General features: G+C 37.8%; 1 long non-coding RNA gene and 2 other non-coding genes across 3 annotated transcripts; 1 reads left to right on the forward strand and 2 right to left on the reverse strand.

The window, feature by feature from the left end:
• The first annotated feature begins 19147 nt into the window (after nt 1–19147).
• On the forward strand, nt 19148–19254 carry LOC128287375 (small nucleolar RNA R71). The gene has a single exon (XR_008278075.1). It is a non-coding gene; the product is annotated as a small nucleolar RNA R71 (small nucleolar RNA).
• A 9542-nt stretch (nt 19255–28796) lies between these two features.
• LOC128286524 (uncharacterized) lies at nt 28797–29980 on the reverse strand. Its single transcript, XR_008277108.1, has 2 exons — nt 29939–29980; nt 28797–29015 (listed from the first exon to the last, which is right to left on the reverse strand). It is a non-coding gene; the product is annotated as an uncharacterized LOC128286524 (long non-coding RNA).
• A 9756-nt stretch (nt 29981–39736) lies between these two features.
• LOC128287437 (small nucleolar RNA R71) lies at nt 39737–39843 on the reverse strand. The gene has a single exon (XR_008278137.1). It is a non-coding gene; the product is annotated as a small nucleolar RNA R71 (small nucleolar RNA).
• Between the last annotated feature and the right edge of the window lie 32246 nt (nt 39844–72089).

Below are 72089 nucleotides of genomic sequence, written 5' to 3' on the forward strand. Positions count from 1 at the left end.
ACTCCGGAAAGAAAGATGCCATCTGGGTAATAGTTGATGATTAACTAAGTCACTCATTTTATCCCGATGCGTCGGATTATTCTCTTAACAAGTTGGTGAACTATATATTAGAGAAATTGTTAGATTACGGAATACCATTGTCGATTATTTCAGATAGAGATCCAAGGTTTACTTGGGCTTTGGCAAAAGTTGCAAGACGCATTAGGTACAAAGTTAAATTTCAGTACTGCTTTTCATCCACAAACTGATGGACAATCAGAGAGAGTAATTCAGATTCTTGAAGACATGCTCAGATGTTGTGTATTGGAATTTCAAGGAAGTTGGGAAAGATATTTGCCGTTGGTAGAATTTTCTTACAACAATAGTTATCAGACGAGCTTGAAAATGGCACCTTATGAAGCATTGTATGGTCGCAAGTGTCGAACACCTTTGTATTGGACTGAACTCAAGGAAAATCAGATTTATGGAGTTGATCTAATAAAAGAAACTGAAGAAAAAGTGAAGGTAATTCGAGACTGTTTGAAAGCTGCTTCAGATAGACAGAAATCTTATGCAGATTTAAAACGAAAGGACATTGAATTTCAAGTTGGTGATAAAGTATTTTTAAAGGTGTCTCCGTGGAAGAAAGTTCTTAGATTTGGACGGAAGGGAAAATTAAGTCCGCGTTATATTGGGCCGTATGAAGTAATTGAAAAAGTTGGACCGGTAGCATATCGGCTAGCATTACCACCTGAATTAGAGAAGATTCATGATGTGTTCCACGTATCTATATTACGTCAGTATCGTTCGGATCCTTCACATGTAGTTTCACCGACAGAAATTGAACTACAATCAGATATGACCTACGAAGAAGAACCGATTAAGATTTTAGCTTGAGAGGTCAAACAACTAAGGAATAAAAATGTTGCACTTGTGAAGGTGTTGTGGCAAAGGCATGGAGTAGAAGAAGCTACATGGGAATTTGAAGAAACTATGAGAAATCAATACCCACATCTATTTACAGGTAAGATTTTCGAGGAAGAAAATCCTTAAAGGGGGGAGAGTTGTAATATCCCGAATCAGGGCCTAATCAGAATAGTGGTTTCGTAACCACAAATCCGAGATAGAAATAATTATTTTATAATTATTTTGATGATTATGTTAGGATTGCATGATTGTGTGAAAATTTCGTGATGAAATTCTATGCCTAAAGTGCTTAAATTGAAAGTAGGGACTAAATCGAATAAGTTGCAAAATTTGCATTCTAGAAATTTTTAGTATGAAATTGCTTTGAAATATTTATTAGGAGGTCTTAAATAGAAATTTTACCAATTTTAAGTTCAAGGACAAAATTAGGACATGGAAGGAATTTTTGGAAAGTTTAGTAGTAAGGGTATTTTGGTCATTTAGTTATTAAAATGAATTAAAAACAAAATTAAAAGCCAATTTTTGTCCATCTTCTTCATTAGGCCGAAATTTCAAGGGTTCTCCATAGCTAGGGTTTGTTTCAAGCTTCCAAGCTCCATAGTAAGTGATTCCAAGCCCGCTTTTAATGTTCTTTACGTTTTAGAATCCGTAGCTCGATTAAGCTTATGTTAGCAATAATTCAACCTAGGGTTTATATTTGGAAAAATACCCATAGGTGAAATTTGTGTATTTTGATGTTTTATGATAGAATATGAGGTTTTAAATTATGTTAGACAACTTGTGCTACTCGGTTTTGAGCGAAAACGAGTAAAAGGGGCTTAATCGGTAAAAATACCTAATAGTCATAAGTACATGTTAGAGTGAGAATTTGATGTTTCCATAGAAGAGAAAAGTGATCAGCATGTTGTAAAACATAAGAATAAGGAATAAAGATTAATCCCGAGCTTAGGGGCAAAAATGTAAATATGCAAAAGTTTAGGGGCAAAATTGTAATTTTTCCAAAATTTGAGTTAAGGATTAATTTGATAATGTGAGTATTAAATGAGCTAAATGTGTTATTTTAGATCAAGAAAGACGTGGAATCGACCTCAATCGAGGAAAAGAAAAGATTGTGGACTAAATTGCAAAATCCTTGTATTTTGGTACCAAGGTAAGTTCATGTGTAAATAATGTAGCATAATTGTTATTTTTAAGTTATTGATATTAATTATGTGTTATGCTGAATTTCATTATGAAATGTATGCTTTGTGGTTAATTTCAAATAATATGTAAATTATGTGAGCTACTTGTTAAATATAATAGTTACTGAGTATTAATTTGGCATTCTACGGAAGACAAGAAGGATAAGTGTTCGAGAAAAATCCGTTTGAACCTTAAGAATAGATCAGGATACAAGTGACATGTCACTAGGATGGTTGAGCATCCGAACTCGTTGAGTTGAGTCCGAGTTCGTGAAATGTAACTAGGCATCCGAGCTCGTTGAGTTGAGTCCGAGTTCACTTATGGATGCGAACGCCCGAGCTCATTGAGTTGAGTCCGAGTTCGCTTATGGGCGGGTTACATGATTGCTTGATTGTATATATGGCACTTATGTGCAAGTTATCCATGTATCCGAATTATATTCCGATGTGTTCAACGGGTAAAGTTCTACTCAAATGGAGGAATATTCGAGATGTAAAGAGACGTATTGGTAAGTGATATGAAATGGATATTTTGGATAGGTATGTATTGAACCCTCGGGTTGAGTATTGATACAACCACGATAAGGTAATAAGATGATGAAGAATGATTAAAAATGTGATATGTGTTTTAGTGATGTATGCTAATGTTGATTGGTATAACTGTTTGTTATGTTACTTATTATTTGCATATGAACTTACTAAGCATTTATGCTTACTCCCTCCTTCTTACTCATTGTAGTTTTGGACAAGCCAGCTCAGGAGTCGGGATAGGTCGAAGGCTCAGTCACACTATCCAGAAGACTTTTGGTAAATGGCTTGTAAATTTAAGTATGGCATGTATAGCAATATACCTAATTTGTGTAAATGATCTTATGGTATGGTTGTGAAATGGTTGAGGAAATGCTTGATCATGATAAATTATGAAAATGGTTAGTTTAGATTATGTTTGATGTTAAGGAAAACTATTAAGATACTTAGTGCATAAAACTCATAAAAGGATGAAATTTACCATAAGCGTAATACTGCAGAAACACTAACGCGAGTTTTAAAATTTACTAAAATCATAGAAATTGAATTTGGTGATGAACTACATATAAAATTGAAGCTTATTATGTCTAGTTTCACATGAAACAAATGGAACAAGTAAAGGAATTATATGTTAGAAGATACTTGAATTTTAGTGAAACAGAGTCATAGCAGTTTCTGAATCCCCTGTTCCTAATTTAGAAATTCACCATAAATTGTAAAGATATAATTAGGTGGTTTATTTTATATCCTCAGAATCCTTATTGAGTCTAGTTTTAGTAGAACAAATCTCATAGTCATATGAATTTTTTATAGAGATAAATGTGGTTCGTAGTAAACAGAGGTCAGACCAGTCGAGTCCTGAAACAGGGGTAAATTTAACTAATAAACTGTTCTAATTGGCCCAACCAAAAATTCTAGAAATAAATTAGTAGATAGGTATGTGAGTCTAGATTCAGGGAAAATTTACGGATCTTAATTTCGAGTTCCTTAACTCGAGATATGATTTTTCTTGTGACTGTGACGCAAGTAGCTTAAAAGCTGTGAATGTAGAAACAAATAATCCAAAGTTCTAAAAATGTTAAACTAAGCTTAGTAACACCTCATACTCGACTCCGGCGACGGCCTCGGGCGTGGAGACGTTACAACAACTCTACCCCCTAAAAGAAATTTCATCCTCGAAATTCCCAACTATGAGTACAGCTGCATAGCATAGACTTCCACACCACGCTCCCGCTGTGCACTCTAATTCCAAACTAAATAAATAGCATATTATGGTTAACGTACATACCAATATTCACCTCTGGAGCGTCTCTGTCCTCTCGACGATGTGCTGCATAGACCAATGCTGGCTATCTCGCCTCAGCATTGCCAGCACCTCTGCCCTGTGCTCCACGGCCTAAACCGTTTCCACCCCTGGCCTGACCATGGCCTCTGGGCGGCTGCTGACCACCCCTTGGTGGCTGGGCACCACCTTGGCCCGCAACTGGCACTTGAGCTGGCATCCTAGGGCAAAATCTGATTGTATGCTCCGTAGATCCACAAGCTAGACAAGCTCCCGTCCTCTTCCAACACTCGCCTACATGACATTTCCTACAATCAGCACAAGGTGGCACCCCTAGCTTCATAGCAGGGGGCCCTGTTCTGACTGGCCCATTATCTCTGTCCCAAACCCTAGGCCTCTGTCCAACACTAGAAGTCTCAGCCTCCCTCTTATTCTTACCCCTTTCCTTATCTCGATTCAGCCGCTCTGTGCCCTTCACCTCCTCTGCTATCTTTGCTTTCTCCACCAACTCCGAGAAAACTCACTCCTTTTGTAGGGCTATCAATACCCTGAGACTATCTCTTAGTCCATCCTCAAACCTAATGCAACGGTCATAGTCCGTTGCCACCATAACTCTTGCATACCTACTAAGGCGCAAAAATTCCACCTCATCCTCCTCCATCGATTTGTTTCCCTGGGTCAAGTTCAGGAACTCTTTCCTTCTAGCATCCACATAACTCACTCCTACATACTTCCCTTGAAATGTAGCTTTGAAGAACTTCCAAGTGACCTGCTCGGGTTGAGTGCCCTCTTTCACTGTCAGCCACCGCTGATAAGCTTCTTCCCTAAGTAGTGAGACTGCCCCTTTCGGCTTTTGTTTCGGTGAACAGTCCAACTCCTCCATTATCCTTTCAGTGGCCTCCAACTACTATTCCGCCACGTTAGGAGCCACACCAGCCACGCCCTTAAAGATCTTAGCTCCATTTGATTGAAGTCGCTCTGGAATGGACCCCCAATTTCCCTTGCCATTATTGGGCCCAGCGACCCTCTCCAAAATCCTTAGCATTTCCTGCGCCAATACATCTTCTCTCGTGGCCCAATCATACGGCCCAGTCCCAGCTACGGGTGAAGCCAGAGCCTCTTCTACTCCAACATCGGGCATATGGCCTGATGCTGACGACTCAGCCATAACACTTCTGCGACCTCAGCCACGACCTCTCGTACCTCTTCTAGCACTCATCTTTGATTCACATATTTTCTGGATTAAAAATTTTATGAAGTTTTAGTTAGCTTCAATAATTAACCCGATGTTTTATGAAAGTATTTAAAGAGAATATTGTTTTCGAAAATCCTTTACAGTTTCAGAATCCTACGAGCTTCAGTTCGATTCTAACATAACCGTCTAAAGTAGCCCTCTAACTATCTACTGTCTAACAATTAAACAAGTTTAAGAATAAAAGAACTTACTTGGTTGGATGTCAGAGACTCGGTGTGCCACTCAGCAAGACTTCCCCTTTTCCAAAAATATTGTGATTCAATCAAATTTATTTTTAAAACAGAAAAAGAAATAAAGTAATAAGGCCCACTTCACAGCTCGAGTTTTGCAACCTAAGCTCTGATACCACTAAATGTAACACTCCAAACTCGACCCAGACGTTATGGCCAAATCTGGCGTGTCACATTGAGGTGTTTTAGCGAAAACCTTGTTTTCATTGAAAACCCTTCATTAAAAAGTTACATCTCAATTACTTAGTAAAATCACTTTTCTGTTGCGAAGCTTTGCTTAAAACATTTGACTTAAGAAAACTTATCTTTTAAAACTTTAGTTGCGGAAACGTAGTATTAAAAGAAAACTATAGCTTAGAAAAAAAATTCATGTTCCACTTCTTATAATTACAACGTACGAATTTAATAATCCAAACAATAATAAAAAGGGGAGGCCTTATTACAATCCATACTAAATGAAAATTACTTAATTAAACGAGTAACTTATATACTTTTAAAATGAATCCAAATTGTCTTGCTAGCTGGCCACCCAGAGTCCCTCCAGACATCGAACCTACTACTGAGCATCACTTGAGAAAAATAAAAGAGGGGGCGAGTTTGCGCAAACTCAGTGTGTACAACCCTCGACAAGTAACAAGGAAACATCATTCACCATACAATAGACATGCAATGCAATACAGTGCAACCCACCCCAATAATCCATCCACTATACACCAACTCTGTCCCCCGGTACACACCATGTGGGGATATAAATATCGACCCACCCATTCGATACACTCTAATGGTAGCCCAGTTGCGGAACTACCTTCAATGCAGTAAGCTGCCAATCACATGTTGGGCTTTAAAAGTCGTCGGTGGATCCACAGTTGTGAAGCAACCATGCGACCCTCATATACTTCCTCCGTTTCATAATTCCCAACCCATATGCATCCTAAATAGAATATCATATGAATGCAATAGATATACATATAGCAATCATAAATCTTACACTCATCGCATAGGGGTATTTTAGTCATTTTTGCCTTTAGGGGTATTTTAGTAATTTTTTTATTACAAGTTTTTACTTACCTTGGCCCGTTAACAAATCCCGTGAGCTAAGATGAACGAATACTATGCACCAGGTAGGATTCCAGAGAAGAGGAGGTGGGTCATTAAGACCGCTTAAGTACCAAGCTCTCCCTAGATCCAATCCGAGACATGCATATACCCGTTGCCACACTTTAACCCTATGACTTGTCCACGGTCTTTAATAAATTAATTAAGTTTTATGCAGTCATCATGTACTAGGCCTACAACCTCTTACAAAGCCTAGAAAAATCCCCATACCTATATATATATATGGCCCATTAGGCCCAATCTCTTTCATATGGCCCATTAGGTCCTTTCACATTTATGTGGCCATTAGGCCTTAATCAAATTCATATGGCCATTAGGCCCAATCACATTTACAGTCATGCTCACATAAAAGTTTTCATCACATAACATCAATTATCAATTTTTGCCTATTATGGGCCCACAGCCCATCGGGCCCATTTAGCCCATTCTGGCCTCTGGACCTCAGGCAACCTATCAGTTTCCCTCTTACAAGTGTTCGCACACTCGCAAGTCTACCGTAGCCAAACTTTTGGCTTTTCGACATTTCGGCTTTTGCCAATCTACTGTGTGTGTGCAGTGTATGTACACACCTTCGGCTTTATATCAAGCTATCATAGGGTAGAAGTACACACCTGGTAATAAAACGTGCTGTGATTTCTTTAGCCCCGAACCTACAATCGACATTATCCTTTAGTTAATCGCATGCTTAAAATATATCTCTACCAAAACTGAAATCTCACCTTTCACCTTACCTTGCGCGACAAGTTATAACAGTCCCTTCTTTAATCACTAACCATGCTCAACCCCTAGATCTGCACCAATCTTAATTATTAAAACCAAAATAATGGGTGACTTGTATCCAACACAAGTCCCCCTTACCTTAACTATGACCATTCGACCAACTAATATCAAGAACACTTACCAAGGTTTCTCTCCTGAGGAGAAGTGAGGGACAATAACTGATCTTAGCAAAACAAACCGATTAGAAGAGCGAATACTTACACTAGAATCGACTGAGTGGAAAGGGTAGTGGAGGCACCAAGGGTATTCGACCAAAGAGGTGTTCGGCCCCTTGGGATTTGTATGGCAACAAAAGACTATTCGGTACCAAGGGAAGAAGAAAGAAGAAGTCGGCTAACCCACAAGTGAAACAAAGAAAATTGTGTAGAGGAAGGATAGAAATCGGCACAAAGAAAACAAAGTAAAGCAAAGGGTTTTCTGCTTTTAGGGAAAAGGGTTTCTGGCAATAAGGTGAAGGGAATTCGACATTAGCCTGGCCACCTCCTATTCGGCACCTATTTATAGCCCCTATAGTCAAATTTCTCAAGCCAAAGTTCCCAATTCGGCTTTACCTCATCCTTACTCATCATCTCCTCGTTTTTCTCTCTGATAACCCCTTGACCTTTCCTTGAATTTCTTCTCTTATCACTCCCTACAAAGTTCACTCCAACGCCACCTCTGTCCACCCTTTAAGCAAAAATAAATCCCTTATTTGAGCAAAGTTGGATTCGAACCCCAGACCTCTGACACTAGCCACACGCCACTTATCCCATTGGCCAGCAGGCTCTTTTCTATCCAATTTTCCCTTCACTTATTCAAAAGCCCACCTATATGCCATCAGGGTTCTCTTAATAATTTTTAATACTTAAACTATAATTTCCTTTACCCCTAGGTTCAAACTCAAACCTTGACCAAGACCTACTATCACATAATTAACACTTAACTGAAATTGCTAAGCACAAAAAGAAAAATTCAAGATTTCGGGGTTTTTGGGTTTCAGGATTTTTGGGGTGTTACAACCTTGATGGTCGTGAAACTAACTAAAAATTTAACTTAAGGCAAGTGCACCTATCGAATAGTAGTATAGTTATGGTGAGACCAAAAATATTGTATCCACGAGGACTAAAAGTACTAGTAATTACTATCTTTTTATTATCTAGCCTAACAATTAAGAAAGTGTTTTATCTAAGACTAATTATATAATTAACTAAGATTATGACAGAGATTAAAGTTGGAAAATACTTTTGGAAAACCGATGGAGGAGATAATACCCAGGGAAGAATCCACCTAGACTTCACTTATTACTTCTGAATTATACGATTTATTCACTTGGCTTAATCCGTAGAAATCCCCGATTTATGTTAATATCTCTCTCGAGACTAAAAACAACTGACTCTAGGTTGATTAATCAAAATTTCTTTCTAATTAAAACCCCTATTGTTGCATTAACTCTATCTATGGATTCTCTTATCAGATTTGACTCTAATCCGACAGATTTATGTCGTCTTATCTTTAGGATTATATGCAACTTCGCTTAATTATGAATGATCTACTCTTAAACAGGGACTTTTACTCCACTGAATAAGCACATCAAAAACCTGAATTAATATCCTGGAATATTAAAGCAAGGGTTAAAACTCACAATTAAGAATAAGAACAAGTATCTATCATATAATTCAAATAGCAATAAGATTCATCTTAGGTTTCATCTCCTTTAGGTATTTAGAGAGTTTAGTTCATAATAATGGAAAACATCTTAAAATTGGAAAAACAACAAAACATAAAGAAACCTAAAGAACTTCTAAAGAAATTCTAAAGAAATTGAGTGGAGATCTTCAATCTTAAAGTAGATCCTGCTTCCGAGCTGATTCCGGTGGCTGTCCTTGAGTATTTCTCGCCTTCTACTCTGCGTCCCCCCTTTGATCCTCTTCGAGGGTGTTTATATAGACTTTGGAATGCCTAAAATAGCCCAAAATTAGCTTTTTCCGAATAGAATTTGACTTTGGCTCGATAGGGACACGATCGTGTGCCACGCCTATGTGAAGGTGCTCAGGCCATGTGCAATTCTGACTTGGTTTAATGTCGACACGACCATGACACAAGAGCGTGTGGCCTGCTCGTGTGTCACACACGAGCGTGTGGATTACCCGTGTGGTAGTGCCTAGGCCTTGTGGAATACTGAGATAAGCCCATTTTGTCTGTTTTTGGCCCATTTCTTGCTCTTTTCACCTTCTTATGCTTACCTAAGTATAAAACAAGAATTTAAAGGATTAGGAGTATCAAGTTCTCTAAAAATTATGATAAATCATCTAAAAATATGCCAAGCATAGGATAAAAATATGTATATATTATGGTTTATCAAATATCCCCACACTTAAGCATTTGCTTGTCCTCAAGCAAAATCCTCAACTCTTAATTAAAATAAATTATTCTCAACTTATAATTCTCATAAATATTGTATCGAAGTAAACTACAAGTAATCATATATTGAGAATTCAACTAAAAGAACATCAAAGTTTCAAACAATCGAAGTTGAGCATTTTAATCATAAAATCATAGGTATTTGCCTTTATCTAAGTAATAACCTTTAATTCCAAATTGAAAAGGGTTGACATCCTCACTAAAGATTCACTCAAATCACTCAAAGTGTTTAAGGTTTAATAATTAAGCGCTCAATAGTCAAACATGAAAAGTTATTACCATAGGCTTGCATGAAAATCAAATCTCCACCACTATGAATGAGATGATACACAAATCAAAAGGTCTTTAATAGGGTTATAATGGGGATTGGGTTAAAGGTGTGGATAAACACTGAAAAAGAGGGCTAGAATCGAGATTAATTTAATAAATTACAAAACTTAGAAAAATAAAGCTAATTACTGAATTACAAACAGGTGCCAGAATTAACACTATCCAAAATTAATGAAGTGAGATTTTCTCTCAATTTAATGACTTTAACTTATCCAAGCTCTTTAGAACAATATGCAATTGAATGAATATAAATATACCTTTTTTTTTAAGAATAAGAACAAGTACAATAATGGTTAGTACATAATAAGAAATAATTCAAAAACTGGAATCAACGAACATAGTTAGGTAACTAATCAAATTAAATCTCGATAAAAAGAGTTAATGAAAAGGGAGAAATTCTTAACGAATCAAAAAGGGTTAAGTTGTGGGTTGATATTAAGGGGAAAATCAAGAAACAATAGTTAAGGCTTAAAGGGGTTCACTGGGGGTCAATTATGTGGGTAGGCTTTTTATGGGGTAAATGGGTTAACACCTAAGTGCCTTTATCATTTTAGTATATCAAATCAAAGGTGTGGTCTCGACATGTATAATCGATGCAAGTTTTAGAATAGCAAATTAATGCTGACACACTCATAACTAATAAAATAAGTGAGCAAGAAAGATATATGCTAAAAAAGGCTCAAAATCTCGCGAAAGTTATAGGTATTTGACGTTACTTTTGTAAATTAAAAACTTCAAGATAATACCTCAATTCAGGGAAACAACCTAGCAATTTTAATTCTCAAAAGTCAATTTATCATGCTTGATTCTCTAATGCCTTTAAAGTTTAAACAATCAATGCACAATTCCTTACGATTAAATTCAAAACATATTAATAAAAATTATAAATCAATCAGAGTTCACTCCAATAATAGAATGAGGAAATTATTTGAGAATGAGATAAAAATTCAAAGGTTTTCTAATAATGATATGGCTAACCTCCCCACACTTAAGATGTACATTTCCCTCAATGTACAAAGATAAATAATGACAACATAAGCATAATATCATAGAAGAGGGGAAAGTGAAACTACACTGAATTTGGATGTAGTCCTTGAAAGAGTAGAAGCGGGTTTAGAGACATTGGGAGTGATGTGTATGTGGCCTGGAGACATAGGTGAAGGTGGTGGTAGAGGTTGGGTTCCACAATCACAGCGCCCAGCGAAGAGGTTATCATGGTGGTCGGTGTCATGGTGGCTATGGTCGTGGTCAAGTAGGACATGACAGTCATGGATTCTGTTTTCCTATGGGTCTATTTGTATATTTCTGAGTAGCACCAATCGACTGAGCCTTTTGCAACTGTGATATCACCAGTGATGTTATAGAGTGTTATATTAATGGGGTTGTTAGGGTTACTCATAAAGGAACAACTATAGAATTCAAGGATTTAAAATATACCAATCAAAGTCTTTTTAGAACATAAAAAAATGGAAATAGAAATAAAAATAAAAGGAAAAATAAAAACAAAAAGAGAAACAACTAAAGTGAAAATAAATGGACTCAAATGTCCTCATCAGTAGCTGGATCGTCCAATGGTGGTGCTGAAGGCGAAATATGAAAATGCTGGCAAATCTATTGCAGAGTCGCCTCTATGTTGTCAAATCACCGAGTGCAATATTGCTCAAATCGATCTAGGTGGTAAAAAATTTCTGTTAATGAAGCAGCCGCATGAACTGGTCGGTGTCTTGGTGGTGGCGAAGACGGTGGGTCTTCATGAAATGAAGGGATATCGTCAGGAATATCCTCGAGGTCATCCTTATCGGTGGCTCGTGTTAGTCGGTATTGAGGAGGATTGAACCCGCAACGACGCTTTATCATTCTCATGTGGAGCATACTCGAGATGCCCCGTATGGACATCTGGCCCATGAGTGTGAACGATGAGGACTGTGCTGATGTGTGTAGGAGCCCAAAGTGTCAAGCTAGTCGAGTTATATAAGGGCCGATGTTGATGACTCCCTTTCGGTGCCGTTCGGTCTGATGGCGAAAGGCAAGGGCGATGAAGTATGCGAGATCAAAAATATGCCCTTTCTTCATACTCCACAAGAAGTATGCATTGTGAGTGTTAATGACGCTAGTGCTTTCTCGTCTCCCTATAAGTGTGTGTAACAAAAGGGTGTGAAGATATCACAGAGCTGGAGCTAGAGCCGATGCCTTTGAGCAGCTGGGGTCATAGATGCTTGTAGCAGGCATGAGGGCTACCCAACACGATGATGGTGCATAATGGATGTGGCGGTGGAGGTGGGGAAAATTGTCGGCCTCTATAAAATTGTATGTATAGAGTCCCACGGTAGCTCCAAATTTTGGGACACTCAACTGCCGTACTAGATCGCCTAGGCGGAATTGGACTGTTCCTGGGTTGTCGTACTCCGCCATAACTGTTTGCAACTGAAACGTCGAGCATAGTTCCAAAGTGAACTCTAAATACATCGGCTCAATGATATCAAAGAAGCAGTCCCATGGAGCGGTGGCGAGGAGGGCTCAAACCGAATCAGTTAGGTGGACTTGCTCTAATGCGGCCCAATCGATGCAACAGCCTACACCAAGGTGTCAGGCACGTAGAATCTGAAATAATTCTTCCTGGGGCCCTAGTGGAAATTGATGGAATGGATGGCGGATCTCAGCGGTGGCACTTGAGGAGGTTAGACCTGATCCCTTTCGCTTTTTAGATGTGGGTAGGGAAGTTTTCTTTCCTTGAGTGTTTGTCATGATGTACCTGAAAGAGAAAACTTTTCAATATGAATAGAATCGGTACTTAATCAAAGACGTCGAAAAGTTTAGGAGGAGCTAAGACAAAAATGTGACTTAAAAGACTCTATTGTGATAACAAGATGGAAATTTAGTCTTATATGCACCATTACCCTAGCATGCAAAAATTAACAGAATGTGAAACTAACTAATAGTATACTAAACTAATTAGCAATAACAATAGTAAAAAGGAAAAGACACTGCAACGAATAATGAAAACAAATAAGAACTAAAAACAAACCGAACATCATTAACGACTAACTAAATCCACAAATATATCAAAAGATCCTATGATTAAAATAACGAGCAAGGCAAATGAACAAGAATCAAGAGAGGTAAATCCCAAATCTATTGTTAATAAGGGGTAACAAAGTACCAAATGAATATCAAATGTATAAGTGAATCAATGAGATAAACTAAAATAAAATGAAAGAAAACATGATGAAGATCAAGAATATGAAAAACCAACTATTATGGTTGAGTGGACAGCGGCTAGGTGGTTGACGGTGGTGCGCGAAATGGGGCAGGGGGTTGCGATTTGTGTGAGGAAAGAAGGAAAATAGGGGGTATGGGGTTGAATAAGGATAGAGAAAGGGAGATGAATAGGAAGAAATAAAGGAAAAGAGAGTGGGGTGTTGGTTGCCGGAGGTTCGTCAGAGAATGATGACCGGAGTAGAGAAGGTGAATAGTGGAAAGGTTGATGAATAGTGATAGTGGGGTTTTAAATAGGAAAAGGTGAAAAATTAGGGTTAGGGGAGGGGAATAGATAAGGGCCACAGTTGTGTAAGCCCCATTTTGGACCACACAGCCGTGGCCCACGCCCGTGTGGTGTGTTCCTAGACCGTGTTTTTTGTGAAATCTTAGTCAGTGTCGCACACGGTCCCTTCGACACACCTGTGTTTATAGGCCGTGTTACCCACACGGCCGCGTCACACGGCCGTGTGCACGTGCATTCATTTCTCCCACGCCCGTGGTAGGTCCAGTACGCCCGTGTTCATGGTCTGATGATTTAAGTCAGTATTGCACACGGCCTGTGGACACGCCACACGGTCGCATCGTATGGCCATGTGGTGCTTCAATCACTTCTCCCATGCCCATGGTAGGTCCAACACGCCCATGTCTAGTAATCAGGATTGCGCACGACTTTTGGGCACGGTCGTGGCTTAAGCCCGTGTTGTATTCTGACTTGTTGAAAGTTTCATTTGTTTGTGCAATTTCCCACACGGCCTCAAGCACGCCCGTGTTCATGACCGTGTAACTTCCATGACCACCTCGCACGGCCATGGTGATTTAACGCATGCCGTGCCACTATTGATTTTTTTGGGGGAATTAAAGTGTAGTTTCACCACGTTCTAGGGTATGCCCGTGTCCCGTAGCCGTGTGATACACACGGCCGTATCGCACGGCTGTGGCTATTTATCGTAGCCCGTATGTCATCCTGTCTTGGGGAAAATGTTTGTCCTGTTTTAGCACGGCCATGGCCACGCCCGTGTCTCTTACCTGTGGTGAGCACACGACCTAAGGCTCGCCCATGTTCTAGGCCATGTGTGCCAAAAATACCTACAGTTAATTTATATGAAAAAAATGAAAAAAAAACTAAAGTTATTTAGTGGGGTTAGTGCTCGAGTTGCCTTCCGAAGAGCGCTTATTTAGAGTTTAAGCTTGACTTTACCTTGTAGGTATGTTTAGGCAGGTTCGCAGATCTGTAGCTCCTCTCCATTGTCTTTAAAATCCTCACCGTTATAAAGTTTAAGACGATGTCCATTTACCTTGAAAATGCCTTGGGTAGGGTGACTTACCTTTACTGTGCCATATGGAAAGACGGTTTGGACTACGAAAGGATCTGACCATCGTGATTTAAGCTTTCCAGGAAACAATTTGAGCCTTGAGTTATATAGCAGGACAAGGTCTCCAACTTCAAATTGCTTGTGTTGCTTTAAATGATCATCATGGCGGCGCTTCGTTGCTTCCTTGGATAATCGTGAGCTCTCATATGCATTAGCTCGCCATTCATCTAACTCGTTTAGCTGTATAAATCTCTTTTCACCTGCGAGTTTGGGATCAAAGTTCAGAAATTTTATAGCCCAGAATGCTTTATGTTCTAGTTCAAATGGTAAATGACAACTCTTCCCATAAACAAGTCTGTAAGGAGTTGTTCCTATAGGGGTCTTAAAAGTAGTTCTATAGGCCCATAAACCATCATCTATTTTATTTGCCCAATCCTTCCTATTTGACTCTACAGTCTTTTCTAGAATACGTTTAAGCTCTCGATTTGTGACTTCGACTTGTCCACTAGTTTTAGGATGGTAAGGGGTAGCTGTTCTATGGTAAACTCCATATTTCTTAAGGGTTTTTATCAAATTGAGCATTGCAAAAATGAGTACCCCTATCACTGATAATTGTTCTAGGTGTTCCAAACCGAGAGAAGAGTTTCTTAAGGAACCTTAGCACCACTCTAGCATCATTAGTATGTAAGGCTTGGGCTTCCACCCATTTAGACTTATAATCAACGACTACTAAGATATATTTATTCCCAAATGAGCTAGGGAATGGACCCATGAAGTCAATACCCCATACATTAAATATTTTACATGAAAGCATGTACGTTTGAGGTATTTCGTCACGTTTAGAGATATTACCTGTTCGTTGGTATTTATCACAAGAAGTAACATACCTGTTGGCGTCTTTGAATAGTGTGGACCAATAAAAATCTGATTCGAGTGTTTTATGTGCGGTCCTAGTCCCACTATAATGCCCTCCAGTCGGTCTTGAGTGGCAATGTTCTAAGATTCTAATTGCTTTTGACTTTGTAACGCATCTTCTAATGACTTGATCTGCACATATACAAAAAAGAAAAGGATCTTCCTAAAAGTAGTTTTTGACCTCAGTAAAGAAGCATTTCTTTTACTGATGTGTCAACCCTTTTGGTGCAACATTAGTAGCTAAATAATTTGCAATGTCTACGAACCAAGGTTCCTCGGAGTCAGATATATCAAAGAGTTGTTCTTTAGGGAATGAGTCGTTTATCTCATGTTCATCAAGCTCTTTGAAAAATGGGTTTTCTAATCTAGATAGATGGTCTGCTGCAAGATTTCCGCTCTCTTCTTATCTTGAATTTCTAAATCAAATTTCTGCAACAATAAAATCCATCTTATTAGTCAAGGTTTTCCATCTATTTCAGTAATGAGGTATCGAAGAGCAGAATGGTCAGCGTAGACAACAACTTTAGATAATATTAAATATGGTCTAAATTTATCGAATGCAAAAACCACAGCGAACAAGTCTTTCTCAGTTGTCGTATAATTTCTTGTGCGGCTGTCAATGTTTTGCTAGCATAATAGATTGGTTGAAAATGCTTGTCTTTCCGCTGTCCAAGAACCGCACCCACTGCAAAATCACTCGCATCACACATTAGTTCAAAGGGTAAATTCCAATCAGGTGCAACTACAATTGGAGCATTAATTAATTTATCTTTAAGAGTATTAAATGCTTCTAAACATTCCTGACTGAAACTGAAAGGCACATATTTTTCTAGTAAATTCGTTAAAGGCCTAGCTATTTTAGAAAAATCTTTAATAAACCTTCTATAAAACCCAGCATGACCTGAAAAGCTTCGAATAGCCTTAACTGAACTAGGGGGAGGTAATTTCTTAATAGTTTCAACTTTCGCTTTGTCAACCTCGATTCCTTTGCTAGAAATTTTGTGGCCTAACACAATCCCTTCATGAACCATGAAGTGACATTTTCCCAATTCAGTACTAGGTTCATTTCCTCGCATATCATTAGAACTCGTTTTAAATTTTTAAGGAAAAGATGGAAAGAGTTACCGAATATGGAGAAGTCATCCATGAATACTTCCATAATGTCTTCCACGAGTTCATAAAAAACGGCCAACATGCATTGCTGAAAAGTAGCAGGAGTATTACATAATCCAAAAGGCATTTATGAATAAGCAAACGTACCATATGGACATGTAAATGTCGTTTTATCTTGGTCCTCAAGAGCTATTGGGATTTGGAAATAACCAGAGAGTCCATCTAGGAAACAATAATACATATGCCTAGATAATCTTTTCAACATTTGATCAATGAATGGTAAGGAAAAGTGATCTTTTCGTGTATCATCTTTCAATTTCCTATAGTCAATGCAAACTCTCCATCTCGTGACTGTTCGCATTGGGATTAGTTCATTCTTCTCATTAGCCACAACAGTCATGCCTCATTTCTTAGGAACAACCTGCACAGGGCTCACCCAAGAACTGTCAGAAATAGGATAAATAATTCCAGCATCTAGAAGTTTAATTACCTCAGCTTTTACAACTTCTTTCATGTTAGGATTCAGTCGTCTTTGAGCTTGCACACAAGGTTTATATTCATCTTCCATTAAAATTTTATGTTTGCAAAAAGAAGGACTGATCCCTCTTATGTCAGAAATCTTTCAAGCTATGGCTCTTTTGTGCTTCTTTAATACTTGGAGTAACTCGTCTTTTTCGGTTGGCTATAAATATGAAGTAATAATCACTGGTAATATGGAATTATTTCCAAGAAACGCATATTCTAAGTGATCTGGTAGTTGCTTTAATTCCAATTTAGGAGGTTCTTCAACAGAGGGCTTTAATTTTAATTCATTGTTTACCTCAATGCCGTTATAGCTCTTCTGTCTCAGTGAAGGCTCATTGGAATTTAGTTCAGCTTTTATCTTACCTATCGCAGAATCATTGTCATTTACCTCCTCCTTGGTCAAAACACAGTTCTAACGTGTCCTTATGTACGATTTCCTATAAAGAATCTTAAATAGAATGATCAATAGAGTCAATAAAATAACATGAGTCATCTTGTTCCCTTGAAAATCTCATGGCATCATAAATTTTAAAAATAATTTCTTCGTCACCTACCCTAAGCACAAGTTTACCGTCACCCATATCAATAACAGCCCTAGCAGTGGCTAAAAATGGGCGACCTAAAATTAAAGGCACCTCAACATCCTCATCCATGTCAAGCACAACAAAATCGACAGGGAATATGAATTTTTCTACTTTTACAAGTACATCTTCGATAATACCCTTAGGATATTTAACAAATCTGTCAGCTAGTTGAATACTCATCCTAGTAGGTTTTGGTTCCCTGAGGCCAAGTTGCTTGAACATTTTGTAGGGCATCAGATTAATGGTAGCTCCTAAATTAGCTAGTGCCTTCTCAACATTTAAACTACCAATTAAGTAGGGAATAGTAAAACTTCCTGGATCTTTCAGTTTGGTTGGCGGTTTATTTAGGAGTATGGCTGAGCACACCTCGTTGAGTTCCACTATAGATAATTCTTCAAACTTCCTTTTATTTTTTAGAAGCTTATTAAAAAATTTTGCATATGTAGACATCTGCGAGATAACTTCAACAAAAGGTAAGTTAATATGTAATTGTTTAAATAGTTCAAGAAATTTACCGAATTGTATATCCATGCGATCTTTCTTCAACTTTGTAGGGTACGGGATTGGTGGTTTATATTCCCTCAACTCTGGTTTTTCATTATTTTTGGGTTTTACCTCATTGTCTTCTTTTCTGTCAGCTTCTGGTGGCAGCTTCTGTTCAGATTCAACTAGCACTTTCCCACTCCTTAATGTAACTACTTTCACATGCTCTTTTGGATTGGGTTCGGTGTTACTAGGTAGATTCCCTGGTGATCTCTCTGAAATCATCTTAGCCAGTTGTCCTATTTGATTCTCGAGCTCTTGAATTGATGCTTGCTGATTTTTAAGTGCAGTTTCAGTGTTCTGAAAATGAGTCTCCACTACTGAAATAAACATTGTCATCATTTCCCCAAGGTTCAGCTTTTTCTCTTGCAGGTAAGGTTGTTGTTGGAAGCCTGGATGGGGTGGTGGTCTTGGATTGCCTTGCCCTCTCCACGAGAAATTTGGGTGGTTCTCCAACCTGTATTGTAAGTGTTTCTATAAGAATTATTTTAAGGTTGAGGATTATTACCCATATAATTCATTTGCTCGTTCTCCATGTTAAGGCCGTAGGATGGATATTCTAAATTACTCGTTCCATTTCCACTTGCATCACACTGCATTACTGGATGAACCTGTGTAGAACCAAGTAAACCATCAATTTTTCTATTCAAAAGTTCTACCTGATTGGAAAACATAGTAACCGAATCAACGTTAAAAACGCCGGCTGCTTTTGTCGATTTTGTCCTCATGACTTGCCACTGATAATTATTCAGTGGCATCTCTTCTATGAACTCATAAGCCTCTTCAGGTGTCTTATTTTTGATAGTTCCGCGAGCAGCTGCGTCAATCATTTGTTTAGTTGAGGGATTCAAACCATTGTGGAAAGTTTGAACTTGTAGCCAAAGAGGCAACCCATGGTGAGGGCACCTTTTCAATAAGTCTTTGTATCTCTCCCATGCGTCATAAAGAGTTTCTAAATCCATCTGCACAAAAGAAGAGATATCATTCCTCAGTTTAGCCATTTTAGCCGGTGAAAAATATTTAAGTAAAAATTTTTCGGTCATTTGTTCCTAAGTGGTGATTGACCCTCGCGGTAACGAGTTCAACCACTGTTTAGACTTATTCCTCAATGAAAAGGGAAACAACCGAAGGTAAATAGCATTGTCAGAGATGCCATTGATCTTAAATGTGTCACTGAATTCCAAAAAAATTGCTAAAAGAGTGTTTGGACCCTCGTCCCACAAACCATCAAACTAAACAAACTGTTGTATCATTTGAATAGTGTTAGGTTTCAGTTCAAAATTATTTGCAGCAACAGCAAGTCTAACTATACTCGATTCAGTTCCTGTTAAAGTAGGTTTAGCATAATCATACATAGTACGAAGAGTAGGGCCCTGATTTACTAGATTTGCAGCAACCACCTGAGGTAGCAGATTATTCTAATTTTCAGCTATCTCATCGGTATTAGTGTGAATATTGCTCCCTCGCTCTTCCTCTATGTATTGTAGGCTTTGCCTTATTTCTCTTCAATTTTTGCGAGATGTGCTCTTGATCTCACAATCAAAAAGCAAAGGTTCTGACAGGTTTCTTCTAGTCATAAACTATAAAAACTTGCCAGAAGTAAATAAAAGAAAATTTAGTAATTAAAACAAAAAAAACAAAATTAAATTGCAATAAAGATAAAGAATGGCTAAAGTAATAAAAAATAAGCATTCCTACTATCTTAGTCCCCGAAAACGGCACCAAAAACTTTATGGTCGTGAAACTAACTGAAAATTCGACTTAAGGCAAGCGCACCTATCGAACAGTAGTATAGTTATGGTGAGACCGAAAATATCGTATCCACGAGGATTAAAAGTACTAGTAATTACTATCTTTTTGTTATCTAGCCTAACAATTAAGAGAGTGTTTTATCTAAGACTAATTATCTAATTAACTAAGATTACGACAGAGATTAAAGTTGGAAAATACTTTTGGAAAACCGATGGAGGAGACAATACCCAAGGAAGAATCCACCTAGACTTCACTTATTACTTCTGAATTAGACAATTTATTCACTTCACTTAATCCGTAGAAATCCCTGATTTATGTTAGTATCACTCTCAAGACTAAAAACAACTGACTCTAGGTTGATTAATTAAAATCTCTTTCTAATTAAAACCCCTATTGTCGTATTAACTCGATCTATGGATTTCCTTATTAGATTTGACTATAATCCGGCTGATTTATGTCGTCCTATCTCTAGGATTGCATGCAACTCTGTTTAATTATGAATGACCTACTCTGAAATAAGGACTTTTGCTCCACTGAATAAGCACATTAAAAACCTGAATTAATATCCTAGAATATTAAAGCAAGGGTTAAAACTCACAATTAAGAATAAGAACAAGTATTTATCATATAATTCAAATAGTAATAAGATTCGTCTTAGGTTTCATCTCCCTTAGGCATTTAGGGAGTTTAGTTCATAATAATGGAAAACATCTTAAAATTGGGAAATCAACAAAACATAAAGAAACCCAAAGAACTTCTAAAGAAATTGAGTGGAGATCTTCAATCTTGAAGTAGATCCTACTTCCGAGCTGATTCCAATGGCTGTTCTTGAGAATTTCCTACATTCTACTCTGCGTCCCCCCTTTGATCCTCTTATAGAGTGTTTATATAGACTTTGGAATGCCCAAAATAGCCCAAAATTAGCATTTTCTAAATAGAATTAGACTTTGGCTCGACAGGGACATGGTCGTGTGCCACGCCCATGTGCCATTCTGACTTGGTTTAATGTTGACACGGCCATGACACATGGGCGTGTGGCCTGCTCGTGTGTCACACACGGGCGTGTGGATTACCCGTGTGGTAGTGTCTAAGCCGTGTGGAATACTGAGATAAGCACATTTTGTCCGTTTTTGGCCCATTTCTTACTCTTTTCACCTTCTTATGCTTACCTAAGTATAACATAAGAATTTAAAGGATTAAGAGCATCAAATTCTCTAAAACTTATGATAAATCATCCAAATATATGCCAAGCATAGGATAAAAATATGTATATATTATGGTTTATCATACCTGTTATCTGTATATGTGATAAAACATGAATTTTGGTGAAACGATGGCTCAAAGTTACAAATACAAGACTAACGATGTTTCGGTTGTATGGACCTTTGTAAAGGAAATGGGTAAAGACTTATGAAAGATTAGATTGAAATAGGTAAGTGGCATATCAAAGATGTAGAGGGTAAGTGTAATAACCCGGTTTACACCCTAGTCGAAATAGTGGTTTTGGGACCACAAATCTGAGTCAAAATTTTTTTTTAATATTATTTTCGTGCTTATTATATTTGAATTGATATCTGTGAAAATTTCGTGATTTAATGTTATCGTTTGTGTGCTTAATTTACAAAAAAGACTAAATCGCAGAAAATGCAAAAGTTATGTGTCATTTGATTTAGTGCCGAATTGATATGTCTATTTAAATATGAGGTCTTTACGTTGCAAATGGACCATTGAATTCATAAAATGACATGGTTGGACATGAGTTAGGGGATTTTTAAATGAAATTAATATGGTTACTTAAGTAATTTGTTAATTAAATGATTGTTAAAATAAAACAAAATCAAATGTTCATCTTATTTTCATCTTTTTGACCGAAACTAAGGAAAGAAATAAGGGTTTCTAAGACTTCAAGCATTCAAAACTTATCTTGGCTAATTGGTATGTGATTTTTGATTCATTTTTGATAATTTCTATGTTCTTGTGTGTGACAACCCGTTTTAGACCCTAATCGGAATGGTCGTTTCGGAATCACGAAACTGAGTCAGAAAAATAATTAAATATTATTATCTGTGTTCATTATATGTGAATTAGCATATGTGAAGATTTCGTACGAAAATGTGATTGTTTGGGTGTTTAATTAATAAGAAAGGATTAAATTAATTTCTATGTTTTATTATGTGAATTTCCATGTGTGAAAAAAAATAAAAATAAAAAATTGATGCTTTAATTTTGTTATTTGGATGTCAAATTATAAAAAGGGACTCAATTGATAAACCATAAAAATGTGATAGGTAAAAGTTGAAGTGGCCAAATTGTATATGGATAGCATCATAGAGGACTTGCATGTCAAATGGACCACTATGATTATAGTGGATGGTAATGATGATGAAAAATTTGGCATTTTGTGTATTGTATATTAGTGAAATAATATTAAATAGTTTTATATTAGAAAATCATGAATTAATAATAGAAAAGGGTGATAAAAACAAAGTTTCTCATTTTGTCTCCCTTTTGCGAAACTAAACAAGAAATTGAAGAAAGAACACCTAAGGCATTCTGCCATCTTGTGTTGGGAATTAAGGTATGATTTCATATGTTTTTCTTTGGATTTTGAGAAATTTAAATTGGTTTTGAAGCTCCTAACATGACCCATGTGTATGATTTTGTGTTTGTGATGCATGAAGCATTCGGTCATGAGCTCAATGGGTTACATTGTGTATGTTTTGATAATTTGTAAGGAGAAATGTTTCTAATTGAGTATGAACAAACTAAATTACTATATGTGGCTCAAATGAGCTTGAGTAGTCGGCTAATGAAGTTAGTTGAGTTATAATACTTGCTTAATAATGAAAAGAACATGAGCTTAATGCTCAAATAGCATTTGGCTTTGGACTAAGTTCAATTAGTTAGAAAATGAGTTCCAAGATAGTGAATGATGTGTTAAAAGAGGGATTTAGGTTGTATATACGTGATTAGATTGAATACAAGAGGCTATGTTAGCTAATTGAGGGATTCGGCCATAGTATTATAGTGAATAATAATTTGAACAAGGGTTTTAATTGTATGATAGGTTTCGGCTATGGTTGATTGGATAATAAATTGGTGTGGATGCTTTGAATGAGATATGTACAATTATAAGTTAAATTTAAGGTTTGTTAAATTTGTCCTTATCATTGCCGAATGAGTTTAATGGCTAAAGAAAATTGTTAAGTGCTTAGTTAATGTGCATTCGGTCATTTAGGATGAGTATACATTTGATAATGTTTGATGCTTTGAAATGGAATTTAATTATTAAATCAGTTCTAAGCTTGTTTTATTTTGAGATGTGATTGGGAGTGAATTTGACATGAGCATATTTTGCTAATGACATATTGATAAATGTTGAGTTATGATACCATGATATTAACTTAATTATCAAGTTGCCGAATGTGCTTATAAGTAAGTGAAGTTATGTTGTGATTGGGAGTGAATTTGACATGAGCATATTTTGCTAATGACATATTGATAAATGTTGAGTTATGATACCATGATATTAACTTAATTATCAAGTTGCCGAATGTGCTTATAAGTAAGTGAAGTTATGTTATAATTGAACTAAGTGTGGCTAGTAAAGCCTATTTAGTTTTCTTGCTATGTTTGACCATAAATATGTCTGAGTGATTCTGATTATAGCTTAACGTTTAGTTAAGCATAATTGATGCTTTAAATTATGTAGTTGTATAATCGAATTTGTTTTGGTTGAGTGTTACTTTGTTAAAGGATTTTTATTATTAAGCTTAAAGGCATTCGATCATGAGATGGATTAAGGTGAATAAATGTTTATTTGTTTGTTTGAATTAAGCTCAAGAGAAAAAGGAGCTAAATTCGGAAAGGGGGAAAGCAAAAGTAGTTGATTAATCAATTCGTAATTGTGCAATGACATTCAAGGTAAGTCCTTAAGTAATTAAATTTGATTTGCTGAGCGCTTAAGATTTTATATAATATGGTAAGTAATTATTTGACCTTTACAAGTTCGATTTGCAATAAGTATATTGAATTTAGGCTATAATGCCGAATATGAAATGGATGATTTATGTATATAATGTGGCTGAATGACTATTAAGTAATGATGTGAAAGTGTGTAATATGTGTATACAATTTTATTGTACTTGTTTGTATAAAGTCGAATGTGAATTGAATGGTATATATGTGGTGACCGAATAGCTATTATGAAACAAAGTCAAAGAATGGGATATTTGTATAATAGATGAATTGTGACTATTGTTCCTACTTGATCGAGGTTGTGTGTGAAATAATTTATGAATATGGCATATAGCCGAATGGTTATTAAAAGTGAAACTGGGATAGTGAAAAGATTATGTGTTCTTTGTGTATGATTATTGAACCGAAAGTTAAAAGGTAGGTGTACATTTTGTGCTTATATTCGAATGAAGCAATTGAATTACTAATGTGATATGTTATGTGAAATGTGTTAACATGTGAATAAATATTCAAGACACTGGAAATGTATCCGGGCTAAAGTCCCGCAGGCTTCGTGCTGGAAATGTATCCGGGCTAAAGTCCCGTAGGCTTCGTGCTGGAAATGTATCTGGGCTAAAGTCCCGCAGGCTTCGTGTTGGAAATGTATCCGGGCTAAAGTCCCGCAGGCTTTGTGCTGGTAATATAATTTTGGGTTTTATACCTAGTAGGCCAAGTGCCGATGAATTTGATAAAAGTATACAATTACAAGATCCTACACTAAGATGACAAATTGAAAGTGTATTACATGTTAAGTTGGCCAGGTATGTATCATGTACTCGTATGCGATTTTGATTTGAATTAAATTATAAATGTATAAAGTGATGCATCTATGAATAAGTGTTATGACTATAAATGTGATCGTGATACATTCAGTAAATGTGTGAAGTTATGTGAAGTGATTCTATGTTTATATTCAAATATAAACACTTGGTCCTTGTGGAAAGGTTTGTGGAAGTATATGATTTTATTTTTAGGTGATTACGATCATGGAAAATTAAATGTGAATATGATATTGTACTTTATTCATTTCAATTGAACTAAAGTTGATAGTGAAGCATTTTTAATGCCTATGTTATATGAGTTCGATCTTGAATGACATGATATACATGTTTAAATAATTTGAATGCAAGGAATGTGTGAAAGAGCAAATTTGTAATAAATCTGCTTGGGACAGCAACAGTAGCGTGATTTTGAAAAATCACCATAAATTTTGGAAATTGAATTAGAAGCTGAATAAATTATGTAATTAAAGCTTAATGAGTCTAGTTTCTTATAAAAGAAACCGTGTAAGCAAAAGAATTGTAGATAATGAGATATTTGAAGTGGCGTGAGATAGAGTCAAAATGACTTCAAAATCCCTTTTTCTGTTTTTAGAAAATCATTTTAAATTGTACAATGATGATTATAAGATAAATTTTATATTATTAGACTCCTTAATGAGTATAGTTTCAAATTAAATAAACGAGAACATATTTTGAATTTTGTACAATGAGAAATCTAATTTATAGTGAAGAATGGTCAGAATAGTCAAACAGTGAAACAGGGGAAACTTTAAGAAAAATCTGGTATTGATTAGTTGAACCAAAAATTCTGAAAATTTTAGGGATATAAGATATATGAGTCTATTTTCAGGGAAAATTAACGGCACATGATTTGGAGTTTTGTGACTCCAGTTATAAATAATTTAGTGACTGCTGCTCAGAAGGACAGCTTGTAGTGATTATGTGATTATGTTGTGAACATTGAATAAACTTGGTCAGATGTATGTAGTCCATATGAAAATGAGACGTGATAAATAACAGATAAATATATGCTATATGTGCTTGACATGTGACCTTGTGGTTCCATGAATCAAACATGGAAAAATATGATATGTTTTGGTTGGTATGTAATGGATATGTGCAAGTTTTGTTCATACGAATGAATTGACAGTTATCACACGAATTTAAAATCATAGTCATAAGTTATTTGTAAATATAAATAAGTGAAGCTACTTAATAAGGTTATATGAACTTAAGAGTACTATGAATGTATATGTAATTGAGATTATTTTTCAATTCGGATTAGTGATATGGAATTTCCATAATCATTGAAATGATATATTTGCTTAAGGCTTACTAAGCTTTCAAAGCTTACTCTGTGTGTTTTTCCTATGTCTATAGGGTTTCAGAGAAATTGCTTGCATTGGAAGTCAAGGAGATTTCATCACACTATCGAGTTATCATGTGAATAGATAAAGTTTGTATATCATTAAGGTTTAAGGCAGGTATAGAATAGACTAATAGTGGAAGGATATTTTGGTTAATGTATTTAAGCCATGCGAATATGGCATCTTTTGGATGTTTAATTTTATAAGTTTGAAATTCAATCTCTGGTTGTGTCTAGCATTTATTTAAATAAATAATCTTTATTTCAAGAGAATGTTCAAAATTTTACTGTTAAGATCTGTTTTCTGATTTCCGGTAACGCCTTGTCCTATTCCGGCGACGGTTACGGGATAGGGGTGTTACATTGTGATCGTTGCTTAGTAATCTTTCAAGCCCATGTGTCAATTTCTGAATTTGATGATGATTTTGAGTTGTGCCATTGTTTATAATGTGAGTTTTATGAAGTTAGATGATAGAAAATGAAAGATATGTGTTAGATTACTATGTTTTGTATTAGGATTTTTGATGAAATTGAGTATATTGGACTAAATTGTGAAGGGGCTAAAATGTGAAATAAATGAAATATGTGGGCTTGTATGAGCTAAAGGAAAATTTGGCTAGGCATGTATGAAATGATATTATGCATAATTGGTGATTTTATGAAATAGGGACTAAAGTGTTAAAATGTGAAAATGTGAGGGCTAATTTATAAAATACCCTAAATATGTGTATATGGATTGAATTGAATGGTTTGTTGAATAAAAGAGTTAAATTTGAATTTATATAGACCAAGAACCAAATAAAACGGAATTAGATCGTGGAAAGTCGAAAGTCATCGAGTAGTCGATTTCGTTGGTTCGAATCCGTACGAGGTAAGTCTATATACAAATAAATGTGTTCGAATTGATTTATTCATGTTTATATAATATTGAATTGTGATGATTGTTTATAGAAGCTGAATATGTGAAATTGAGAAAGTTCCGAGAATGTGATGATGTTCGAAAGCCCCGTACGAACCATAGGAATAGTTAGTATACATATGTCATGATATAGGATTCCGATATGTGATTTCGTGTAAGACCACGTCTAGGACGTTGGCATCGATTTGTGATTTACGTGTAAGACTATGTCTGGGACATCGACATCGTATTTGATTTTGTGTAAGACCTTGTCTGGGACAGTGGCATCGATATTTGATTACATGTAAGACCACATCTGGGACGTTGGCATTATATGAGCTTTCTGAGAACGGTTCAACAGGCATTCTGAGAAATACATGATTGAATGAATGATTAACTGATTCAGGTACATGGAGATGTGTTCAACATTTTTTAATAAGAAAATATGCTATATGTGCAAATGAATTGGGAATATGTGAAATGTATATGAATTATGTGGTTTGTAATGGTATTTGGCTATGGAGTACATGTATTTTATGATACTTATATGCTTAAAATAAAAAGTTTATCTGTATATGGCTTACTAAACTTTTGAAAGCTTATTTGTATGTTTTTCATCTATTTTATAGTTATCAAAGCTACCGAAAGCTCAGGGATCATCAAGGATCATCACCACACTATTGAACTCTATTTTGGTACCTTTTGAAAATGTGAATATTGAAGTATGGCATGTATAGGCTAGAAGTATTTGATTATGTTTTGTGAAGTGTATATCATGCCATGTGATATGGCTAGATTAATGTTGTTATTTGGTTTGATTTCTAGTATATAAATTTTGGTAAGAAATGGTATGTTTGATTTGCATAAAAGGGCCAAATGAGAAATGGTCAATTTGGTAAGTTAGTTATGTGAACTAGTTATGGAAATGGTATGAATTTGATATAGAAATGAATGTGAAAAGTTGGGATTATAATATGTATGAATGAAGGAATTTGGTATGTGATTTTAGCATGTTTTAGGTTTGAATAATAAGCATGAAATTGGTTGATAGTGATATGGCACAAATGGTGTATGCTTTGATTATGAATTGATTCAAAATTTTGTATGAAATGATTTGGTTTTGATACTAGTAGGGAGGACCCAAAATGGGTGGCAAGTTGGCTTTTCAAATGGCCTATTTTTGTCCACACGGACAGAGACACGGGTGTGTGTCTTAGCTATGTGCGACACATGATCATGTTACACAGCCGTGTGTCCCCTGGGGTAGTCCTATAATTTAAAGTCAGTCTCGAGCATGGCCTAGACACACAGGCGTGTCTGGTGTGTAACACCCCAAACCCGGCCTGGACGTTATGACCGGATCTGATGCGCCACATTGATGCGTTCAAAACATTCCGTATTACTTAGTTTGGAAAAGCTGAGTTGGTGTTGTAAAAGACACTTTTAAAGGTAGGTTAAAGTGAATAGAAGCTGTGCACCAGGTAGGAAACCAGGAAAAAGAGGAGGTGAGTCCGTCGGACTGCTTAAGTACCAAGCTCTTCCCGGATCCAATCCTAGACATGCACACCACCATTGCCACACTCTAACATCTCGTATAATTTTGAGAAAATCGTTTGATTATGTCCGTCTTAAGAAAATGTTTAAGTTGAAAACGTTTGTCTAAAATATTTATTTCCTTGGAAAAACATTTACTTTGCGGAAACTTTGCGCGTCATCGTGATCTTTTAAAAATCAAGTAGTTTTTATAAAACGAACCCTAGTGCTAACCAGTTTAATAATCCCCAAAATAAAAATAATTAAAAAGAGCGGCCTTATTACAACTTTAAACATAATAAAAATAAAATAATCCAAATTAAATGCTAAACTTATTTAAAATTGGCAATCCATCTTCATGGCCACTCTGAATCCCGCCCAGCTCCAAGTCCACCAACTAGGGCTCACCTGCAAGGAGGGAAGAGGAAGGGGGTGAGTTTGGAAAACTCGGTGTATCTGAAACCCATCCAAAGCCCAATTCAGCTCGAGCCCATTGGGCCTAAGCCCTATTCAGATAACAGACACAAGAGGTCAAGCCTTTTTCGAATCAAGAGCAAGGCCTTAGCCCTTTTACATAACAAAGTGTGGCCCATAGGCCCGTTCATAAATATGAGTATCAACAGAAATAATGAATGCAAGCCCATCCGGGAGACTACTCAACCCACCAACCGCTACACCGCCTGCATCAGCCCTACACACCATGTGGGAATATCTCAACCCACCCAACCACACACACAGCTTGCAGAACGCACTCAAATTCATCGATTGAGGCAAAGCCTCCAAGACGTGGATGAACCACTTTCAGTACTTCCTCCATTAATACCCCAATCCCATGCAACAGATATTAATAAATGCATATCATGCAAAATACAGTAGTAATCAATCAAGCAGTTCAGCCAACTTAAAACCCTAGGGGTATATCGGTAATTTTGCTCTTTAGGGGTAATTTCGGTAATTTTGCTCTTTAGGGGTAATTTCGGTAATTTTGCTCTTTAGGGGTAATTTCGTGATCTACGCTACTGCACAAGCTAATTCAGTAATTTTTATCAGTTTTATGCAATTTGATTCCACCATCTACCTAACAGGCTAATTTGCCCATCTCTTACCCATATTGGTCCGTAAGCCCATTGGGCCCAGTTTTGGCCCATCGAGCCCCTTTTTCCGAAATACGCTAAAACATCACGCGAACGTGCTTACCACCTTGCGGTGCCAGATCTAACAATTCCTCTATGACTTGAGAGCATTCACATACTTACATGACCATGAAATGCCGGAATTTCGGCATTTCGGCTTTTGCCGAATTGAACTAAGAAAGGGTGTTCGGTACACACCTGATTCGCGACGACTGCTTCTGAGATCCCTTTCGATGTCCTACAATTTATTAGCACAGTTCTTATTTACAAACCATAATCACTAAACCCCCAAAACTTACTTATCCATGATCGAACCATATCCCTAAAACCTTTGAAACCTTACCTTTTGCCAAAATCGATAGTTAGCTCAAATCCGATTGCTCCAATGAACCACGTCTTAGATTCAACGCTTAAGAAGACTCTAGTCACCGAAAGAAAACATCGCTAAAGACTCTTAGAGCCATATGCCCAAATCGACACCTCCCTAATTTTAGGGACTTCGACTTTTCTTAACTTTGCAAAATAAGAACAGATCTGAGATGATACGTACTTACCCCTTACTCCCACTTGATTTCCACGCAATCTAGTGTAGATTTATCTATCAAACGACGGTAGAACTCGATTCCCCAAAGTCTTGAAGTTTCGGCTATAAGCCCCCAAATCTATGGTTTTTCGGCTTTTGTGTGATGAAGAAGATGATAATGTGGGCTACAACCTTGAAGTAGAATTGCGGTCAGAGATCTAGGATTAAGAAAAGATAATTGCAAATTAATAAAAACAAAAGAACATAGGAGAACCTGGCTTTGAAGAAATCGGCACAAGCAATGATCACAGGATTTCGGCTTTTATGGATTCGGCAAAAGTATTGATGAATAGCAGGTATGATGAATAGTTTTGAAGAAGAAAAATAGAAGAAGAAGAGTAGGGAGGTGGTAGTTTGGCTAGAGAGGAAAAGAGAGAAAAGAACAATCCTAAGGTGTAAAAGCGAAGAAAAGCGGCACCAACAATACCCTAAGTGCGAAATACTACCCTCATAATCCCCGCCGATTTTCCTTTTCAATTCCCCATTCGACTAACTCCTAGCCTCATCCCAATCCCTTAAATCTCTCCCTTATCACTCCTTAATCCAAGCAGTTAAACCGATCCAACTCTCCTCTAGCGAATCCACCGAACTCCAACACTTACCCTCCCCGCACTAAAAATAAATGCATCTATTTGCCAACAAAGGAATCGAACCTGTGTCTTCCTCTATGCTCCACACGCCACCTTTTAGGAGCTTAGTGGCGCCACCTTTGCCACTTTACCGAGCTCTTTTGTGTCATAACTTACGCAGTTCTTCTTAAAAGCCCACTTAACCAAATCTCCTATTCACTTAAAAATCCCACCTTGATATTTTACCGTGTTTAGCTTAGTCTTGGGCCTTCTAAAGGTCTACTAACACATTTAAACATAATTCCAATATTTAGAACATGAAAATTTCAAGATTTACTAAAAATCACAAAAACCCAAAAAATCCCGAAAATCGTATGCTACAACTAATATTTTTCTTTCTTTCCAATAATAATAATAATTTTATAAATATATCTAATAATAAAAATTTCAAATATCAATAATACAAGAAATAATAATTTTCATAAAAATTTTCAAACATACATACAGTAATATTTTTCTAATAATAATAATTTTTTTTCTGAAACGATAATATTTAAAACTTCCTAATTATTCAGGTTTTCTTCTATTCGAATCCCAGACTCAAAACCCAACTCTTCTAGGCCCCAAATTCAGGATGTTACATGGTGGCTGTGTGAGGCATACAACCTTGGCACATGGGCATATGTGGCCATTTCAAAGGGTACACGGCCTAGGCACACGGGCGTCTGGTTAGCCGTGTGACTCAAGTCAGTTTCAGCCACGGCCAAGGCACATGGGCGTGTCTTGTGGCCGTGTGGTTAAGTCAGTATGTATGCCTTGTTTCGCCACGGCTTAGACACATGGGTGTGTTTAATAACGTGTGAGGTACACGGCTTGTTTACACGGGCGTGTGACCTTTGTAACTTGGAAAAATTGTTTAACTTTGAAAAATTTTGTATGTGTTTGATTTAGTTTCGACCCCTTCTTAAAGCCTGTTTAAGGTCTCATTGACCTTAGTAAGGGACTCTGTGATGTTGTTTGACTATGATGCTATGATGTTTATGAATTGATCGTAAAATGTTCTGATATGTCCGGTAATGCCTCTTAGTCCTAGTCTGGTGACAGATACTGGTTAGGGGTGTTATAGTAAGTAATGAGTTAAGGATAAGGCGTGATATCCATAGAGAATGAAAAATGAAATTTTGAGAAAAGTATTTGCCAGAATTATTTTCAAAGACCAGTATAATAAGAAAGTCATAATGATTCTTTAGTAATAATGTGCAAGCATTGTGCAGGTTAAATTCTTATGAGCATACTTGAGTTTATATTTTTGTTTCAGTCTAATTATTAGTAAGTGCCAGGGGGAACGATCCTATCAGGATATTATCCATATAGAGCGAGCTTAGCGGTGCATCCAAAGGCTAATTTGTATGAGAATTCCACACTTTGGGTGTCTGTATCAGATTAGGTTTTCCAATTAATAACATTTTAATTTGATCACCTTGTGTTGTTGTTGTATTTACTTCTTGAACATGCTTTCAAATTCAAGTTAAAAGTTTTGTAATTAAGTCATAGTTGATTGAAATTTGTATAAGTAGTTCAGGATTTGTTTGCATAAATGGGGTAACACCTAAGATTTGGATCTAGTTAAATAGATCGGGTTTGGGCTGTTACACACTGAGCTTGAAAAAGCTCACATTCTTTATGAACAATTAACAAAAAAATAGCTTGATAAGAGGAGGAGAAGTGAGCCTTCCTAGTGATCCAAAGTAAGGCAATAATTTGAGTATGTTTGATGTGTTTCCAACTTATTAAGGAAGGCAATGGGGAACTTGCTGGAATAGGGTACGAGGCATTACTAGACTTAAACATACACATTTTCATAAAATCGGGCCATAAAATTTCAACCAATTTAAAAACATTCAAACACATGCATATCGTCCCTTATACGGGCTTATGAGGCCCAAACCATACATCGGGGGTGGTTCGAGACTAAACCAAGAACTTACGAACTCTTTACAACACTTAGAAAATTTTCTAGTTTTAGAGAGTCACACGCCCGTGTGGGTAGGCCATGTGGCCACACACGCCCGTGTGGCTTGGGACACGCCCATGTCCTCAGCCCGTGTAACTCTCTATTTATGACGTCAGCAATGAAATGGGGCCACATGGCCAAGTCACATGCCCGTGTTCTAAGGCCATGTTCCCCACACGGCCGTGTCTCTGCCCGTGTGGCCAACACTTAGGTTATTTTCCAAGCCTTGGTCAACCATAAACCCTCACACATTTATACAACATCAATGACATATAACATGGCCTCCATTTAGCGATTCAACATCTTCATTTAGACCACAAACATAGCATTTGCATGTCATGATTCATGTGTTTTACACACTCATTTGGCCTTGTCTATTATGATATCACTTATACTTTTATATCATGGTTACCATCATACCAAAGATTTCAACTTAATCATCAAACATTCATATTCAAGGCTAACTCATAACTTTATAACATACCAACATATTTCACATGCATAGAATAACATGCTTGTCTAAGACATTATGCACCACATCAAGTAACACACTCACATCACATGAAACTCTTAAGCTTGTGCATGCACATATAATAGGGTTATAACCCAATAATCAATATAAGCCACATCTCATAGGTATATACAATTGAATCATTATAAGCCAATACATTTGGCCAAATCATGAAACACATATCATAAAGTACTAAGTCTCTTTACATGCCACTCACTTGAAAATACTTAAGATTTATTAATACCCTGGCTTGATAATTTGATAGTGTGATGCTGCTTCCGACGATCTCCAACCTCAAGTAACCTGACAACACTAAAAGAAATGGAAAGGAGAGGGGTAAGCTTTATAGCTTAGTAAGCCCGTACGAAAAAAATAATAAGCAATTTATGAACGTGCTTTTTCCAAATTCTTACAACATGTTCTCATGGTAACACAATCGAAATTACACATAATTCCACTATTTGCTCATATTCCACAATTGAGTCATAGTTACTTAATTATTTATAACTTGAGCTATGGAACTCTAAATTAAGATCCACTAATTTTTCCTGAAATTAGACTCACATATCCTCTTACCATAAAATTTCTAGAATTTTTGGTCTAGCCAATAAGTACAGTTTATTATTCAAAGTTACCCCTGTTCTGCTGTTTGACAGCTTCCACCTTTCTTCACTAAAATTTATTTATCTCTTAGTACAGGATTTAGATAATGTTCCTATCTATTTATCTTGAAAGTAGACTCATTAAAGATTTGTTCATTTGAATTCTAACCCATAATTATTCTTGTACAATTTTTAGTGATTTTCCAAAATTAAGACGGGGGAGCTTGAAATCACTCTAACCCTATCTCACAAAAATTAAAATATCTCATAATATGAAATTCTTTTGTGTACACTGTTTTCTTTATGTGAAACTAGGCTCAATAAGCTTTAATCTCATATCTCATTCAGTTTCTATTCAATTTCCACAATTTTTGGTGGATTTTCAAAGTCGGACTACTGCTGCTGTCCAAAACACTTTTAGTACAATATAATGATAACTATCATAATCATGAACTCACCATTTCATTTTCAACTAATCATGAACTCACCATTTCATGGATTCCATGTTCAATTACACAAAGACATAATACCATAAACATAAAGATTATTCATCATTCAAGCCTTTTTGCAAACTTATCATATGTTCATAAATATACATATACATAAACTTTCTCACCATAAGTCATTCTTCATCAAGGCATTGCTCATGAGTTTAGCGTACATACCTGTACTCACTCATAGTATATCACATAACCGTACCTTCTTTAACATGCCCTCCTTGGGTCTTTCATCATATTATCCATTGCATTACCCGTAGAACACTCAAAATACTATTGGGTACGTGGAAACTTGCACATAAGTGCCACATAAACATACGTAGCCGAAGCTACCTCATATCATACAACGCTCACAATGGAGCTACTCACGGGCTTGCTCATATAAGCTATCGATCAAGATGTAACTACACGAGTTGCTCACAAAAGCTGTCAAGTATCTGACCACTTAAGGATTACCTAGCCATCGGTAGGATACACAAGACCATTGCTTGGAACTCAATCACATGTATCGCATCCATTATGAACTCAGACCACTCAACGAGCTCGGATGCCACATATATCACGAACCCAGACCACTCAATGAGTTCGGACTTCTTAATTCCTAGTGACATGTCACTTGTATCATAAACTATTCCAAAGGTTCAAACGGGGTTTTTCTTACTTGCACATTGCACCTCTATTGCACTTGCTCGTGACGTCGTGGATAATGACCATAATATCATTCATGCTTACAATAATACCAATTGCCCATTCATAGCATAATAAGGCATAACTCAAATAGCAAATAAGCTTTTAAGAATTTACATAACATATATCACATATTTCATATAACATTTATCATGTATCATCATTTTCTTGCATTTCATGTAATATTCTTCATGTCATATTTCCACATCAGATAAACCATTCCATCAATTTTTCCAATATATTAAATCATACAATATTGCAATAAAAGTAAGGAATATAATTCAAACATAACATTACATTATTATCATCATACAAACTTACCTCGAATCTGAGCACAGCTTATTATTCCATTTTAGTCCATAATCTCGTACTTTCCTGATTTAAGCCCGAATCTCAGTTTTCTTGATCTAACATTTCAAATATAGCTTATTTATTATTCACATTATTCAAATTGGCCCAAAAATCACACTTTTACAAATTTGCATTTTTACCCTTAAACTTTCACATATTTGTAATTTAGCCCTTAGGCTCGTAAAATGAAATGTGTTTGTTTTTCTTGTACTTTAAGCCTAGTCGAACCATTATTACTCTTATGGCAACCCAAATTTCTCTTTAATTTTAGGCATTTACTACCCATTTTACAACTTTTATATTTTAGTCATTTTTAGGTGTTTTTATGAAAAATCAGCTAGTAAAAATTGTTAAACATAATTCAATCTTTCATATTCTTCCATTAATCTTAAAAATACTAACATATCATGCATGGGTAAATTTTTAAACATGAACCATAGTTTAAAATATGGGTAGAAATGAGTAGATCATGTCACGGGGACTTCAAAAATGCAAAGAACATTAAAAACGGGGCTTGAAAACACTTACTATTGAGTTTGGAAGCTTGAAAACCCTAGCCATGGTGTTCTCCTTGGTTCACACAGCCATGGGGTAGAAGATGGACAAATTTTGGCTTTTAATTTGTCTTTTAGTCCATTTAATCACTAAATGACCAAATTACCCCTAAAGCCTTTCTTTGGAATTTTTACCATGCACGTCCATTTTTGTCCAACAAATTAACCAATGGTCTAATTACCATATAAGGACCTCCAATTTAAAATTTCATAGCAATTAGACATCTCTAGCTTCTAGAACTCATGTTTTGCACTTTTTACGATTTAGTCCTTTTGACTAAATTGAGTGCCCAAACGTCAAAATTTTCGAATGAAATTTTTAAAAAATCATTTTGCATAATTGTAGACCATAAAAATATAATAAAAATAAATTTTATTACGTCGAATTTATGGTCTCGAAACCACTGTTCTGACTAGACCCTAAATCAGGATGTTACAGAACTAATCTAAATGGTTTTACTTTTTGAATTGTTAATGGTTTGCAAATGGACGTTATGAACTGCTTAAATGGTGTTTGAAACTTTTAATATTGGTTTGGATGGGTGTTTTTAATGGATGGTTTGTGAAGGCATGTTGTTGGTTAAATTAGTAAGGTGTTGTGTACTTGTTATGGCTAACATGTAAAATGGAAGTGGTCTGGCTTGCTGAGCATTGAGGTAAGTCCAAAATGGTCTTTTAGAGTGTTTTGTACCACCTTATATGAAAACTTGGTATATTGAGTAAATTAAATTGAGACTTTACAAAAGCATACTAGCATAGGTATTTGACTTAGATGCCAAAGTATGTTAATGTATGATTTATGTATTTGAACATGATTTATGATAATTATGTATGCTATATGACATGTTGGAATAGGGAAAATGACATGAAATCACGAAAGAGTACGCGTATGAGAGTGTCAAAGTGTTATTTTTAAGTGCTATAATTTTTCTGCAAATTTTTGAGTCAATATCGCGATTAGCCCTATAGGATATCACGATACCGAGTCAATTTCGTGACGTGAGAATCGCATGGTCACAACACGACGTTCAAATTGTTCTGGGCATATTTTGAAACTATTGCAAATAAGTCCAGATTTTTTCTCAATAAAATTGGATGCCTTAAACACCATGAAATGCTTTGAAAATTTACATGACATGGATTTAAACATTGAATTTCAAAATGTTAATTTTAGTTTCTTAAAATGGTTTATCTGGATATTTTGTAAAATTTACATTTTAGTCCTTAAATTTGGTTTTGAAATTAATTGAGCTTTAAATGTTGTTTTAAGCTAAAATTTTCACAAATGGTTTAAAATAGAATGCCTAAGATACTGAATGAACCAAATATCACGAATTACGAATTTTACTTTTAATAATTAAAATGACGATTTTACCTATTTATATTTTGCTATATTATGTTAGCTGAAACATGATTTAGACTTGTTTGATTAAAATTACTTGTTTAAGCATGTTCTTAGTTGATGTGATGGTTGGTTTGTGGTGTGTTTGGATGACCGGTAAGAAGAGTCACGTAAGTGGCTGATAAACCGTAATTTATACATATTTTTACCCCATGCTTAACACATTTTATAGATGATTTTTCCTTAGAATTGGTGAATTCGATGCTCCTAATGCCTTAATTTCATGTTTTATACTTAAGTGAGCTTATGAGAGAAAAATGAACAAGAAATGGGCCAAAAACGGAGAAAATGGGCCAACGTACGAAATCAACACGGCTTGGACTTCCTCACACGGGCAGACCACATGGTCGTGTCAATTTGGCAGAATCGAAGCATGACTCACATGGGTAGAACACACGCCCGTGCCATTCTAACTGGCTCGAGCACAGCCTGAAGTAATCGCACACGGGCATGTCACATGGGTGTGTCCTTGCCGAGCCCAAGTTGAGTCCAATTCAGAAAAGGCTAATTTCGAGGGTTCTTAGGCATTCCAAAGCCTATAAATACACCCTAGAGGAGGAAGAAACATACACGCACAGAGAAAAGGAGGTAGGGAACTGCTCAAGGGAAGCCGATTGATACATCTCAGAAGCCGAATTCACCATCATGACTGAAGATCTCCCCTCAAGGAGTTTTGGGTTTTCTTTATGTTTTGTATTCATTATTCTTCTGAGATGTTTTCCTTTTTAGTTATGAACTAAATCCCCTAAATACCTAAGGGGAATGAAACCTAAGACGGAACTTGATATTATTTTAAGAATTGTATGATAAATATTTAACTTGTTCTTAATTATGTGTTCTTAATTCTTGTTTTGATATCCCAAGATACTGTTTCAAGATAAGCTCTTATTCAAAGGAGGAATAGACCCTGTCTAAGAGTACATTTGTCATAATTAAGCGGAGTTGATTGTGCGCCTAGAGATAGGGTGACAAGATTTTGCCGGATTAGGGTGAAACCTAATAAGGGGATCCATAGATCGAGTTAATACAAGCCTAGGGTGTTAATTAGAGAAAAGTCTCAATTATTCAATCTAGGGATTAGACATTATTAGTCTTGAATAGGGATAATAACATAACTTAGGGATCTCTACGGAACAAGTTAAATAAATAAATCGTTCGATTCGGAGTCAGAATAACAAGTGAAGTCTAGGTGGATTCTTCCTTAGGTATTGTCTTAATTCAATCATTTTTCCAAAAATAATTCCCCAATTCTATTTTCTATGATTTCTTAGTTTAGATAATTAGTTAGTTAAAACAAAACCCCCTTATTCTTAGGCTAGATAATAAAAAGACAGTCATTACTAGTACTTTTAGTTCCTTTGGGTTTGACAATCCGGTATTGCTAAAACTATACTACTGTTCGATAGGTACGCTTGCCTATATCGTGATAATAGTTAGTTTCAAGAATGATTAATTATAAATATATAAAACTTACCTGTCACGAAAATCACGATCAAGGTTTTGGCGCCGTTGCCGGGGAACTAAGATATTAGGAACGCTCAATTTTTATTACTTTAGCCATTTATTTTTCATGCAAGTTAATTCTATTTTATTTTTATTATTTATTAATTTACTTTTCCTTTCTCTTGGTAGGTTTTTATAGTTTATGACTAGAAGAAACCCGTCAAGACCACTACTTTTGGACAAAGAAATCAATCGCACAGCTCGCAGAAACCAAAGAGAAATAAGGCGAAGCTTAAGATACACAGAGAACGAGCAAAAGGCGATATTCAAACCCCAACATAGGAGATAGCTGAAAACCATGACAATCAGCTACCTCCTGCGATACCCGTTGAACTAGCAAATCAAAATCCTGCTCCCCGTACTATGTATGATTATGCTAAACCTACTTTAACAGGAACTGAGTTAAGTATAGTTAGGCCTGCTATTGTTGAAAATAATTTTGAACTAAAACCTAACACTATTCAAATGATACAACAATTTGTTCAGTTTGATGGTTTGTAGGATGAGGATCCAAACACTCACTTGGCAAATTTCCTGGAATTCTACGATACATTTAAAATTAATGGCATTTCTGACGATGCCATTCGTCTTCGGTTATTCCCTTTTTCATTGAGGAATAAAGCTAAACGGTGGTTGAACTCGTTACCACGAGGGTCAATTACTACTTGGGAACAAATGACCAAAAAATTTCTATTAAAATATTTCCTGCCGGCTAAAACAGCCAAATTAAGTAATGATATCTCTTCGTTTGTACAGATGGACTTAGAAACTCTTTACGATGCATGGGAGAGATACAAGGACCTACTACGAAGGTGTCCTCACCATGGATTACCTCTATGGTTGCAAGTTCAAACATTCTACAATGGTGTGAACCCCTCAACAAGGCAAATGATTGATGCAGCAGCCGGGGGAACCATCAACAACAAAACACCTGAAGAGGCTTACAAATTTATTGAAGAGATGTCACTGAATAACTATCAGTGGCAAGTCATGAGGACTAAGCCAACTAAAACAGTAGGCGTTTATAACGTCGATTTGGTTACTATGCTGTCACTAGGTAGAACTTCTAAATAAAAAGATTGATGGTTTACTTGGTTCTACTTAAGTACATCCAGTAATGAGGTGCGAGACGAATGGAGGAGGAGCATGCACAGAGTATCAACCCTTCAACCCTAGCATCGAGGAGGAACAAGTCCAATATATGGGTAACAAAAACTCTAGATCCCAAAATAACCCATATAGTAGCACTTATAATGCAGGTTGGAGGAACCACCAAAATTTCTCCTGGGGTGGTCAAGGGAATCAAAGGCCACAGAATCCTCTGGGTTTTCAACAACCACCCTATCAACAGGAAAAGAAACCGAACCTTGAAGAGATGCTATCTAAATTTATCTCAGTGTCAGAAACCCATTTCCAGAACATCGAGACAACACTTAAAAATCAAAAAGCGTCGATCCAAGGGCTCGAAACTCAGATAGCCCAACTGTCCAAACTAATTTCGGAAAGACCACTAGGAAGTTTACCTAGTAATACCAAATCAAAATAGCACGTAAAAGCAGTTACACTAAGGAGTGGGAAAGTGTTAGCGGAATCTGAAAAGAAGCTAACACAAGAAGCCGTGATAAGCAAAATAAGGGAAGAAAAACTCGAAAATAGTTACAAACCAGTGCCGAAGGAATATAAACCACTAGTTCCATACCCAGCAAAATTGAAAAAAGACTGCATTGATGCACAATTCGATAAGTTTCTTGAACTTTTTAAGCAATTACATATCAAGTTACCTTTTGTTGAGGCTATCTCGCAGATGCTTGCATACGCAAAATTTTTGAAGGAGCTTTTAACAAAGAAAAGGAAGTTCGAAGTCTTATCTACATTAGAACTCAACGAAGAGTGCTCAGCCATACTCCAAAACAAACTGCCAACCAAACTGAAAGATCCAGGAAGTTTTACTATCCCTTGCTTAATTGGTAGTCTGAATGTTGAGAAAGCACTAGCTGATTTAGGCGCTAGCATTAATTTGATGCCATATAAAATGTTCAAACAACTTGGTCTTGGGGAACCTAAACCTACTAGGATGAGTATTCAATTAGCCGATAGATCTGTTAAATATCCTAGGGGTATTATAGAAGGCGTACTTGTGAAAATAAATAAATTCACATTTCCTGTTGACTTTGTTGTGCTTGACATGGACGAAGATGTGGAAGTGCCCTTAATTTTAGGGCGCCCATTTTTAGCCACTGCTAGGGCTATAATCGATGTGGGTGACGGTAAATTTGTACTTAGAGTAGGTGACGAGGAGAATATCTTTAAAATTTATGATGCTATGAGATTTTCTAGGGAACAGGATGATTCATGTTATTTTATTAACTCTATTGATCATACAACTTAAGACTCTCTTCAGGAAAATATACAGAAGGACACGACGAAATTGTATCTAGCTCAAGAAGTGGAGACAGATGATGAACCTAATGAGCATTCTTCAAGACAAGTAGAATATGAGGGCATTAAAGTAAACAACGAACTTAAGCAAAAACCCTCTATTGAAGAGCCTCCCAAACTGGAACTTAAACAATTACCAAACCACTTGGAATACGTATTCCTTGGAAATAATTCTATATTACCAGTTATTATTCTTTTAACTTACAACCCAAGGAGAAAGAGGAATTAATCCAAGTATTAAAAGAACATAAAAAGGCCATAGCTTGGAAAATTTCTGACATTAAAGGAATCAGCCCCTCTTTTTGCACCCACAAAATTTTGATAGAAGATGAATACAAACCGTGTATGCAAGCCCAAAGACGATTGAACCCCAACATGAAGGAAATTGGTAAAGTTGAGGTAATTAAACTTCTAGATGCTAGAATTATTTATCCTATTTCTGACAACTCTTGGGTAAGTCCAATGCAGGTTGTCCCTAAGAAAGGAGGCATGAAGGTTGTGACCAACGAGAAGAATGAATTAATACCAATAAGGACAGTCACATGATGGAGAGTTTGCATTGACTACAAGAAACTGAATGATGCTACAAGAAAAGATCACTTCCCCTTGCCATTCATTGACCAAATGTTTGAAAGATTATCCGGGCACATGTACCACTACTTTTTAGACGGACTCTCTAGTTACTTCCAAATCCCAATAGCTCCTTAAGATCAAGAAAAGACGAAAGTCACATGCCCATATGGTACATTTGCTTATCGTAGATTGCCTTTTGGATTATGTAATGCTCCAGCCACTTTTCAGCGCTGTATGATAGGCATCTTTGACGAACTCGTGGAAGATATCATGGAAGTATTTATGGATGATTTCTCGGTATTTGGTAACTGTGACATCCCTAAATCGACCCTAGTCGGAAAGTGGTTTCGGGACCACCAAACCGAGTCATAATAATAATTAACCATCATAATTGATGCTCATTATATGTATATATGCATGTGTGAAAATTTCGTGTTTGGATTTTGTTAATATTAAGTGAATTTTTATCAAATAGGACTTATGTGAGAAAATTTAGAAATGTGCTAGGCAATTGTAAGGTGGCCTATTAATACATGTGGGAAAATAGTTGTCCTTGCATGTCAAATAACCCACTTCCTAAGGTGAGTGGCCGCCATGACAAGAATATATAAGGGAACATGTTTCCAACATGTTTAGTTAGTGGATTATGTAGAAAAAATAAAGAAATGAAAAAAAATGAGCATGGATGCCCCCCTTTGTTGCCGTGAGTAGAGGAAAAAGAAAGGAAAAAATTGTTCATCCATTCTCAAAATCTTGGCTGAAAATACTAAGGGAAAAAGGAAGGATTTTTGCTTCATGCTTGGTTTAGAAGAGAACTAGAAGGAGATTTGGTCATACTTGTGTCAAGATTAAGGTATGTTTGAGGTTGTGTCATGAGATTCATGCATGTTTTAGTTGCTAACTTGATGTTCATGTTAGCCCATGGTTCAAATCCTTGTTATGCCATGGAAATGGTATTTGGCCAAGGTTGATATTGTGTTAAAGCCATTGCATGCTAAATGTGAAGCTTGTTGATGATACATGTAATGATGGATTGACTACTCTTGAAATTTCTTTTAGCATTCTTGAGTAAGACATGGAGTTTTCTTTGTTTAACCATGACCAAAAATTGAAAGGGGATGGTGTGGGATGTATTCGCCATGGCATGCTCATAAGTGCGATTTATGCTTGTTGCATGATAGGTAAAAATTTGTGTTTTGATATATGTGTATATGTGTTTGTACATGATGTTACAAATGGATGTGAAAATATGCTAGATTGGGAAAATTTGATTAAATGTTCATGAGATGAAATTAGGTGATTAAAAGATGTTAGTTGACATTGTACATATATATATATATTCGCCATTAAAGTGAGTATGTAGGTAATGTTGAATCAAGTTTTGGTGCATATTCGGTTAGGTGTATAATCGACCAAATGGACGATTAGTAAGAATGGTTGCCGAATATACAAGCATACATATGCATGTGTAGTTGAATTATGAATGTTTAGCAAGATGGTTAAACTAGTGATTTATTGATTAAGCTCAAGGAGTTAAAGAAGGAGAATCAAGCAAGGGAAAGACGAAGGTCATCGAGTAGCCGACTTGGAACTATTTTACCCAACACGAGGTAAGTCATTAAGCACGTATTTGATATTGCTTAAATGATTGTAAAATTTATGCAATTGTGTTTAATGGGATGATATATATATATAAATGAAAATGTATGTGTATGGAGTGATGACAATTGTTGAATGTAAAAGAAATAGTGAAATGTGTAGAAAGTTTGCTTTCGGCACTAAGTGTGCGGGCAATACGTGTGTACGGTGACGAGATTGGCACTAAGTGTGCGTGCTGGAAATATATGGCACTAAGTGTGCATGCTGGAAATATATGGCACTAAGTGTGCAAGCTCAAGGGCATGGCACTGTGTGTGGGCCTAAATCGCATGGCACTAAGTGTGCGAAATCGAGTATTAAGCAATCGTGTGTGCGTACTCTATATATATATAAATATCTCCAATCGAACAATTATATGGAGGGTGTGTCTCCATCGAGTGAGTATGGACAGCAGATCGGTAAGTACCTTGAGCTCATGACGAATAGGTAATACGCTCATGCTTGGGGTTGAATTTGGTAAGCCTTAAATCTATGTGATGATTGAAATTGTATGGTTGTGCTGGAAAATGAGTTAATGTGTAAAATGCTTCGATTATCTTGTTGTGTAGAATATGAAATGTGGATGTATGAATTGGTGCGAGATTGGACCAAAAGGTCCGAGGTATTATGGTATAGATTCGATATGGACGAGTACCTAGCCTCATTTGTTGTACATGTAGTAGTAACTTTATCGATGGATTGACGAATGCTTATGACTTACTGAGTTGTAAACTCACTCGGTGTTTTCTTGTCACCCATTTTAGGTCTCTTGGACTCGTATTGTTATGCGTGCTTTCGAACCGTCGTTGAAGTCATCACACCGGCTGAAATCTTGTGGTATTGTTTTTGTTGTTGAAGAACATTTGGCATGTATAGGCTATTATATTTTGTCGAATTGTGGGTTGTAAACTTTAAGCCATGTGAAAATGGCCTATGTGGTCGCCGAGTGGGATGCTAGAACCTATAGCCACGAGTCTTAGAAACTCAAATTTTGTTAAGGTGGCCATAATTTGTGTCATGTATGATGGATGATTAAGGCCAAGGAAAAATTCATGAAATTGGCATAGTCTACTGCAGTAACTGTTGCGGACAGCAGCAGTGAGGTGAGATTGAAAAATCACTAAAAATAGTATAAGTAGAATTAAATAGTGAGTAAATTATGGAACTGATCCTTGATGAATCTATTTTTATATGGACGAAACGAAACGACTATATGAGCAGTATACTGGGAGATATTAAAGTTCTCGTGAGACAGGGCCAGAACGATTTCTGGGTCCCCTGTCGCGACTTTGAAAATTTACCATAAATTATCCAGAAAGAATTAGGAGTCATGCCTTATATGTACAGATTCCATTTTGAGTCTAGTTTCATTAGAAACAAACGGCACCAGTATTAAATCCCTGTACAGAAAGATATTCAAGTTGTAATGCGCGGAGGTCAGAGCAGTAGATCCCTGTAACATGGGTGACTTTAACTAATAAACTGTACCAATTGGCCCAACCAAAATTCTAAAAATAAATCCATGGATGGTTATATGAGTCTAAATTCAGGGAAAATTTACGAAACCAGTTTCCGAGTTTTGGAACTCGAGATATGATTTTTAAGGCGACGGTGATGCAGTTTTCCAGCCTGTCCAGAAATGCCAAATTGGTCGGTACTTTAAGAGGATTTGTCTCGTTAACCCTCGTGTCCGGCAATCGCGTCGGTCACGAGTTAGGGTGTTACAATTTTATTGGTATCGAGCTATGGTTTAGTCGGTTCTAGGACTACCATAGCGCGTGTGAGTCTAGCTATACATGCCAAATTGATAGTGCTTAATAATGTGATGACTTCGACGGTTGAAATTTTTGTTTTGATTAGCGATGGAACCCGGTAGAGAGACCCTTGGCGGATGACGTTGAAAGTGTAGCGGCTGCTCTCGCGCAAGGGACACCGCTGTTGAGCCTCACCATCCGCGAATAATCAAAATGAAGGGCGAAACAAGCCTTCTTCACTATGATGAATGAGTGGGTCGCGAATATGCCCGAACCAACCCTACTGTCCAACCATTCCCGAATTTAAATACTCCACCCCAAGACTCGCAATGCCTCCGCCATCGATCCTGAGGCTGAGTAAACCACCGTGGACTTGATTAGGAAGCGTAATGAGGAGTTCAAGGCCATAGTTACCGATGATGCCGAAAAGGCCGAGTTCGCTCGATAACACCATTAGAGTGTTAGATGAATGTCATGCACACCGACGAATGTCTTAAGTGTGCTATATCCTTGTTATGTAGACTCACTTACTATTGGTGGAGGACTTTAATTTCCATAGTCCCAAATGAACGAGTTACTTGGGATTTCTTCCAATCCAATTTCAAAGAAATACATTAGTCAACGGTTCATCGATCGAAGCGTAAGGAATTCTTGAACTCAAGCAAGGCCGGATGATCAGATCTCAATACGAACATGAGTTCGTAAGACTTAGTCGGTATGCTCGGGAGTGTGTGGCTGATGAGGTTGCGATGTGCAAAAGATTTGAAGAAGGATTGAATGAAGAGTTAAAGTTACTAGTGGGAATTTTGGAGATAAAGGAGTTCGTGACACTAGTCGAACGAGCCCGCAAGGCGGAAGAACTTGGGAGGAGAAGAAGAAGGCTGAATTTGAAGCAAGAGATTACCGTAAAAGATCGACGAGTAAAGCTCCGCTTCTCTGTAAAGAGGTTCGTGGAGGACACCAAGAAGTCGAGGACGATCATGGAATTTCCATTAGAGCCCGACCATTGACGGACTCCGAGCTACTTCAAGAGCTAGTGTGGGCAATAATCGCCAAGAGAGACCTGAATGCCCCCAATGTGGAAGACGACACCTAGGTGAATGTTGGGGTAAGTCCGTTAATAGGGCTCATATGGATGCGGTTCAAGGACCACTTCATTAGAGATTGCACGGAGCTAGATGAGAGGAATAAGACGCAAGGTGCAAGACCTAGTGGAACGACGGTGGAGGTAGGCCCCGAGAATCTCTGGAGGTAGGGGTGGTAATCGAGAGGAGCCTCTAATACTACCGTCCGATCCGAGACCCGTGCTCTGCTAGAGCATATGCCATCCGCAAGACGAGAGGAGGCATCCTCCCCGACGTTATCACCGGTACTTTTACTCTCTTTGATACTATTGTGATTGCATTGATTGACCCCGCCTACTCACTCATATGTATGTGAAACCTTAGCATCCAAAGAAGACTTTACCGCTGAGTCTACCGAGTTCGTAATTCGAGTGTCAAACCCTTTGGGTCAATACGTGCTTGTTGATAAAGTGTGCAAGAGATGCCCCTAATAATTCGAGAATCTGCTTTTCCTACCGATCCGATGCTTCTACCATTTCATGAATTGATGTTATTCTTGGTATGGATTGGTGACCGTACATGATGCAAAGGTGGATCGCAAAAGGAAAACCATTAATTTGAGGAGTGCAAATAATGAGGTAGTCCGAGTCGAGTCTCATCGATTTAAAGGAGTGCCAAGAATAATATCTTCTATGACCGTCAAGATATGTGAAAAGGGGTGTGAAACATACCTTGCGTATGTGTTTGGGAGTAAAGAGACGGAAAGGAAACTCGAATCGGTACCAAGTGGTTTGTGAGTATTCGATGTTTTTCCCGAGGAGTTACCGGATTGCCACCGCTTCGAGAAGTGGAATTCGCATCGGTTGTACCGGTACTACGCCGATTTCAATAGCCCCGTGTCGTATGGCATTAACTTAATTAAAGGAATTGAAGGTTCAATTGCAAGAATTGACGGATAGAGGTTTCGCCGACCGAAGTTTTTCTCCATGGGGCGCACTGTATTGTTTGTGAAGAAGAAGGACGGAACCATGAGGTTGTGCATCGACTATCGCCAACTCAATAAAGTGACGATAAAGAATAAATATCCATTGCCACGAATTGACGATTTGTTTGATCAATTAAAGGGAGCCTCGGTGTTTTCAAAGATAGATTTGAGGTCGGGTACTATCATTGAGGGTCCGAGAATCGGACATACCCAAAACCGCTTTTAGAACGAGGTACGGTCACTACGAATTCTTGGTGATGCCGTTTGGGCTCACTAATGCCCTCGGTGTTTATGGATTTAATGAATAGAATTTTCAGCCATACTTGGATCGGTTCATAGTTGTATTTATCGATGACATTTTGGTCTATTCGAGAGATGAAACCGAACATGTTGAACACCGAGGCTAGTGTTGCAAATCTTACGAGATAAGCGCTTATACGCAAAGTTCAAGAATGTGAATTTTGGTTGAAAGAGGTTAGCTTTTTGGGGCACGTGATGTCCGTGACGGTGTCGTGGTGGACCCAACAAAATTTCGCCATAGTCGATTGAAACCACCAAGGAATGTTACCGGTTAGGAGCTTTTGGGGCTTGCTGTTATTACCGACGATTTGTAAAAGGTTTCGACGATAGCCACGCCAATGACGGTTACTCCAAAAGGATGTTAAGTTCGAATGGACGGAGAAATGTCGAAAAAGTTTCGATCAACTGAAAGCTTATTTGATCAAGCCCCAATTCTAGTGCAACCCGAATCGGGCAAAGAGTTTGTCATTTATAGTGACGCATCCCTACTTGGGTTGGGTTGCGATTGATGCAAGAAGGGCGAAGTTGTGGCCTGCGCGTCGAGACAATTAAAGCCACATGAGAAAAATTATCCGACCCATGATCTCGAATTGGTCGCCATCGTATTCGCTTTAAAGATATGGCGACATTACTTATTTGGTGAGAAGTGCCATGTGTATTCGGATCACAAAAGTCTCAAATATTTGATGACTCAAAGAGACTTAAATCATGACAAAGACGATGGCTCGAGTTGTTAAAAGATTATGAACTCGTTATTGATTATCACCCGAAAGGCCAATGTGGTTGCGGATGCCTTAAGTCGGAAATCACTTTGTTTTATTTAGCGATGAATGTACACTTGTCTATTCTACCCGACAATGTGTTAGTAGTCAATTGAAGGCCAAACCATTGTTGGCTCATCAAATTCGGAAGCTCGTAAAGTTGATGAGGAGTTGCTTGCAAAATGGGCCGAGTGTGTTCGAGCAAGGAATCGAGTTTCAAATTGATGATGACGATTGTTTAAGGTTCGAAGTCGTCTGTGTTCCAAAGAATTGAACTTATTTCGATAATTCTAAATGAAGCCCATTGTAGTCGAATGTCAATCCACCCGGTAGTACTAAAATGTACAATGACCAAACGCCAATTTTGGTGGCCCGATGAAACGAGACATTTCAATTTGTTTCAAGGTGTCCGATATGTCAACAAGTGAAAGCGAACATCAAGTGCCATCGGGATTACTTCACCGATCATGATACCCGAATGGAAATGGGATCGAGTCACAATGGACTTTGTATCCGGACCGCCATTGTCGCGAGTAAGAAGGATGCGATTTGGGTCGTTGTCGATAGACTAACTAAGTCGGCTCACTTTATCCCCGTGACGCACGGATTTTTCAATGGACAAATTAGCGGAATTGTACGCTTTCGATTGTGAGATTACACGGGTGCCTATTTCTATCGTGGTCTGATAGAGACCCAAGATTTACGTCGCGATTTTGGAAGAAATTGCAAGATGCTTTGGGTACCAAGTGCATTTTAGCACCGCTTTTCATCCCCAAACCGATGGTCAATCCGAACGGATAATTCAAATACTCGAGGATATGTTGAGATGTTGCATCCTTGAGTTTAGTGGTTCATGGGAACAGATTTACCTTTGATTGAATTCGCCACAACAATAGCTTTCAATCAAGTATTAAGATGGCGCCTTTACGAGGCTTTATACGGTCGTAAATGCCGCACCCCATTATTCGATGAACTTAGTGAAGGTAAATTCTTCGGTTGATTTGGTTAAGGATGCCGAGCAAAAAGTTCGAGTAATTCGTGAAAGTTTGAAAGTCGCCTCGGATCGCCAAAAGTCGATGCGGATTTGAAAAGAAAAGATATTGAATATCGTGTTGGAGACAAGGTCTTTCTCAAAGTTTCACCTTGGAAGAAGGTGCTTAGATTTGGTCGTAAGGGCAAATTGAGTCCGAGGTTTATCGGGCCATATGAAGTATCCGAACGAGTTGGGCCAACGATATCGATTAATTTTGCCCCGAGCTCGAAAGGATTCACGGCTTTTCATGTCTCGATGCTTCGACGATATAGGTCTCGATCCATCGCACGTAATTGCTCCATCCGAGATTGAGATTCAAATAATTTGAGCTATGAAGAGGAACCGGTTCGCATTATGAGGCGTGAAGTAAAAGAGTTGCGCAATAGGAAAATCCCGTTAGTGAAGGTGTTGTGGCATAAACACGGAATGGAAGAAGCCACTTGGGAACTTGAGGACTCTATGAAAGAGCGATACCCGAGCCTATTTACCGTAAGATTTTCGGGACGAAAATTTCTAAGTGGGGAGAGTTGTGACATCCCTAAATCGACCCTAGTCGGAAAGTGGTTTCGGACCACCAAACCGAAATCATAATAATAATTAACCATCATAATTGATGCTCATTATATGTATATATGCATGTGTGAAAATTTCGTGTTTGGATTTTGTTAATATTAAGTGAATTTTTATCAAATAGGACTTATGTGAGAAAATTTAGAAATGTGCTAGGCAATTGTAAGGTGGCCTATTAATACATGTGGGAAAATAGTTGTCCTTGCATGTCAAATAACCCACTTCCTAAGGTGAGTGGCCGGCCATGACAAGAATATGGGCAAGGGAACATGTTTCCAACATGTTTAGTTAGTGGATTATGTAGAAAAAATAAAGAAATGAAAAAAAATGAGCATGGATGCCCCCCTTTGTTGCCGTGAGTAGAGGAAAAAGAAAGGAAAAAATTGTTCATCCATTCTCAAAATCTTGGCTGAAAATACTAAGGGAAAAAGGAAGGATTTTTGCTTCATGCTTGGTTTAGAAGAGAACTAGAAGGAGATTTGGTCATACTTGTGTCAAGATTAAGGTATGTTTGAGGTTGTGTCATGAGATTCATGCATGTTTTAGTTGCTAACTTGATGTTCATGTTAGCCCATGGTTCAAATCCTTGTTATGCCATGGAAATGGTATTTGGCCAAGGTTGATATTGTGTTAAAGCCATTGCATGCTAAATGTGAAGCTTGTTGATGATACATGTAATGATGGATTGACTACTCTTGAAATTTCTTTTAGCATTCTTGAGTAAGACATGGAGTTTTCTTTGTTTAACCATGACCAAAAATTGAAAGGGGATGGTGTGGGATGTATTCGCCATGGCATGCTCATAAGTGCGATTTATGCTTGTTGCATGATAGGTAAAATTTGTGTTTTGATATATGTGTATATGTGTTTGTACATGATGTTACAAATGGATGTGAAAATATGCTAGATTGGGAAAATTTGATTAAATGTTCATGAGATGAAATTAGGTGATTAAAAGATGTTAGTTGACATTGTACATATATATATATATTCGCCATTAAAGTGAGTATGTAGGTAATGTTGAATCAAGTTTTTGGTGCATATTCGGTTAGGTGTATAATCGACCAAATGGACGATTAGTAAGAATGGTTGCTTAATATACAAGCATACATATGCATGTGTAGTTGAATTATGAATGTTTAGCAAGATGGTTAAACTAGTGATTTATTGATTAAGCTCAAGGAGTTAAAGAAGGAGAATCAAGCAAGGGAAAGACGAAGGTCATCGAGTAGCCGACTTGGAACTATTTTACCCAACACGAGGTAAGTCATTACACGATTTGATATTGCTTAAATGATTGTAAAATTTATGCAATTGTGTTTAATGGGATGATATATATATATAAATGAAAATGTATGTGTATGGAGTGATGACAATTGTTGAATGTAAAAGAAATAGTGAAATGTGTAGAAAGTTTGCTTTCGGCACTAAGTGTGCGGCAATACGTGTGTACGGTGATTTAGATTGGCACTAAGTGTGCGTGTTGGAAATATATGGCACTAAGTGTGCATGCTGGAAATATATGGCACTAAGTGTGCAAGCTCAAGGGCATGGCACTGTGTGTGCGGGCCTAAATCGCATGGCACTAAGTGTGCGAAATCGAGTATTAAGCACGTGTGTGCGTATTATATATATATAAATATCTCCAATCGAACAATTATATGGAGGGTGTGTCTCCATCGAGTGAGTATGGACAGCAGATCGGTAAGTACCTTGAGCTCATGACGAATAGGTAATACGCTCATGCTTGGGGTTGAATTTGGTAAGCCTTAAATCTATGTGATGATTGAAATTGTATGGTTGTGCTGGAAAATGAGTTAATGTGTAAAATGCTTCGATTATCTTGTTGTGTAGAATATGAAATGTGGATGTATGAATTGGTACGAGATTGGACCAAAAGGTCCGAGGTATTATGGTATAGATTCGATATGGACGAGTACCTAGCCTCATTTGTTGTACATGTAGTAGTAACTTTATCGCTGGATTGACGAATGCTTATGACTTACTGAGTTGTAAACTCACTCGGTGTTTTCTTGTCACCCATTTTAGGTCTCTTGGACTCGTATTGTTATGTGCTCGGAACCGCTGTTGAAGTCATCACACCGGCTGAAATCTTGTGGTATTGTTTTTGTTGTTGAAGAACATTTGGCATGTATAGGCTATTATATTTTGTCGAATTGTGGGTTGTAAACTTTAAGCCATGTGAAAATGGCCTATGTGGTCGCCGAGTGGGATGCTAGAACCTATAGCCACGAGTCTTAGAAACTCAAATTTTGTTAAGGTGGCCATAATTTGTGTCATGTATGATGGATGATTAAGGCCAAGGAAAAATTCATGAAATTGGCATAGTCTACTGCAGTAACTGTTGCGGACAGCAGCAGTGAGGTGAGATTGAAAATCACTAAAAATAGTATAAGTAGAATTAAATAGTGAGTAAATTATGGAACTGATCCTTGATGAATCTATTTTTATATGGACGAAACGAAACGACTATATGAGCAGTATACTGGGAGATATTAAAGTTCTCGTGAGACAGGGCCAGAACGATTTCTGGGTCCCCTGTCGCGACTTTGAAAATTTACCATAAATTATCCAGAAAGAATTAGGAGTCATGCCTTATATGTACAGATTCCATTTTGAGTCTAGTTTCATTAGAAACAAACGGCACCAGTATTAAATCCCTGTACAGAAAGATATTCAAGTTGTAATGCGCGGAGGTCAGAGCAGTAGATCCCTGTAACATGGGTGACTTTAACTAATAAACTGTACCAATTGGCCCAACCAAAAATTCTAAAAATAAATCCATGGATGGTTATATGAGTCTAAATTCAGGGAAAATTTACGAAACCAGTTTCCGAGTTTTGGAACTCGAGATATGATTTTTAAGGCGACGGTGATGCAGTTTTCCAGCCTGTCCAGAAATGCCAAATTGGTCGGTACTTTAAGAGGATTTGTCTCGTTAACCCCTCGTGTCCGACACCGGCGTCGGTCACGAGTTAGGGGTGTTACAGTAACTCTTTCCATCTCTGCCTTAAAAATTTAAAACGAGTTTTAATAAGATGTGAGGAAACGAACCTTGTGCTTAACTGGGAGAAATGTCACTTCATGGTTCAAGAAGGTATTGTATTAGGGCATAAAATTTCTAGTAAAGGGATTGAAGTGGACAAATCTAAAATAGAAACAATCAAAAAATTACCCCCTCCTAGTTCGGTTAAGGCTATTAGAAGCTTTTTAGGACATGCTGGTTTTTATAGAAGATTTATTAAGGATTTTTCTAAAATAGCTAAGCCTTTGACTAAATTGCTAGAAAAAGATATACCTTTTAATTTCAATTAGGAGTGTTTAGAATCATTTAATACTTTAAAGGATAAATGAATTAATGCTTCAATCATAATTGCACCTGATTGGAACTTACCATTTGAATTAATGTGTGATGCGAGTGATTTTGCAGTAGGTGCAGTATTGGGACAGTGAAAAGACAAGCATTTTCAACCTATCTATTATGCTAGCAAAACTTTGATAGCTGCACAAGAGAATTATACTACTACGAAAAAAGAATTGCTAGCTGTGGTTTTTGCATTTGATAAATTTCGATCATATCTTATATTCTCTAAAGTTGTTGTTTACACTAACCATTTTGCCCTTCGCTACCTTTTAACTAAAACTGATGCAAAACCTCGACTCATTCGATGGATTCTCCTATCGAAAGAATTTGACTTGGAAATTCAATATACGAAAGGAGCTGAAAATCTCGTGGCTGATCATCTGTCCAGGCTTGAGAACTCTAATACCAAAGAACTAGATGAAGTTGAAATAAATGATTCGTTTCCTGAAGAACAATTTTTCGCTATATCTGACTCCGAGGTACCTTGGTTTGCAGACATCGCAAATTTTTTAGCCACTAACATTATCCAAAAAGGGTTAACACACCAGTAAAAGAAGCGAATCTTTAATGATGTGAAAAACTACTTCTGGGACAACCCTTTTCTTTTTCGCAGATGTGCAGATCAAGTCATTAGAAGATGCGTTACAAGATCAGAAACATAAAAAATATTGGAACATTGCCACTCAGAGCCAACTGGAGGACATTATAGTGGAACTAAGATCGCACATAAAATACTTGAATCAGGTTTTTATTGGCCCTCGTTATTTAAAGACGCTAACAGGTACGTTACTTCACGTGACAAATGCCAACGGACAGGTAACATATCTAAATGTGATGAAATGCCTCAAAACTGTATGCTTTCATGTGAAATATTTGACATTTGGGGTATCGATTTCATGGGCCCATTCCCCAGTTCATTTGGGAATAAATACATCTTAGTAGCAGTTGATTATATGTCCAAATGGGTAGAAGCCCAAGCTCTACCTACTAATGATGCTAGGGTGGTAGTACGTGTCCTTAAGAAACTCTTCTTGAGATTCGAAACACCTAGAGCAATTATCAGTGACAGGGGCACTCATTTTTGTAATACCCAATTTGAAAAAACTCTTAAGAAATACGGAATTCATCATAGAACAGCCACCCCATACCATCCTCAAACTAATGGACAAGTTAAAGTGGCAAACTGAGAAATCAAACGGATCCTCGAAAAAACAGTAGAATCAAATAGAAAAGTTTGGGCAATAAAAGTAGATGATGCCTTATGGGCTTATAAAACTGCTTTTAAGACCCCCATAGGGACATTACCTTACAGACTTGTTTATGAAAAAATTTCTCATCTACCATTCGAACTAGAGCATAAAGTTTTTTGGGTTATTAAATTTCTAAACCTTGATCCCGAACTTGTAGGAAAAAAAAGGTTGATGCAGCTGAACAAACTTGATGAGTAGTGAGCCAATGCATACGAAAACTCATGCCTATACAAGGAAGCAACAAAGCGGCGCCATGACACTCGTTTAAAACAACGAAAACAATTTAAAGTTGGAGAACTTGTCCTACTTTACAACTCAAGACTCAAATTGTTTCCTGGGAAACTTAAATCACGATGGTTAGGACCTTTCGTAATTCAATCTGTTCTTCCATATGGCACAATAGAGGTAAGTCACCCATCACACGGTACTTTCAAAGTAAATGGACATCGTCTCAAACTTTATAATGGTGAGAATTTTGAAGACGATGGAGAGGAGCTACGACTCCACAAACTGGCCTGAACAAACCGACAAGGTAATAGTCAAGCTTAGACTATAAAGAAGTGCTTCTCGAGAGGCAACCCGAGTACTAACGGTTTTAAATTATTTAAATTTCAATTTTTAAACATCTAGGTCACTAATAGAGTCTTTGAAGCACAGGTTCCCAACTCCACACGGCCGATCACACGGCTGTGCTTCAGGCCGTGTGACAACTACAGATGGAAACACAACCGTGCGATACGGCCGTGCAAAAATAGGGTAAAAGTTATCTTTCCCAACACAAGATGCGATAAGTGGCCACGGGCGTGCGACCTGGCTGTGATCAAATCTGCCAAATAAACACGGGCGTGCGACACGCCCGTGTTTAGCACCCGTAGACAACACTGTCAAAATAACACGGGCGTGCGCAGAGCTACACGACCGTGGGAGAAGCGAAACACATCACACACGGTCATGTAACATGATTATGTAGCCACACGGCCAAGACACACGGGTGTGCCCTAGGGCCGTGTGATGACATCTCACTTCGCGACAAACACGGGCAGGACACGATACACACGGGCGTGTGAACCGGTCGTGCCACTTGAAAAATTAGATTACGTATCTTATTTTATTTTTCTTTTATTAATTTTTGAAGATTCTTTTATTTTTGAACACGGTTTATCTTTATGATTTATATCAAATTAGTCCCCCAATTCTCCTTTTGTCCTTCAGAATCATGTTTGTCCTCCAGCTTTATTTCCAACAACTCGCTCTCGCTATTCAAGGAAATTCATTGTAACACCCCGAACCCGAGACCATCGCCGGTGTCGGACACGAGGGGTTAGCAAGCCAAGTTCACTTGTTTTGCCCATCCATTGGACATTTCCAGTCAGGCTGGAAAAACTGCGTCACTGTCGCCTTAAAAATCATATCTCGAGTTTCAAAACTCAGAAACTGGTTTCGTAAATTTTCCCTGAATTTAAACTCATATATCCATCCATGTATTTATTTCTAGAATTTTTGGTCGGGCCAATTGGTACAGTTTATTAGTTAAAGTCACCCATGTTACAGGGATCGACTGCTCTGACCTTCGCGCGGTATAACTTGAATATCTCTCTGTACAGGGCTTTAATGCTGGTGCCGTTTGTTTCTAATGAAACTAGACTCAAAATTGAATCTGTACATATAAGGTATGTCTCCTAATTCTTTCTGGATAATTTATAGTAAATTTTTAAAGTTGCGACAGGGAACCCAGAAACCGTTCTGGCCCTGTCTCACAATAGCTTTAATATCTCTTAACATGTAACTCCTATGACCATTTCGTTTCTTCCATATGAAAATAGACTCATCAATGTTAATTTACATAGCTGATTCACTATTTAATACCATTCCTACAAATTTTGGTGATTTTTCACATTCACGTTACTGCAGCTGGCAGCATCTGTTTTAAGGTAGGTCTTACCTATTTTGTAGTCTCCATGAACCAACTAGTCTTGCCTTACATAGGTCCACATATGATCATTTTAACCATGCCAATGGCTGATCATGTGACCAACATTCCCATTTCCAATTCATAGTCACATCATGACACCATATATATATATACAAACCGCAAATAGTTTAAGTTGATACTTCACTATTACGAGCCATTTTCGCATGGCCGTACACATATACATCATAACATATTTAAACCAACAAGGGTAGTCCTATACATGCCATTTCAAGTTCAACCAAGAATTTATACCAAAATGGGGGCTTGATAGTGTGGATGATCATGACTTCAACGATCCCGAATCCGATTGCTATCGAGCGAAATCTAGAAAACCGAGAGCCAAAGCAATGAGTAAGCATTTTATGCTTAGTAAGTCTCAAGGAATATAATCAACTCTAATTACAGCAATACATTCACATAGTTAAATGCATCATTTCATTAATGCACATTCACATAATCATACTTACTTCACCATCCCAACTCTTATGTTCATACACAAATAACGGCTTCATTAAGGCCGATAACTCGTTCCATCATAGGAGCGGATATTCACACGCTTACTCCTAGCGCGCAGCAAAGCACACACCGCACTTACCTTGTCATTGGGAAATTTCACAAGTGCATTAGCTGAAATTTTCCAGCAAGCATATAATTTTCAAATCACATACCTTCGAGTTTAACCGGATGTCGCTACTCGATCAATCGCCTTCGGGACATAGCCCGGTTATGGTAACCGCACCAAGGCCTCACGGACTTAACCCGGATATCACGATTTGCACAAATGCCTTCGGTCTTAGCCCGATAGAATGACTTCATACGAATGCCTTCGGTCTTAGCCCGGATGTAGCCACTAGCACAATTGCCTTCGGTCTTAACCCGTTATAATTTCCAGCATAATTGTCTTCGGCTTAGCCCGGATATCATTCAATTTCTCATGCACACATACATCAATAATCATTGGACATACATATTTATTTTCGTTACTAAGGCTCAAACACAATTATAATCACTAACATAATCGCCGGACTTAGCCCGGGTATCATTCAATACTCATACACACATAAATCAATAATCAATACATCCATATTTCATTCCACATAATTCAAGTAAGGTCACTTCTTGAGGACTTACTCGGATGTTGTCGAACGGCTTTTACGGCTATTCGATTACTTTTCCTTCCCTTGTCCAATTGTGGCCCTCTTAGCTCTTGAGCTAATTCAAACAAATTCAATTTATCAAAACCTCATTGTGCTAGCTTATGGCCGAATATGACAAGGAATTTAAATGGTCATATGGCCACCCTTTAGCTTGAATACACAATGGTCATGCACATTTTATACTACATCAAGCAATTCAATACAATTTATTCGAGCATCAAGGAAAAGCTAAGGCCTTCAATAGGCTACCCAAGGCCAAATATACTTGTCCATGTTGAGGCCAATTATGCACTTAATACCACACAAAACAGCATGCATTTTACTAGTTAATGCTTTGCATATTGTAGCTCAAAACTTACAATATAGCATCAAGCACTCATATGTGTGCTAGGCAGAATGTGCTTACAATTTCACAATTATTCTTCAACATCTTCTTCTTTAAACAAACTTATTCATCACTTCCTTCATAACCAAAACATCATGTGCAAACATATATATACATATATGAGCATGGCCAATTTCAAGGTGTCCATAGCCATCCAAAACACAAATTTTAACTAACATGCAAGAAGCATGAACCATGCTCATGAATGCATCATGGCGAATATGACAATCATGCTCCTTTTCAACTTCAATCATGATAAAACAAAAGAAAGCTCAAAATCTTACTCAAGAGTAGACAATCCATCATTGCATGCATCATCATCAAGCTTCACACTTAGCATGCAATGGCTTTATCACCATAACAACTTTGGCCAAATACCATTTCCATGGCTTAACAAAGATTTGAGCCATGGCTAACATGCACATCAAGTTAGCAACCAAAACATGCATGAAACTCCTAACACAACCTCATACATACCTTAATCTTGATGCAAACTTAGCCAAATCTCCTTCTAGATCTCTTCCAAACCAAGCATGAAGCAAAAATCCTCCTTCTTCCTTAGTTTTGGCTCAAAGAAAGGATGAACAAAATTTTTTCTTTCCTTCTCTACAACTCACGGCAATGGGGGGATTACCACACTCACACAAATTTTTTTTCATTTTTTATCACCCATACACCTTTGTTTATTATTTCACCCTAATGCACCAACAAAACATGTTTCATGACATGTTTAGCCCATCCTCCTTGTCATGGCCGGCCACCACCTATAAAGGGGGAATTTGACATGCAAGTCCATTATTTTGCATGCATGCTTTAATTAGTCATCACACATTTCCTATCATACTTTCAAAGTTCATTAGTAAGTCCTTTCTTGTGGAATTCACCCTTATAACACTAAATCAATCATCATAAAATGTCATACAAGAGCACACACATATTATAGGCATCAAAATAAATTTTAATTATTTTTATGCCTCGGTTTTGTGGTCCCGAGACCACCTTCCGACTAGGGTCAATTTTGGGTGTCACAACTCTCCCCACTTAAGAAATTTTCGTCCCGAAAATCTTACCGTAAATAGGTTTGGATATCGCTCTTTCATAGAGTTCTCGGTCTCCCAAGTAGCTTCTTCTATCCCGCGCTTGAGCCATAACACTTTTACTAGCGAAACCCGCTTGTTTCACAACTCTTTCACTTCTCGTGATAGGATACGAATCGGTTCTTCCTCATAACTCATATTAGCTTGAATTTCAATTTCGATGGACTAATCACGTGCGATGGATCGGATCTATAGCGTCAAGCATCAAAACATGAAAGACATCGTGAACCTTTTCGAGTTCGGGGGCAAAATCAAACGATATGCCACCGGATCGACTCGCCGGATATCTCATATGGCCCAACGAACCTCGGGCTCAACTTGCCCTTACGGTACCGAATCGAGTATCTTTTTCCAAGGCGATACCTTGAGAAACACTTTATCACCCACCGATACTCGATATCCTTACGCTTCAGTCCGCGTCGACTTCGACGATCGGAGGCTATCTTCGACTTTCACGGATTACTTTCACTTTCTGCTCAGATCCCTAATCAAATCCACCCCAAAATCTTGCTTTCACCGAGCTCACCAAAACAATGGTGTACGGCATTTACGAATCGCATAAGGCCTCGTAGGGTGCCATCTTAATACTTGATTGAAAGTCGTTGTTGTAAGCGAATTCAATCAACGGCAAATACCGCTCCCATAAACCACTAAACTCGAGGACGCAACATCTTAACATATCCTCAAGTATCCGAATTATCCGCCGGATTGACCATCGGTTTAGGGGTGAAAAGGCGGTCTTTGAAATGCAACTTGGTACCCAAAGCTTCTTGCAACTTTTTCCAAAATCGCGAGGTAAATCTCGGATCTCTATCCGACACTATGGAAATAGGCACCCCGTAATCTCACAACCGAGAAACGCATAATTCAGCTAATTTGTCAATTGAAAAATCCGTGCGACGGGGACAAAGTGGGCCGACTTAGTCAATCGATCTACCACGACCCAAACCGCATCCTTCTTACTTGTCGACAATGGCGTCCGGATACAAAGTCCATTGTGACTCGATCCCATTTCCACTCGGGTATCGTGATTGGTCAAGTAATCCTCAAGGCACCGATGTTCCGCTTTCACTTGTTGACATATTAAACATCTCAAACAAAGTCGAGATGTCTCGCTCATACCATGCCACCAAAACCGACGCTTTCAAATCATTGTACATCTTCGACTTCTCGTGGATTGCCATTCGGCTACAATGGGCTTCATTCGAATTATCGAAATGAGTTCAATTCTTTGGAATGATGACGACTTTTGAGCCTCAAACAATCGTCATCATCGATTTGAAACTCAATCCTTGTTCGAACACACTCAAATTCGCTTTTGCGCCCAACTCGTCGTCGACTTTCTCGAGCTTCTCGAATTTGATGTATCAATAGTGGTTTGGCTTTCAATTCAGCTACTAACACACTATCGGATCGAATGCATAAGTGCACGCTCATCGCTCGTAAGCTTAATAATGATTTACGACTCAAGGCATCCGCAACCACATTCGCCTTTCCCGGTGATAGTCAATGACCACTCAGAATCCTTTAACACTCGAGCCAACGCCTTTGTCGCAGATTTAAGTCTCTTTGGATCATCAAATATTTGAGACTTTTGTGATCCGAGTATACATGGCACCTTTCACCAAATAAGTAATGTCGCCAAATCTTTAAGGCGAATACGATGGCGGCCAATTCGAGATCATGAGTCGGATAATTTTTCTCATGTGGCTTTAATTGCCTCGACGATAGGCCACAACTCGACCTTCTTGCATTAATACGCAACCTAACCCAAGTAGAGAGGCGTCGCTATAGATGACAAACTCTTTGCTTGACTCGGGTTGCACTAGAATTGGGGCTTCACCAAATAAGTTTTCATTGATCGAAACTTTTTGGCATTTCTCCGTCCATTCGAACTTAACATCCTTTTGGAGTAGCCATCATCGGCGTGGCTATCGTTGAGAAGCCTTTTACAAATCGTCGGTAATAACCTAAGAAGCCCCAAAAAGCTCAGAACCTCAAGAATATTTCTGAGGCTTCCAATTAAGTATGGCTGAAATTTTATTCGGTCGACTCGAATACCGATGCAGATACCACATGACCCAAGAAGCTAACCTCTCTAACCGTAACTCACACTTGTTGAACTTAGCATATAATTGCTTATCCCGTAAAATTTGCAAAGACTAACCGCGTGTTCAAAGATGTTCGGTCTCATTTCTTGAATAGACCAAGATGTCATCAATGAACACGACTACTTAATCGATCCAAATATGGTCTAAAGATCCGATTCATTAAATCCATAAATACCATAGGGCATTAGTGAGCCCAAACGGCATCACTAGGAACTCATAGTGACCATATCTTGTTCTCAAGGCGCTCTTGGGTACGTCCAATCTCGGATTCGCAATTGATAATAGCCCGATCTCAAATCTATTTTCGAGAACACCGAGGCTCCTTTAGTTGATCGAACAAGTCATCGATACGCGGCAACGGATATTTGTTCTTTATTGTCGCTTTATTAAGTCGACGATAATCGATGCACAACCGCATGGTTCCATCCTTCTTTTCACGAACAACACCGGCGCACCCTAAGGCGAAAAACTCAAGCGAGCAAAACCTCTATCCACCAATTCTTGCAATCGAGCTTCCAACTCCTTTAATTCCGTTGGTGCCATACGATACGGAGCTATCGAAATTGAGTGGTACCAGTACCAATTCGATGCCAAATTCTATTTCCGAACAGTGGTAAACCCGCAATTCTTCAGGGAAAACATCCGGTATTCACAAACCACGCACGATTCGGGTTTCTTTTCGATTCCTTGTCATCGAAAGCACGACGCAAGGTACGCCGCACTCTTTTCTTACATATTTTCGGGCCAACATTGCGATATTACACCGGCAACCCTTTAAGTCCGTAGACTTAACCCGAATTATCTCGTTATTCGCAAGACCTCAAATTGATAGTCTTGCTTTTGCAATTTACGATCGCATCGTGCATGGTCAACCCATCCAAACCAAGAATAACGTCAAATTCATCGAACGGCAAAAGCATCAAGTCCGCCGAAACAAGAACCTCGAACACTAGGGGACTTTTCTTGCACACTTTGTTGACAAGCACGTAATGACCCAAGGGTTTGACACCGAATTACAAACTCAAGAGACTCAATAGGCAAAGTCTTATCGGATGTTAAGGTTTCACATATATAAGATTGAGTAGAACCGTGGTCAATCAAAGCAATCACATTAGTATTGAAAAGAGTGAAAGCACCGTAATGACATCCGGAGAGGCAAGATCCTCGCGTGCGCAGATGGCATAAGTCCTCGCAGAGCACGAGCCTCGGATCCGATGGTAGCATCTCTAGATCCTCTCGACCGCCAATCGACATTGCCCATATTTCTAGGTGGCCTACCTCGAGCGAAGGTAGCACCCGAGTTTCCACTCGACTCACATTCTGCTCAAGCATCCTCGGGCAATCCTTCCTAAAGTGGTTGGCTGATCCACACTTATAGCAGAGCGATCACGAAACCAACAGCTCCCGAATGCCATTTGCCACAATGTTGACACTCGCCTCTCTCTACGATCATTTCCACCATCGGCGATCAAGTGACTCGCGTGGTCACAGGGGTCGATCGCGTCCTCGTCTAGAAAAGCCCAAAGCGCCTCTAGACCGGTTCACATCATCTCAAAATCTCTTCTTGCTCGTTGAAGAGACTTTCCGAGGACCTCTTTCGAATTCTCCAGCCCCACATCAGCTTTTTGTTTCTCCTTTCTAAGCTCTTCGACTTTACAAGCTCGCTCAACAAGTACTACGATCTCTCGTATTTCGAGAATGCCAACGAACATCCTTATATCATCATTCAGCCCATCCTCAAGTGTTTACACATAATAGCTTCGACGAAATGCATTCTCGCGTGTATCGGCTAAGCCTCACAAATTTTCGCTCATAGTCGGAATCGACATAGAACCTTGCTTAAGATCAAGAAATTCCTTCGCTTTTGGTCGATGAATCTCGATCGATATACTTTTTTTTTTTTTCGAACTTGGTTTGAAAGAATTCCAAAGTCACTTGCTCTCTAGGTACCACGAAGTCGAGTACTCCACCAATAGTAGGTGGAATCACGTAGCAAGGAGATGGTACACTTTAAGCACTCATCGGTGTACAAGATAGCTCATCGAGCACCGGATAGTGTTGTCCAACCAAAATTCAGCTCGCTCGCATCATCATCATCCGTAGCTTTAAATTCAGTGGCCCCATGTTTTCGAATCCTATCGACTGGGGCTTACTTGACCTTATTTGGTCGAGCCACGGAGGTATTGTAGGTGCGGGGTTGCATTTGTCGGAATGGAGGTTGTGGGGCACCGTGTTAGCTCGAATGTATTGATTAAACCATTCGCTCATCACACTATAAAAGGCTTGCCTAGCCTCATCATTCGGATTGTTGGCCATAGGTTGAGAGTCCGCCGGCGCTGTCCCTTGTGCGGAGCAGCGCCACACTCTCCATATCATCAGCTATTGCTCGGTTGGGATCGGGATCCATTGCTATAAACAAACTCAAAGTCAAATTGTCGTAAATCACCACACTATCGATTCATCATTTAATGGCATGTATAGCTAGACCCCAAACACCTCACGGTAGTCCTAGAATCGACTAAACCGTGGCTCGATACCAATAAAATTGTAACACCCCTAACCCCAGCACCATCGCCGTGTTCGGACACGAGGGGTTAGCAAGCCAAGTTCACTTGTTTTGCCCATCCATTGGACATTTCCAGTCAGGCTGGAAAAACTGCGTCACTGTCGCCTTTAAAATCATATCTCGAGTTTCAAAACTCGGAAACTGGTTTCGTAAATTTTCCTGAATTTAAACTCATATATCCATCCATGTATTTATTTCTAGAATTTTGGTCGGGCCAATTGGTACAGTTTATTAGTTAAAGTCACCCATGTTACAGGGATCGACTGCTCTGACCTTCGCGCGGTATAACTTGAATATCTCTCTGTACAGGGCTTTAATGCTGGTGCCGTTTGTTTCTAATGAAACTAGACTCAAAATTGAATCTGTACATATAAGGTATGTCTCCTAATTCTTTCTGGATAATTTATAGTAAATTTTAAAGTTTCGACAGGGAACCCAGAAACCGTTCTGGCCCTGTCTCACAATAGCTTTAATATCTCTTAACATGTAACTCCTATGACCATTTCGTTTCTTCCATATGAAAATAGACTCATCAATGTTAATTTACATAGCTGATTCACTATTTAATACCATTCCTACAAATTTTGGTGATTTTTCACATTCACGTTACTGCAGCTGGCAGCATCTGTTTTAAGGTAGGTCTTACCTATTTTGTAGTCTCCATGAACCAACTAGTCTTGCCTTACATAGGTCCACATATGATCATTTTAACCATGCCAATGGCTGATCATGTGACCAACATTCCCATTTCCAATTCATAGTCACATCATGACACCATATATATATATACAAACCGCAAATAGTTTAAGTTGATACTTCACTATTACGAGCCATTTTCGCATGGCCGCACACATATACATCATAACATATTTAAACCAACAAGGGTAGTCCTATACATGCCATTTCAAGTTCAACCAAGAATTTATACCAAAATGGGGGCTTGATAGTGTGGATGATCATGACTTCAACGATCCCGAATCCGATTGCTATCGAGCGAAATCTAGAAAACCGAGAGCCAAAGCAATGAGTAAGCATTTTTATGCTTAGTAAGTCTCAAGGAATATAATCAACTCTAATTACAGCAATACATTCACATAGTTAAATGCATCATTTCATTAATGCACATTCACATAATCATACTTACTTCACCATCCCAACTCTTATGTTCATACACAAATAACGGCTTCATTAAGGCCGATAACTCGTTCCATCATAGGAGCGGATATTCACACGCTCTACTCCTAGCGCAGCAAAGCACACACCGCACTTACCTTGTCATTGGGAAATTTCACAAGTGCATTAGCTGAAATTTTCCAGCAAGCATATAATTTTCAAATCACATACCTTCGAGTTTAACCGGATGTCGCTACTCGATCAATCGCGCCGGGACATAGCCCGTTATGGTAACCCGCACCAAGGCTCACGGACTTAACCCGGATATCACGATTTGCACAAATGCCTTCGGTCTTAGCCCGGATAGAATGACTCGCACGAATGCCTTCGGTCTTAGCCCGGATGTAGCCACTAGCACAATTGCCTTCGGTCTTAACCCGGTTATAATTTCCAGCATAATTGTCTTCGGCTTAGCCCGATATCATTCAATTTCTCATGCACACATACATCAATAATCATTGGACATACATATTTATTTTCGTTACTAAGGCTCAAACACAATTATAATCACTAACATAATCGCCTTGGACTTAGCCCGGTATCATTCAATACTCATACACACATAAATCAATAATCAATACATCCATATTTCATTCCACATAATTCAAGTAAGGTCACTTCTTGAGGACTTACCTCGGATGTTGTCGAACGGCTTTTACGGCTATTCGATTACTTTTTCCTTCCCTTGTCCAATTGTGGCCCTCTTAGCTCTTGAGCTAATTCAAACAAATTCAATTTATCAAAACCTCATTGTGCTAGCTTATGGCGAATATGACAAGGAATTTAAATGGTCATATGGCCACCCTTTAGCTTGAATACACAATGGTCATGCACATTTTATACTACATCAAGCAATTCAATACAATTTATTCGAGCATCAAGGAAAAGCTAAGGCCTTCAATAGGCTACCCAAGGCCAAATATACTTGTCCATGTTGAGGCCAATTATGCACTTAATACCACACAAAACAGCATGCATTTTACTAGTTAATGCTTTGCATATTGTAGCTCAAAACTTACAATATAGCATCAAGCACTCATATGTGTGCTAGGCCGAATGTGCTTACAATTTCACAATTATTCTTCAACATCTTCTTCTTTAAACAAACTTATTCATCACTTCCTTCATAACCAAAACATCATGTGCAAACATATATATACATATATGAGCATGGCCAATTTCAAGGTGTCCATAGCCATCCAAAACACAAATTTTAACTAACATGCAAGAAGCATGAACCATGCTCATGAATGCATCATGGCCGAATATGACAATCATGCTCCTTTTCAACTTCAATCATGATAAAACAAAAGAAAGCTCAAAATCTTACTCAAGAGTAGACAATCCATCATTGCATGCATCATCATCAAGCTTCACACTTAGCATGCAATGGCTTTATCACCATAACAACTTTGGCCAAATACCATTTCCATGGCTTAACAAAGATTTGAGCCATGGCTAACATGCACATCAAGTTAGCAACCAAAACATGCATGAAACTCCTAACACAACCTCATACATACCTTAATCTTGATGCAAACTTAGCCAAATCTCCTTCTAGATCTCTTCCAAACCAAGCATGAAGCAAAAATCCTCCTTCTTCCTTAGTTTTGGCTCAAAGAAAGGATGAACAAAATTTTTTCTTTCCTTCTCTACAACTCACGGCAATGGGGGATTACCACACTCACACATATTTTTTTTCATTTTTTATCACCCATACACCTTTGTTTATTATTTCACCCTAATGCACCAACAAAACATGTTTCATGACATGTTTAGCCCATCCTCCTTGTCATGGCCGCCACCACCTATAAAGGGGAATTTGACATGCAAGTCCATTATTTTGCATGCATGCTTTAATTAGTCATCACACATTTCCCTATCATACTTTCAAAGTTCATTAGTAAGTCCTTTCTTGTGGAATTCACCCTTATAACACTAAATCAATCATCATAAAATGTCATACATGAGCACACACATATTATAGGCATCAAAATAAATTTTTAATTATTTTTATGCCTCGGTTTTGTGGTCCCGAGACCACCTTCCGACTAGGGTCAATTTTGGGCTGTCACATTCATTCATCACTCAGGAAGTTTCACTTCTCTCCCTGTAACGCCCCAAACCCGGCCCAGATGTTATGGCCGAATCTGATATGCCACATTGAAGTTAAAAACCCATGTTTCATTTTAGTGCTTTAAAAATTGACTTTTGTTAAGCTAACAAAGTGAATGGGAGCCGGGCACCGGTAGGAACTGTAATGAGGAGGTGAGCCATGAAGGTCGCTAAGTACCAAGCTCTTCCGATGGATCCAATCCTAGACATGCCCACAACCATTGCCACACTTGGTTAAATCGAGTTGTAATTTATTTAAGTTGAAATCTTTGATAAATCGGATAATCGTGGCGTGATGTTATTTTAAAAGCAATTATCATTTTGAAAACACGTCCTAAGTCTAGCCCATTTATTAACAAACAGTTAAAGTTATTAAAATAAAATAATCCCGAAAAATAATTAAAATGGCCTTATTACAACCCAAAACCAAACAATAATATTAATAAGATAACACTTATAAAGAAATAAATCGGCTACTTATTGCAATTAAAAGAAAAAAACAAGAGTGTGGCCATCTCCAGTCCCTCGCAGCTCCAAACCATCTAAGCTTAGGGATTACCCTGCACGTTAGAAACGAGGTGAGTTTACGAAAACTCAGTGTAATCCCAATAATAAACAAACAAAGTGAAAACACAAGATCAAGACAATCTGGGCCAAAGCCCTATTTAGTCTTGAAATATACTAGGCGAAGCCTTTCGCTTAATAGATTCATCGGGTCAAGCCTTTTCATAAATCATATCATCGGGTCAAGCCTTTTCATAAATCATATCATTGGTGAAGCTTTTATCAGAAATGTGATGGCCCTTAGGCCCATTTCAATATCACATGTAATGTTAATGGATGTATGCAAGCCCATTTCAATATCACATGAAATACCAATGAATGTATGCAAGCCCATTTGGGGAGACTACTCAACCCACCATCCGTTACTCTCCACCCGTACCAACCAACACACTATGTGGGGAATAACTCAACCCACCCAACCAACACACCACTGGGAGCATAGCTGCTTTATCATATATTTGGAGGCCTAGCCTATTTAATAACTGGGGCAAAGCTCTTTTCGGTAAACTAGGGCAAAGCCCTTTTCAATAAACTGGGGCTTAAGCCCTTTCGGTAAACTGGGGCATAAGCCCTTTTCAATAAACTAAGGCATAAGCCCTTTTCGGTAAACTGGGGCATAAGCCCTTTTCAATAAACTGGGGCATAAGCCCTTTTGCACTTCCTCCATCCAAATAAAAACCCAACCCAATGCAACATGTCATATGTGCAGAATGTCATGCCCATATTTGAATAAACAATCACAGTCAAGTCATTCATATCACCAACATATATTCACAATCAAATCCATCAACCACACAGTCCAAGTCAGTCACTTGCCCACAAGGGCAAAATAGTCATTTTTCATATTATAAGGGTATTTTCGTAATTTTACCAAATATCAGGGTTTTCCATGTTCATTACAATTATCAATAATTCTGAGTGTTTAAACAATGATCTTTAACCCACTTTATCAATTTCGGGCTTTTGGGCCCAAAACCCCTAATGGGCCCTACGAATGCTGATTTAGCCTACTTAACCCAAATTTTACAACAATACTAACCGTGTTAACGTGCAACTTTTCCAAATTCCATTTTCTATCAATTTTACCCAAATGGGTCAGAAAGCCCATTGGGCCTAATTTCAGCCCATTGAGGCCTAATTTACCATCGTGCACAAAATTGAGTTCTTACCTGTTCCATCGATCCAAACACCGATATTATCGTATTTATCACATTTATACCCAAACGCAACATTACAAGTTCCCGAAATACCAGTATTTTAGCATTTCAGCTTCTCAGCAATATTAATCTAAGCTATTACGAGGGTTAGTACACACCATTACGGGTTGAAGTTGAAGCGCTTCCAAGATCAATCGCCACGATAACCACCACCGCCACTCAAACTTAACTAATCCAATATCAATATATGTAAATCCTAAGCACATCACCATACGGAACATAAGGGCATATTCGTCATTTTACCATACAAGGGTATTACGGTCACTTTACCTTACATGGGCTTTATGGTCTTTTTACCTATTAGGGGTATTTTAGTCATTTCATCCTACAAGGGTGTTTTGGTAAATCAACAAACCAAGGGTATTTCAGTAATTTTATAAACCAATGGTATTTCTATAATTTTTAGAAAGTCAAGGGTATTTCTGTAATTTTGTAAATTAGGGGTATTTTGGTAATTTTACAAATTGAGGGTATTTCGGTAATTTCATAAACCAGTGGTATTTTGGTAATTTTACAAACTAGGGGTATTTTGGTAATTTTACAAACTAGGGTTATTATGGTAAATCTATCCTACAGGGGTATTTCAGTAATTTCACAATCGAGGGTAAAACGATAATTTTGTAAATTGAAGGTAAAATGGTAATTTTGTAAATCGAGGGTAAAATGGTAATTTTGTAAATCGAGGGTAAAATGGTAATTCTATAAATCGAGGGTAAAACGGTAATTTTGTAAATTGGGGGTGAAACGGTAATTCTATAAATCGAGGGTAAAATGGTAATTCTACAAATCGAGGGCATTTCAGTAATTTGGTAAACTAAAGTATTCTAAACAGGGATAACAATACGAATAGGTCTAAAGCCTATTCTTGGCCCAAATGGGCCCACACGCTCGTGTAGCCCTTTTAGGCCAAATCTAGCCACAAATATGAGATTCACCTAGCCTAATCCAATATTTACTACCCAATCAAACAACTTATCCAATTGGGCCCGTAGGCCCATTAGGCCCACATGACCCCTTTCGGCCCATCGCGACCCGAAGTAGCCATCCTACAGCTAGAGTAGTGAGAAATACACACCTGATTGGCGACTGGAGTTAATCCAAGCTCCGAGCACTCTTAGCCGACGCCCAACCCAAACGAGCACACCATACAGCAAAAGGGATCAGCCAAGAAAGGTACCTTTACTCTCCTCATGGTTCCCTCTATTTAAAGCCAACTTCGCATCCACTCTTATGTTAGCTTCCCGGTGTGGGATCCCTCCAACATCAGAGTTTAAATTCAACACCAACTCTTGCCGCCCCCTGTTAGCAAAATAAATGCTTCTTGCTTGCCATGGGATTCAAACCCATGCCTCCCCTTAGATGCTCCACACGCTTCTTGTCACTAAGCCACAAGGCTTTTTGTGTCATATTTTATCCCCAATTAATTATAAGGTCTAAAGGCTAAAGTTCAGGTTCCCTTAAAAAACCAAAATAAATTGCAAGAGCCAAGACTTGAACCCAGGCTCCCACACAACCTTAATGACGCCACAACCACTAGACTACATGCTTCCTTGTGTTATTTATTTACCACAATAATTTAAAAGGCCCTTATCCAAGCATCCAGGTTTTTTTCACTTAATACCAAAATTTTTGCTAAAGCCTAAGTTTGAACCCAAGATTTCTCCAACACTTCTCAAAGCCATTAACCATTAAAGCGAACATTTAATTGTTTTATTTCATTGTACAATTAAATACCTATATACAACCTCCTTACGGACCCGCACTCAAGGCCCAATACTTCTAGGCCCAAATTTGGGGTGTTACACTCCCTATCTTATTTTTATATTCTTATATTCTTATATCTATCTTTGTACATTGAAGGCAATGTACATCTTAAGTGTGGGGGGATATTCATTTCACTATCAGAAAAATCCCTGAATGATTGCCTTGTTCTCTTGAAAAGCTTTCATATCATGTTTAGGATAAATTTTGATTGATTTATGACTTTTATTGATATATCTTGAATTAAAATATAGGCATTTATGCATTAATTGTTTAAACTCTAAGACATTAGGGGATCAAGCATGATAAGTTGATTTTTAAGAATTTAAAAATTTTAGGTTGTTTCCCCAAGTCTAGGTATTATCTTAAATTAGAATTCACAAGTTTAAACATAAAAAAAACCATAATTTTTTGTGAGATCTTGAGCCTTTAGAGCATCTATTATTTCTTTCATGCTCACTGTCATTATGAGTGCGTCAGTATTGAATTGTTATTCTAGAATTTGCTTGATTATGCATGTCAAGACCACACCATTAACCCTTAGTGAACCCCCTTGAGCCTAACAACCCATTTCTTGTATTACTCTTAATTTAACCTTTAACCATTATTGTTGAAATCCCCTCAATTATTTTGATCCCTATTTTTGTCGAGATTTGATTTGAATAAATTGCTTAGCTATGTCATGTTCTTAATAGTTAGTTATTTAACTTGTTATTAAAAAAAATGTATGTATACATATTAGTAGTGGTGATCTTTTGAGCCAAAGAAGTTAAATTCCATATTCTGAGAAGAAGCTCTGTTGTACGCGATTAATGACTCGTTATTTTTCTAGTTAGGTAATTTCTCAATTTAATCTCGATTCTAACTTTTTCTTTCAACTTGTGACCACACCCCCTAACCAAGTCTCATTACAACGCTCTAAAGACCTTTTGATTGATGTATCATCTCAATCTATAGTGGGGGAGATTTGATTTTCATGCAAGCCGATGGTAATGACTTTTCATTATTGACTATTGAGTGTTTCATTTATTGTCCTTAAACACTCAAGTGATTTGAGTGAATCTTTATTAAGGATGTGAAACTCTGTGACATTTTGAATCAAAGGTAATTACTTAGACGAGGGGAGACACCTATGTTTTCATGATAAAGTGCTCAACTTGGAATGTTTGAAAATTTGATGTTCTTTCAGTTGAAATTTCAATGTAT

Source organism: Gossypium arboreum, chromosome 13 (genome assembly GCF_025698485.1).
Source record: "Gossypium arboreum isolate Shixiya-1 chromosome 13, ASM2569848v2, whole genome shotgun sequence".
Lineage (NCBI taxonomy): Eukaryota > Viridiplantae > Streptophyta > Magnoliopsida > Malvales > Malvaceae > Gossypium > Gossypium arboreum.